The following is a 72,089-nucleotide window of genomic DNA, read 5'->3' as shown; positions in this document are numbered from 1 at the left end:
ATAAAATAAAAAGAAAGGAAAGGAATAAACTCGAATCTTGAACTTGAAGAGCTCCAATTCTTCTCCTTGGAAATTGTGTTTATTCTAGTGGTTTAAGAGTCTATTTATTACCCTTAGGTGTACTCAAGAAACCCTAAAAAATCGTAGGGTTTGGGCCCTAGTCGGCACAAAGTAACAAAACCCTAGAAATCACACTTTCCATATCAAGGCTGGCAGCTGACTTGTTCACCACGCACGGGTGCGCTTGATCGCAGCCCGTGTGCGATCGATCGTAGGACTGTGATCGATCCTGTTGTGCTGGGCGCTCGATCACATGTGCCTTGCACTTATGGTCTTCGCCTGTAGTGCGCTCGATTGCACTACTCGAGCCTCCAATTTTTCCAAAATAGCTCTTTTGAGTCCAAAACTTCTAAGATTGTTTCTTTTTCTTCCAAGGACCTACAAAAACAAGGAAAACACATAAAAGAACTAAAATGGCATAAATTAACCAAAACTAAAGGATTAACACATGTAAGTTAATGGCTAAAATATGAATATTTCAGCACTTAACAAAAACAATCCTTATTTCACCATGAAGTGAAACTTCTCCCAATTGAGCACCAAATTCTTCTCCTTGCATCGAACCAACACTAAGGTGAGATGGTGCAAACATTCCATAAAAGAAGCTCCAAAGACTGAGAAATCGTCCATAAATATCTCAAGGTGACGTTCTACCATGCCAGAGAAAATGCTGATCATGCACCACTGAAAAGTAGCGGGTGTGTTACACAACCCAAAAGGTATGCGACGGTAGGCAAACCTTGCAAAACGACAAGTGAAGGTGGTCTTTTCTTGGTCTTCAGGTTCAAAAAAAATTTGGTTATAGCCGGAATAACCATCAAGGAAATAGTAATAAGCATGGCTGGCCAAACTTTCCACCATCTGATCGATGAATGGCAGAGGAAAATGGTATTTCCTTATAACAAAATTCAACTTCCGATAGTCAATACACACTTGCCATCCCTACTGAACTCAAGTTGGGACCAACTCATTATCCTTATTCTTGACTATTGTTACACCCGCCTTCTTGGGCTCCACATGAATGGGACTCACCCATTGTAGTGACCCAAATAATTAACTAAGCTTGGATAGCTTAGTTAGAGGGTTAATTCTTTGGGTCACTAGGTGCAACTGAAGGGCCATTTTGGGAATTTTAGAATTTTTGACCGTACGTACGTACGTACGCTCTTTTCTTTAGTGAGGACATACGCAGGGGGACCACCATACATATGCCGGCCAATAGTACACAGACGTATGCAAAGGGACCACTGTATGTACTCTGCCTTTTAGATAACCCCTGGTTAATACCCGAACGTACGACGCAACCTTTTAACCGCTAGGGAAACAATACCGTTCATATGACCCAATAGTACCGTACGTATGCTACTTTTCAGACCAGCCCTATAGCGCCCTCAACTTTTCTCACCTATAAATACCACCCCTCACCCTTGACTCTCATGGTCATTTTCACCCCCAGGCTCTCTGAAATCCCCTATGTGAGTGTTCTTGTGAGTTTGTGTGATTTATGGAGAAGGGAGGTGATTCTCGAAATTTTGGCTTCAAGGAGGTAACTTTCTAAGCCCTACTTGTTTCTTAAGTCATATGCTCTTTTAATGCTTTTTAGACTAGCTTAGTTGTTGGTTTGAGTTTCTAGCTAGGCTAAGCTTTAATCTTGATGGGTAAACGTTTCATCTTTGTTGAACGTGTTTCTTGCGCTTGAAGGCTTTATTTTGAGATAGAGAATCTTAGAAATCCTTTTGGGTAGTTTTAGAACCTATTGTGAGGATCGGAGGACGTTGGGAACAAATGAGGTTCTACCTAAACCTTCTGAGTGGACGTATGGCCACGAGGCCAAACGTACGAGCCTTCTCGGCAAACGTATGGTCAGAAGCATTCCAGTGAATGCTACTTTTACCAATCGTCTAATAGCCTCTGTCTTTACATTCTAGGTTCGTTTTAGCTGGACTTAGGACTAACGGTAGGTTTTCCAAAGATTTGGGGAACCCAGAATGTGTGGAGGGATACTGGGAGAATCTTTACGTCCCAGGCGAGTTTTAACTCACATAATACTCGCCATTTACTTTCCCACATTTGCACGGCTAGTTTGTATACCAAAACATGCATATTTGGAACTCTCACGAAAACCTATTTTCTGTTGCACTTGAACTTTAGCATTTGTGAAAAACATTGTACTTGACATGATAACGAAAGTGAACCTTGCAAAAGCATGCACGTAAAATATGGACAAGATAAATTGCATTGTATGACATGGTACACCAGTACGTGCGGGATAACGATGGGCTTACTGTATATGTTAACTTTATGGTCAAATGTGTGTGATATATGGGCACTGGATCTAATGGTTGTTTCGTGACTGGCGTAGCCTTAACGGGCGGTCACTACAAGACGTACATCATTAGTGATGTGGGCCACCCGAAGTCGGACTCAATCGTGCCACTAGTATTATGGACGGTAGCGTACAATATCTGAGGCATTGGTGTTGTATTATAGGTTCCTTGGGACAGTGCCAACCCTGCTGAGAAGGGGTAATATCTTAGATCGACCATACTGCTGAACTATCAACATTCACTAAGTCCTTGGACTTGCCCCTTTGCTTTTATGTTTTCCCCCTTCATTACGAATTATTGCACGGTTTAGCAAGCCTAGATGAAGATGCCTTTGGACCTGACATGGGTGATTACGCAAGACCTGATCTGAGTCATTTTTGAGGATATGGACTCAGATTGGTTGAAGTCCATGTGAGATGATGAAGGAACCACCCAAGTAGAGATGGTGAAAATTATTATCTCTTTAGCCTTACTTAAGCTTAAGATTTGATCTCTTGATCTTTTGTAAGACAATTATGATTTGGGTTTGTAATCGGGGTAATTACCTTTTCCCCCATGAACTACAACTCATTGTCACTTTGCCCCCATAAACTGACAACCCTACTGCCCGACCCCATCAAACTACCATTTTGTGCCCAAAACCCCCCTTCCGTCAGTCAAAGGTGTTAACTCAGATGGTCAACCCGTCACTTTGCCCCTATGAACTACAATGCATTGTCACTTTGCCCCCATGAACTATAACACATTGTCACTTTGCCCCTATGAATTATAACGAATTGTCACCTTTGACTGACAGAAAGGGAGTTTTGCGCACAAAATGGTAGTTTGATGGGGTCGGGTAATAGGGTTGTCAATTCATGGGGGCAAAGTGACAATCCGTTGTAGTTGATGGGGGGAAAAGGTAATTACCCCTTTGTAATCTTTTATTTCAGATGACGGTCTGATGACCGATACATTTGATGACCTATCTTTATGATATGAGGTATTATGTTTACTTCTGGTGTATGAAGTTTTGGTTATTTTAATTATTATTCTCCTTTCCTATAGTTTAGAAGTCTTCCGCTGAGTTCTCTCGTTTATGAGAGGTTATGACCCCTGAGTTTTCGTGAGGGATAGGCTGGAAGACGAACCATAGGGTCAATTATCAATTAATTGATTTTCTCATTGGGGTTGTTACACCCATTTGCTGTTAGAAATCAGGTATATAATACCCACATCCAAAAGTTTTATTACCTTAGCTCAAACTACCACTTGCATGGCAAGATTCAACCGTCTCTGTGGTTCACGAGAGGGTTTAGCATTCTCTTCCAAATGAATCTTGTGCATTACCACAGAAGGACTAATTCCCTTGATATCTCCAATAGACCATCGTATGGATTCTTAATGCTCTTTAAAGACATCCAGCAACCTTTTATCTTGAGCATCATCTAGGTTGGAAGCAATGATCACAAGCAAAGACTCAGCAAGACCGAGAAATCTGTACTTCAGGGTGTCAAGTAGGGCTTTAAATCCAACTTGAGAGGCTTAGCTGCTGATGAAGATGGGTTGGGGAGTGATATCTCAGGAGTGGAATCCAATAGAGCATCAGCTTGCTCAACTAACTTATCAAGGTCCAGATCACATCCAAATTGAGCAAGGCACTCTTCCAAAGGGTCCTCAACACTTGGCTCACTGAAAGTTTCCTCAACTATTTCCTCAATCAAGCACACATTCTTGACTTCCTCTCTGTCAAATGGCTGCCTACTAATATCAAAGATGTTAAGCTAAACTATTCCCAAAGGATATTTTCATTACTCCTATCCTATAGTTGATTAGGGCATTAGCTGTGACTAAAGAGGGTCACCCTAATATCACAGGAATTTGGATCCCCACATTTAAAATAGGTTCTGTGTCTAGGACTATAAAGTCCACACGGAAATAGAATTTGTCCACCTTTATCAAAACATCCTCAATGATTCCTCTTGGGATCTTCACACACATATCAGCGAACTAGAGTGTCACTGAAGTGGGTTTCAACTCCCCTAATCCCAACTATATGTAGACTGAATACGGCAGAAGATTCACACTTGCTCCCAAATCCAACGACGCCCTTTCAACTTGATTATCACCTATCATGCAGGAGATTGTAGGACAATCAGGGTCCTTATATTTGATGGGGATCTTGCATTGAAGGATGAAGCTAACCTGCTCAGTTAGAAAAGCTTTCTTAGGAACATTTGTCCTTCTCTTGATAGTGATCAAATCCTTTAGAAACTTAGCATAAGAAGGCACTTGCTAGATGGCATCTAAGAATGGGATGTTGATCTGAACTTGTTTAAACACCTCCAAAATGTCTTCAAACTTTGAGCCTTTCTTGGGAGCCATAAGTCTCTCTGGAAAAGGAGCTTTGGGGACAAAATTCCTGGGGATATCCTCAATAATGGGAATGTCTGTGCTTGCTTCAGAATCTTTAGATGGCTTGTTTTGGCTTTCCTCCTCTTCTGACACCTCATGGGTCTCTTCAGGCATAGCTACTTGATTGACCACTTGTTTCCCTGACCTCAAAGTTACAATGGCTTGCACCTGCTCCTGTCCATGAGTAGGGGCAATGGAACTTCCAACAACAAATTGCCCTTTCAGGTTGGGTACAGGTTGACTCAGGAACTTTCCTCTTTCTCTCTCCCCCAATTGATTTGTTAAATGATCAATTTGCCCTTCCATCTTGGCAATAGCTTGAGTGTTGATCTGGGTGAGATTCTTAAGCTCATGTATAGACTGGCTATATGACTGTATGGACTGGTCGGTTGAGTGCACGAAACGATCAGTCGATTGTATGAATGCCTTAAGTGTGTCTTCCAATGATAATTGTGGTTGTGGTACTTGAGTGGTGGATTGGAAAGTAGGAGGTTGTGCTTGGTGAGATGAACAGAATTGATTCTGAGCTTGTGGAGGAAATCCAGAAGGGTATTGATTCTGAACTTGATTAGAGGTTCCCCTTTGATTTTGATTTAGTCGTTGATTTTGCTTCCAAGAGAAATTAGGGTGATTCTACCACCCTGGATTATAAGTCTCAGCAAAAGGTCCACTTGTTGGTTTCCTGTAATGAGTTTTAAAATGATACTTGCAAGCGCACGAGTCATTTACAATAAAGTGTGTGCAAGTGCGAGGTCGATCCACGAGGAATTGCGTTGTGTAAATCAATTTCTATTTAAACTAATCATATTTTAACCTAATTCCGAAATTGTGTATTTTGTCGTGCAAAATAACATAAACTAAATGAAATGATTAAATCAAATGAATTAAAAGACTAAGGTTTCTAAATTCACTTTGCCAAATCTAAACAACATATTCTCGTATTTGCTCATACAACCGACAAACTATAAAGCTCTATGTGCTATTTAATGTTTCACAAAAATGTAGATTAAATCATTCAATGAATCCATCATTTAACAAATCACAAAGAATAGCCCATTGAATTCTAATCATCCAATGTATTCATTAAATAAATGAATCACAAGGGATATCTGATTTCAATCGAATGATTCAATGTATCCGTCGATGAAACACATCGAATATCTAATATTTGTACAAATAATAACCAATCATTCAATTAAAATATATTGATCGACTAATTGAATTGAAATGAAACATCACATTTATTTAATCATCAAAATTGTACGAACAAATAACGAGAATACAATTGTTTGTCATTGACGAAGCTTCATCTTCAACCTTAATTTGAAGGTTTTTAGCCTCTCATGATTACAAAAGTCATAATAATATGTATTGAAATCATCAGAAGTGTAAAACTTACAAAGAGAAACGTTCAACGAGCCTAAGAATGACTAAAGGTCAAAAATATGCTCTAAACGACGCCTCCCAACCTTTTTTTACAAAAGAAAAAGTGATATAAATACTAAAACCTAGGGTTTCAGCACTGCCATGTCAACATGAGTGCGCTCGATCTCACACTAGGTGCGCTCGAGCGCACTCGGGTCTTCAGGTCTTCTGCGGTACAGCACTCTATCGCTGCATGTTTGGGTGATTGCACGAGTGCGCTCGATCGCGGTCCCCATGAGCTCGAGCACACTTCCAGAGATTCTTCACAATGACTTGAAAATCCCACTGTTGTGAACTATCGGCCAATTTATCCAAAGATATATACACTTCGTCCCTTGTAAGACTTAAGAAACATCCACCATTCATGGACTCAATCATGTTGCGGTTAGGTTGAGTCAACCGTTGTAGAAAAATTGAATGAGCCGCCAAGTCTCAAATCCGTGGGATGGGCATCTCAAAGTTAATTCCTTAAATCTCTCCCAGCTTTCATAGAATTTATCCTCCTCATCTTGAGTAAAACTGCTAATCTCCCGAAAAAATTCATTGACCTTGGACATCGAGAAGAATTTATTCAAGAATTTGCTAACCAATGTTTCCCGAGAAGTGATGGGTCCGGGCATGTTGGAGTTCAACCAAGCTTTCACCCTATCATGTAGGGAAAAAGGAAATAGCCTTAGATGTACCGACTCCTCGGAGAATTTTTGAACCTAAAAGTCGAACAAATATCCTAGAAGGTCTTCACATGACTGTACAGATTCTCATTCTCTAAACCATGGAAAGAGCGAAGGAGTTGAATAACATGACGCTTCAAGTCAAAGTAAGTAGCATTGGTTGTAGGCAACACTATGCATGGTGGAGGATTGGTAGCAATGGGTGCGAACAACTCCTTAAGGGTCCTAGCTTTATCCAGATTCTCAAATCTATCTCTCCCATCTCAGCAGAATTTTCTAAATCAGCAGGTGTTCTTAGATTCTCTCTAGCTGTTCTTTCAATTTCAGGATCTAAGGGTATTAGCTCCAAGTTTAAAGAACTACAACCAAGCATGCACAAGAAACTAAAAACTAAATTAAATTAAACTATCAAACTCAAGTATCACAAAATAAACAAAATCACAAGAAAAATAATTGCAAACAGAAACTAAAAACTCATAAAAAAGGACAAAAACAAATTGGCAAAATTTTCAGCTATTGATCTGCAACAAGAGCTGTCTGCTGGGCAAGGGCGTTCGAACGGATGTTGGAAGCATCTGGACGCCAATGTTAATCCATTCAGATGGTGCTGCGGCAAAAGCTGCAAAACAGGAAGCCTTTTTTTTTTTTTGGAAGTGCACAGAAATAAAATATAATCAAATTTCAGAATTTAAAAATCCCAGCTGTTGTGAAATTTTATTGTACTCGCAAGTGCACGAATTGTTTGTAAAAAAATAGCTTGCAAGTGCGAGGTCAATCCCACAAGGAATTGTGTTCTTGAAAGCAAATTTAAATCTAAATCAATTGAACCCTAACCTAGATCCAAATTTTGAGAGATTGTTGAGTGAATGAAAAATCAAAATCATAAGCAAATTAAAGTGAAAGTAATCTAGTGACGAAGCACTAGGGTTTCGGAATCCGCACTCACAAATTCATAGCAACATAGTTCCATGATCTATAATATTTTCCAAAGTTCTCACATATAAATCTTAGGTTCGTTTTACTATTGCTTCAAAGAATTAATCAAAACATCCTATGTATCCATTCATTACCCAAATCATAAAAGAAATCCAATATTAATTAAATCATCAACTGTATCCGTAATTCACAAGAAGATATCCAATATTAGTCAAAACATTAATTGTATCCAGAGAATAAATCATAAGGAAAATCCAATTTTTAACAAAGAAAACTAGGCAATCAATTGTATTGAATTATCTCAAATCATCAAGTGTATCCTTAAATCAAAAAAGATATCAAAGAATTGTTCAACACAATTGATTTGAAGTAAAACAATAGGGCAATTAAATCATTAAATTGGAAAACACTATGTACATGAAACGAAGTTGCTAATCATAAGTGAGGCTTCATTCTCAACCTTAGTTGAAGGTTTAGCCTCTCATGGTATTGAAAGACAAAACAAAATTAATGGAATTCATAATGAAAATTGAGTACTTACAAATATGGAATCACAAATTTGAGATCCAAAAGTTATGAAACCCTAAAACTCTCTTCTTTCTCATCTAGAATTTCGTAATTCGTCACCTCCTTTAACGAATCTGATGACTTCTATATTTATAGGCCTAAAACTAGGGTTTACAAATTGAATTAGAATAAAACTCGTTGCCAGATTAGACACGTAAGCTCAAACACTTGGTGCGCTTGAGCGCACTCAAGCACATAAGTTCCCCTTGCCGCGTAGGCATGAGCGTGGGCTGTGCTTTGAATTGGGCGTGTCTGCGCTCGATTGTGTCTGCGATGTGCTCGAGCGTAGGTGTGCTTGAGCGTATAGAAGTACACTCGAGCGTACAGAAGAGCGCTCGATCTCTAAAGTTAGCAATTTCCATATAAAACTTGCAGTTTTCCCTTCGCAACCTACAAAATACTAAAAACACATAACTAACCCAGAACATCATATTATAACACTGCTAAAGGATTAAAAAGTGTAAATTAAGGAGTCCAAATATGTAATATCTGGCACACATCACTAGCTATAACTAGTAAAAAAATAAAACCAATTTAGACATAAATTTTTTTCAAAAATCAATCAATTCCTCGACAACGGTGCCAAAAACTTGTTGTGAAATTTTAATGTACTCGTAAGTGCACGAATCATTTCACAATATAGGGATGCAAGTGCGAGGTCGAACCCATAAGGAATTATGTTTTTAAAAACTAAATATCTCTAAACCAATTAAATCCTAACTAGTTCCAAAAGATGAGTGAATTTTGTTGTGAATATGAAATCAAAAGCATAAACTAAATAAAGTGAAAGTGATCAAGTAATGAAGCACTAAGGTTTTGGAATCCGCACTTACAAAATCATAGCAACATATTCTCATTATCAATAATATTTCCAAAATCATATGTATGTATGTTCAACTTTGCTTCAAAGAATTAATTAAAATCATCAAATGTATCCATTCATGCACAAATCACAAACGATATCCAATTTAAATTAAATCATCAAATGTATCCGTAAATCACAAAAGATATCATATTTAAACCAAATCATCAAACATATCCATAGAATGAATCATAAGGGATATCCAATTTTTTTGACAAAGAAAACCCGAGCAATCAATTAAAAGAACGACTTCAACTAATTGAATTAAAAGAGAACAATTAAAAAATCAAACTTATTTAATTGGAAAATATTGTTCCTAATCATAAGTGAGGTTTTATCCTCAACCTTAGTTAAGGGTTTAGCCTCTCATAAAAGTAAAAAATAATACAAGCGTAATTGAATCCATGGAGGTTTTGGGAAGCTTACAAATTGAAAACCCAAAAATTGAGAACACCAAAGACTAGGAAAACCTTAAACGTATTTCTCTCTCCTCTGAAATTTCGTACTAAACGGCCTCTCCCTTTTTCTCTAAAGTATCTTCTATTTATAGGGCTTTTAACCCTAAAAACGATGCTGGATGCCGCCAGATAAGTGGTCCGTCCGGATGGGTGTGCATTATCAGTGCACTCGAGCGTATGCCTGTCCGGACGGGAGTTTCCTCTATCCGGACGAGACTTTCATTATGAAGGATGGCTTTTTCCCTGTGTGCGCTCGAGTGCACATCGGTCCAAACAGGCATTTTCCCCAGCCTTTTCCAGCACTTGCATTTCTTTCATGTAGTTAGCAATTTTCCCTTAGCAACCTACAAAACACTAAAATCACACTACTAACACAAAATGTTAGATGATAATATAACTAAGAGATTAACAAATGCAAATTAAGGGGTTCAAATATGCAATATTTGGCACTCATCAGTTTTACTAGTAGCGTGGGCCACCAAAAGTCGGACTCGGTTGGATTGCTAGTACATTCCAATATGCAGCACTATTTGAGAGATACCGGTATTGAACTACAGGTTTCTTAAGACAGCGCCAACCCTACCAGAACTGGGCTAAGGGCTTGGATAAATCATACGGATGAAAGCTATGATTATATAATATTTATATCAATAAAATGCAAGATTTCTATGCATTAAAATACGAGTGATTGTTACTGGAATCATGTCTATGTCACTTCAAATAAACCACACTTTTTAGATTGCTTAATAATAGAGACACCACGTATCATTTTATGAAAAATCCATGCATGATAAAAAAGATTACAAACTGCTATGTAAGGCTCGTTTGACAATCAGCCCTATGATGATTTACATACTAAGTTGTCGAATTATGCAGGTTTTTTTTGACTGGTAGAATACCTGAGTGTTTTGCATAATAGCAGGTTGCTAGGTTGTAGAGTGAGAAATTTGCTAAGATGAAGATACCAAGCGAATAGCTCTCATTGTCAGGTTTGCTTAAATAGAAGTGAGTTGTTAACGTTATACTAATGTTTGATTGCAAGCTCCGAGTCTAATGTTCTTTATGTTCAATAATTGTAATTTGTGATAATTATTGCTTATGGTGAATTGAGTTATTATTGTTGTTGTAGAAATTTTAATTTGATAATTGTGGTTGATTTGGGGTTGAACTCAATCCTTAAATGCTTTTAAAAGGCATTACTTGTCAGTTAACGGTTAAAGGGACTTCATGGTATAACAAAATTGCCAAAAGAATGAATAAAACACTGCTATAAAATGCAAGATGAATGAGGTTGAATGCAGGATTACCGAGGAGTTTTTGGGCTGAGACAGTTAATTATGCATATTTCATCACCAACCGATCTCTATCAGTAGCAATTAATTTCAAAGTTCCACAAGAATTTGTCATGCATACATAGGTGCAAAGTAGAGAGCGGTAAAAATTAGATCTAGAGTCAAGTAAGTGTAAATGTCTTAGTTTGAAGTCTGGTGTTAAGGGCTATAAACTATGAGATCCAGTTTCAAAGAAGAAAATTGTTAGTAGAGATATAGTGCTTGATGAGACATACGTTTGAAAAACAAAAAAAAACAAACAAAGTGAGAACAAAGCATCAACTGAAAACTAGAAAGGGAAACAAATTATGGACGTGGAGCTTGATGACAAACGTTCAGCCATGGATTTATGTGATGATGAACAGACTTCAAGAGACCCACAATACCAAAAATAGCCTTATTCTTTAGCAAGAGGCAGAAAGAAACATTATCCAAAAGCACTGAAGATGTATAGATTTAAGGATATAGTTTCTTTTACTTTGACAACTAGTAGTGAGGATCCATCATCTGTTCAAAATGGTATACCAAAAGAGGTAGGAGTGTAAAAAAAAATAAAAGAAAAATAAAAGAAAAAGGGTAAAAGTAGGGAGTTGGTGGAATTGCTAGAGGCCAAAAAAAAAAAAAAAAACACCTAAAGGGTGCACCACTTGTTACTCTAGGGTGAAGTTGAAGAAGAGTGAAGTTGAAGCAGGCACGGTCGGGCGAAGTCATGGTGTTGCTCATGCTCCTGCGGGGTGACGTAAAATAAACCTACCAAACATTCATTTGAGGCTTCCACCTCCCACCTAAGCAATGCAGACAATCAGAATTCCCTTTGACCAAAACAGTTCACATATACACATCCTTTCTGAAAAAAAAAAAAGAAAAAAAGAAAAAAGAAGTCAATGTGGGTACTGAGTTGATCGGCATAAAGAAAAACTAACTTGCCTATAAACTCCCTCATCCTCTCTATAAGCCCCTCATAAACAAAAACATAAACATAAACACAAACAACAGAGTCCAAAAATCCCCCCTCTTAACAGAACTTCCCGGAGTAATCTGTTGCTTCAAAAGATTATGAGTTTCATTACTCTCATGGCTATCATTGGACGGGAACCTAAATTTTACATCGCAGATTGTAGTTTGTGAATCCTTTCAGAACTGCACCTGGGGGAAATTTTGATGGGTGGTGGCTAGATCACCGAATTGACGCCAAACAAATTTACAAGGTACAATGGAAACTAAAAAAGTTGAAGTCATGGTGTTGGATGCCAAGCTGCTTCAACCAGGATTCTGCAGCACTGTAAAGATGGATCATCCTTTCACGATCAGATGTATGTGGCTTTATCCAAAGATCTCCCTGCAACTTGTAAGTAGCCAGCCCAAAGGGAGGAAGAGAAATCCCACCACCGCTTTCTTCCTTAGATTTATCTCCTACGGTTCTCATTGCTTCAGGATGTAACGTCTCTTTTCTGTTAATGGTGTCTGCATCCTCCGCTGCATTGTCTGCAAGAACAAGCAGGAAACAAAGAACTTCTAAGCAGTAGATTGTTGCGAAAACGAAAACTTCACTTCTAAGTAGTAGATTGTTGCGAAAACAAACACTTCACTTCACTTCACTTCTAAGTAGTAGAGTGTTGCGAAAACGAACACTTCAGCGATGGTTCCACACGTTTATTACTACTATATAGGCAAGTCATATATGTCAAATCATGATTGAATTGCAATGTAAATAGCAATTTTAAGTTTGAGAGAGTACTTGCTGAGGATCAGCAGCTAGGATATGATATTATATATATGGAGAATGAAAACAGTAAGATCCAACTTGGTCCCATATCTTCGACTAAATCTAAGTGCTTTTCACGTTGCTCGTCTGATGTATCAGGATATCTGTTGGAAAACCCCAAACGATAACAAAATAATATAATTCCAACCTAAACGATGCACTCATTATATGTCTGCATGTCTCAGGGCCAGCCAGATATTTCTGAAATATGTAGGAACAAAATAACCAAAAAATAGTGTAAAGTTGCCAATGCAAAGTTAATCAATAAATTGAAAGATTAGCATAGGAGGAAATGGTGTACAGCACTGCAAAGGATAGCTAGCCACATCTACCCTATCACCCCAAAATAATTAGTCAAGTTATATTTGAAACTCTCCAAAATCGCTTATAAAGCCCAACCTCACTTAATAAATAACCAATGTGGGTCTTAACACTTAGTGCATTTATAATCAATCCACTCTATGGGCTGTTCATCTTCCCAGTGTAAGACGGGGGTGTTACAATCCCCCCTCCTCTTCCCTTAAAATCCCTAACGTGTTTGTCAAAGCCATTTCATCTAGTGCTCCAGTACCACATGGCATTATTAGATGGATCTAATACTATTTGTAACGACATAGAAAAAGTGCTAGCTAAATCTGTACTATTACCTCAAAATGATTAGTCAAATTGTAATTGAAACACCCTAGAATTGCTTATAAAGTCTAGTTTCACCTAGTAAGGAACCAATATAAAACTTAGCACTTATGAACACCTTTATAATCCATTCACTTTTATATTGGCTATTCATCTTCTCAATGTAGGACTGTAGTGTTACAACATGGGAGGTTGTTAAATGCACACAACTTATACAAGGGTTGTAGAGTGTAGTTAGCTAAGGATGGATTGCCAATAAACTACCAAAAAAATGCCATATCAGTCTTTTTGGCCAGTTGTATAGTTGATTTAGCAATACTTTATTTAAACAATGAGATTGAAAGAAAAAAAAAAAAAAAACTTAATGATTCTTCATGTGTATCTCTTCCTAGTAAAATAACTCAAATTTATTCTTAAATTGATTAGTGGAAAGTCAAATACCTTGGAAAGTTGAAGACAATGTATGATAACTAAGGAAACATGCTGACAAGTCCTTTTCGTTTTTCTGGCTTGGAATGTGATAAATGGGATACCTAATCAACAACAAAAATTAAAACAATATAAATTTACTCTATCAAAGTTAGAAAATAAAGCAAGGTTATTTCAATTGATATAAATAAAAGGCTACGAAAACAAGCTATCCCTGTGCCCTTTTTTTTTGGTGGGGGGGGACCAAATATTCAACTACTAGAAGTAGATAGATAGATTCCATCATATGTCTCAATTTAACATTCACTATTGTAACTAAAGTTGCTAATACGTACTGAGGGGCACCCTTTAGCTCAATTTAGAGCATCTATGAATTTAGAGTGCAAATAACAATAATAACAGCTTCATCCCTATTGAATGAAGCCCTTTGCAAATGTATGTCATTGCTAGCTGACATCTGATGGTGAGCAATCACAACAGATAGTTTTTATGCTGAGCACACCAAATATAGCAAGAAAACTGTATTAGAGCAATCCACTGAATGCTATTTACCAACATGATTAAAAAGATAAGGCTAGCTATCAAACTGTATCTTTACAATGCTTGGGCTTGGATATGGCTCCACATTTCTTTGACTACTTGGGCGCACATAAGCAGGAAGGAGGAACTTTTATTGCCCGAGCAATCAAGGAAATGGAAGTAAATTGTATAATTCATTTATCACCAGCCAAAAATTGTTATCATAATCCTGAAAGACACGTTAAAAGGACAACTAATCAAGCTTACCAAGCAACAGCCATCCAACTCGCTGGGGAAAGATCCACATTCTTGAGTGTCATTAATGAGGGATAATTCTGAGCTAATTCAGTTATCTGAAAGAAAAGTTCAATCACAAAAGCAGAGATTAACTAAATCAGATTTCACTGTTAGATGAAAGCAAGATTGCGATAGAGATTAACAGTATGCTGACTATGTGAGTAAAACAGGTAAAGAGCAATGCCTTGTCCATGAGTGGAACCCTCCAGTAGGGAGAAGCCATCTCAATGTACTGCAAGTAAAGGGAGCCAAGCCTATCCCTCATTGGCCAGGAACCCTCCTGGTCTAAGCATGATTCCTCAGAAACAGCATCCCAAGCCTTGCTAGAGTTGTTGCTCAGACACGTTGATAGGTTATCACTCCCACTGTCATCACTCCAAGAATCGTTTTCAAATTCCACCACATCACTATCCTCTTTACGATTCCTACAGGAGGAAAAAATGGCTTGATCGATCTCATTGCCAAGAATCATAACAACCAAAAAACTAATAAAATGAATTTGGTCAACAAAGCATAGAATGAAATAGTTCCCATACCTTGAAGCGGCAGCTGATTTGTTAGTGCATATCTGAAGGGCGGAAAGATATGGAACATAGTATTGCATAACAGTTTCACCACCATTCAACAGTACTGGGGTGCCAGCACCATAGGCACTCCATTCATCATAGCATTCCCAGAGATCTCTCAACGTGAAATACTCAATTGTGTCTTTGCCAGGTGATTGCCAGAGGCTATTTAGATTATCAAAGCAGCTCTGAAAATATTTGATAAGACAAGAAATTGAGGAATGCATTCAATATCCTTTAGTCTTAAAATGGGATTGCAATAGTTGATGAAAGGAACAATAGATAGTGATATTAATTCTTTTTTAGTACTAATTGTAGGAAGTAGGTATTATTATGATGTTTGTGTCACAAAAGATATAATCTTCCTAAGTTTGACCTCAAAATGGGAAAGAACATGTTTAAAAGTTCACAAAAAGGAGCTTCTTACACCACATCCAGAAGTTGCAGAGATGCAGAACTAACTCCTGAAACCCGCTAAGCAGTAACAATCTGACTCTAAAAATTTTCCTTCTTTAAGGCCAAAATAGTATAACAATCAATCTAATTTGCATGTCATCATGTTGAGGACCACTAAGCCTCAAAAACATAAACCGTGTATATCTTCCAAACAGAATTCAATAGGCAGAAAGCAAAACTTTGATCAGTACATGTACAATGAAGTTGGTCATTGACTTCATCAAATTGGAACCATTTACAGCATGTGTGGGTTTGTGTTTGAGAAATAGAACTTTTAAGTCAAAAAACACTTTTTAGCAAAAGCTTCATTTTTAAGCTCTTCCCAAACGTGCGTTTTAGCCATTTTTAAGATTTTCAAACCCTTAACAGCGTTTTCAATTTTTTTTACCAAATTGGTTTTTTTTTTTTTTTTTCAAACGGACTTTTTTTTTTAGTGTTAAACATATAGTTAAGCCTCTCAAACGCATACCCAAACAAGCCATTAGTCTCTCATACAAGAACTGACGAGACGATAATTCTTACATTTTCCTCGAGAAAACCAATAGGTGTCAATAAATAACCAAAACTAATAATAAAAAATAATAATAATAATAAATTGAGAAATTGCTCCGGAGTTTTGGCTTTGGGTCTTGTTTCCCGTCCAATTTTTAACAACAAAAATACCAGTTGTCCTATTTCCACGTAAGCCCAATAAAAACTTTCCATGCATATTGATCCCATATTTTAGAGACCAACATTACAAGAATCCAAATTACTGCGTTTGAACAAAAGTATAATTGACACCCCCACAAAAAAAAATAAATAATAAAAAAATAAAAAAATTCAGAAAACACCTATAGAATATTCCAAGCCTCGAAGGGATAATACCAAAAGTGGGGGCTAAAGAACAAATATCGTCTCTGGGCCCAACACTATAGACAACAAGTTCTCTCCTCTTCTTCTTTTACAGACACAACAGACACTCGATTGTGGAATATGTATGCCAAATTCAATGGATAACTAAACAAACAAAACAAAAATTAAGCATATATTTAAACCATGTCCAGATAATTACAAAAAAAAAAAAAAAAAGTCTCTAGATTAAACTAATACTGAAATATAATATTTAATCTTTTTTTTTTTTTTATCAATGCAAAACGTGCTGTCTATTCATTCAAAATAAAATATTATCAATATCACATTAAAAAAATCATCTCCCCTAAATTGGGATTTCTTTCTGCTTCCCCTCTGCAATAAAATATAAATCACGCATACCACATGCTGCTTCAGTGATTATCCATTAATGGGAAAAATGGATTAAGAGTCCAAACAAAACCCAACAATTCATAACCAAACCGTAAGGAAAAAAAAAAAAAAAAAAAAGGAAAAACGCAACCATAATCAATATATGAAAGAGAAGGAAGAGGGAAAATTTACCTGAGGAAGGGATCGGGAAGGGACAGTGGGAGTCACATATTGAAGAAACCTCTCCAGATTTGAAGACATTGATGGGTTTGTTTTGTAAATATCCTCTGAAAGACCAAGAAGGCTCATATAATAAACCTATACAAAAGGTGTAATATATAAGAGTATATAATTACTGTTCATGGATTTTGTTCGTGTATAACAATCAATGGAGTTAAGGAAGCGAGCCCAAAATGGGAAAGCACAGTCCAAGCATGGAAGATATGCTGGAAAAGAAAATCACTTTCCTTTTTTACGAAAACCCACAATGTAATCGCCCAAAACCCATTATTTCAAAGCAATAAAATAAAGAAAAAAGGAAGAAGAAGAAGAAGAAGAAGATAAAGACCCTCTCTTTAATATCAATCTCTGTGTGTATAAATGCGGTTATTAACTAAAAGGAAGGTGGAGGAGGAGAAGAAGAGGAAGATGGGAAGTGAAACGCTTGCTCTAAATCTTCAAACTTTGTTAATATAAACTCGTCAGACAGAGAAAAGTGAGAGAATTTAATGAATTCAGCTCAGTGGGAGAGAGAGAGAGTGTGTGAGTGAGAAACAATTAGTCGGTGACTTTTCAAACACACGAAGAAGGTGTCGAGGATGTGTGCGTTCGCTTCGCCGCGTGGTGTGGGACGCTGTGTCAGTGTTGCTTTGCTTGTCTTCTTTTCTGCTCCCTTTCGTTTTTTTTTATTTTTTTTTTTTTTAGATGGATAACAATAAAGACAAACAAAACCGACGAAGTATTTTTCAAAAAAAAAAATTCAACATAATTTATAATAATTACATGTATTTTTTTTTTAGTATGTAAAAGTCACGTGTTCTTTTAATAGTAGAAATAAACTTAAAAAAAAATTTATTAAAAAAAATATGTGAGTCTTACATGTTATTAAAAAAATATTTGACTTTCATATACTAAGAGATACGTGTTATTATTATATATTAAGTTTAAAAAAAAAAATTTCAACCCAATTTAACAAAAAACTATGTCCAAACAAAACAATAATGTCATCAAATTTAAATAAATAAATAAAAGATTTAAAATATAGTGATAAAAAGTATGAAAAATTCAATTACCCCTTAAATTAATACTTTATTGTTAATGTCTTTAAATTATCAATTTTGTCAATGTTTCTTCTAAACAATCGAAACAATATCAATCCTCTCAAAGCTAACAAAAAGACAAAAATTACCTTAAAATTTTCAATAAGACAAAAATATTTTTATAAATTCGAAAAAAAAAAGGTTAAAAAATTGACCAATTGTATTTTTCTTTTTTTTTTCTTTTTTTTTTTAGGTTTTAGTCTTTTTGATATAATTTTAATATATATTTTTTAAAAAAAAAAATTATGAAGAATATTTTAGTCATTGGGAGGACATTGACATTGTTTTAATAGTTTATGAGTAACATTGACAAAATTGGTAAATTGAGGGGACATTCACACAATAGAGGTTATAGTTCGATAAAAGTATGTGTATTGATCGAGCTGGAATTTAAGAGGGGATGGTCGAAGGCGAAAAAGGTAATCAAGAATGCTGCCAATGAAGTTCGTTATAACGATCTGTGATGAAAGTTATGGATCTCAGTATCGGAAACTTATTTTAACTTATTTCTTGACCAGTTTACGAGAAGCGAGCTAAAAACACTAAGAGATGATTGGGCATTGACGAAGAAGACACTGTATAAAGCGGTGAAACAGAAAACTAACAAGATCGGATATTAAACTTTAAAAAAAAAAAAAAAAAAAAAAATGCTAGAATCTAATAAAAACTCAATATTTTGTCTATAAAAGTTCAAGTGGCAAAATGTCACATCATATTTTTAGTGGAGGGAAAAAGACAACAAAAAAAAAAAAAAAAATGGCATCTTACTACATGGACTTTTATGGGCAAAATATGAAATTTTTATTAAATTCTAGCATATATCTTAATAGACTCTCATACGGCTGTCAAATAATTATGATGATGTGACAGTAAAAATTAACCTTTGGATCCACAGAAGCTTGTAAAAATAAAAATAAATGGTTGATATTTACTTCCATATCATATGACAATTACTAAATATAATTTATCATTTAAAAATTTATATTCGGATTAAAAAAAAAAAAATTGTTTTTGTTTGTTTGTCGGTCTGGTGTAGGCATTACTGGCCTTAGGCCTCCACGCACGCACGTGTCCGGTTCATGTCTCTCGTTTTTTCTTTGGGGCCTTGGCGGGTCACAGGTCACGTGTACCTTTTTGGATTTTCTCGTCCAAAATCTTTAATACGTAATCTCTTTGGCTGTTCCTCGTTTGAGTTTCTGACTTGCGAGTTGCGAGTCAAATGTTGTGGTCGCTCTTGGGTCCAGCTGGCTGAGCTCAGCTGAGTTGGACAAAGTATTCTTATCCACTTATCCGGTTAGATAAAATAATTTAAATTTTAGGGTTAAATACCAAATATTCTTCTGGAATTTGGTAACTTTATTTTTATCCCCTAAGATTTTATTTTTATCATAGGACCCCCTCTGGGGTTTTAATAAAGGACCAAGTTAGTCCATCCGTTAGTTGACCGTTATGACTGACACGTGGACCAATCAGATGTTGACACGTGGCACTTATTTAATTTTTTTAATTTTTTTTAAATTAAAAAAAATGTATTTTTTTTTTAAAATAAAAAATAAAAAAAGAAAAAAGAAAAGGAAAAAAATAGGGGGTGGCTCTTTTTTTTTTAAAAAAAAAAAATTTTCATTTTTTAAAAAATACATTTTTTTAATTTTAAAAAAAATAAAATAGGTGCCACGTGTCAACATCTGATTGGTCCACGTGTCAGTCCTAACGATCAACTAATAGATGGACTAACTTGGTCATTTATTAAAACCCCAGGGGGGGTCCTGTGATAAAAATAAAATCTTAGGGGATAAAAATAAAGTTACCAAACCCCAGAAGAGTATTTGGTATTTAACCCTAAATTTTATTTTGACTTTGCAAAAATACTGAAATATAAGGACGAAATAAGATTCTTTTTTTTCTTTTTCTATAGAGTTTAAACTTACGTAAATAAAAAATACAAAAATTATTTGTCTATACAACAATTTGCACTGTACTTATGTTTTTTAAAAGCTATAAGCATACGGAGAAATGTTAGAGGTCAATATTTTTTTTTATATTTGGCCTATCTCATTTTACAGATTAATCATTAGATTTGTAGACTTATGTGGACTTTACATTAGTTAATGATAGACTCCACAAATTTAATGATTGATCTATTGAATTTATAAGAGAATATAAGCCAAATATAAAAAAAATTATTAACTCCTAACATTTTTCAGACTCCCCAATGATTGACTTAAGTCTGTCCCTGTTGAAATATTTGATGAGATGCTAATTTAGTAAGCACGATTTACTTACCAAATATATATATACTCCCCAATGATTCACTTACGTCTGTCCCTGTTGAAATATTTGATGAGATGCTAATTTACTTACCAAATATATATATACTCCCCAATGATTCACTTACGTCTGTCCCTGTTGAAATATTTGATGAGATGCTAATTTAGTAAGCACGATTTACTTACCAAATATATATATATATATATATAACTTTGGTTCATTAGAGGTCTATTTGATGTAGAAAAATGCTAGGTTTATTAACAAATTTTATAAAAAATATTTATAACACGATGTGGTACAATATAATTGAATTTTTCAAAAATTAAATTTATTTATTTTTCAGTCATGTTATACTAAGTCATATTGTAAAAGTTTTTTATTTTTTTGTAAACTTTTGTTTATAAACCTAGCATCCTGCGTGTATGCACATATCTTCCATTGAAATCTGTCTCCCATGATATAGACAAAGTTTGATATGACAAGAGACTTTACCAATTCATTCACATCATGTTTAACGACAATTATAACAACGTAAGATATTATTTCATTTTTCTAATTACAAAGTAAATTTAGACTAAAGTCAACTTTTCACGATTCCAAAAGATCAATTGCAATAGTACATAATAATATCACACTAAAATTGAGGCCATTATCTCTCAGACGGCAATCAGATTCTAAGCCAATTGGTTTGTGCATAATTCTCTAGATGGATCTCCCTTCCAGTAAGAGCATCTCTCACCCCCATTTGGCCGACCTAGGGGTGGTGAATCACCCTTGTGGCTCATAGGTTGGTTCGGTGATGTAAATCGGAGTGCTTGGGACTTTATGAAGAAGACTCGGGTATATATAAATATGAAGGGATCCTAGGGAGTCAAGACGACATCCCAATGTCCGAACATGACATCCTCAGTGTTCCGACATTGTACCTAGATTGAAGTTCCTAGAAATCCTGTCGGACATGGCTTCGGGCTATCCGAACATGCTGGCAAAGTGAAGTCCCAGGAAATCCTGTCCAGGCACCGCTTCTGGCCATCCGAATGCCTCTATGTTTAAGTTTATGTTTTTATTTATTTGGTGCCCGTTCGGAAGGAGGTATGTCATGTCCAAACGGCCTGTGTAGAATTTTAAAGCCAACTTATTTCGTATTATTATTAGGAGAGTTTGGGGGCCTATAAATACATGTTTTTAGCCCATAAAATGTAGCTTTTGATTATATATTTTCAGTTTTTATGAATAAGAAGCCTTAGAGTTGAGTTTCTTCTATATTTTCATTCAAACCCTAGATAAACTCTAGTGTTTTGAGAAGATTTCTTAGATCTTTGATAGACTCAAGGTCTAATTAATATTTATCCCTTCTTCTTGCTATTTATCATTCCATCATCATAAGTTGGTATCAGAGCTCAAGTTACTTTTCATGGCTCCATTGACAAGGGGAAGGGACAACCGCTATGCAAACTTGAACGATGTGTATAAGCGCAAGGAGGTAGTTCATGCAAAGCAATTGGCGGCTCGTTGGCAACGCATGGAGGAGCAATTAGAGCTCATGAGGGGCTAGATGGAGACCCTACTACCCAATTTACCAACATGGGTGGTCCAAACAGTTGTCGTCATCAACCCCCATCGCACTTTGCAGAGGAGGAAGATGATTACAGTGATGGGAATGAATCCAGCAATCCTTTTGCGGAGCGCAAAGTGTAGAGACGTCAACCCCCGGCACAAGTTTATGCTAATCGGTGGGAGAATGGGTTCAAACATGACATTCTGGAGTTCTAAGGGTGTTTACAACCCGAAGAATTTCTTGATTGGGTGGCGGCTGTTAGAAAGGTTTTCTAATTCAAGGGGGTGCCTGAGGATCAACGGGTCTCTTTAGTCGCAACAAAGTTCCGGGGAAGAGCTGCTGCATGGTGGCAACAATTGAAGCAATCTAAAGTGTGGCAGGGCAAAAGCAAGATCAATAGTTTGGAGAAGGTGTTGAAACACATGAAGGCCGCTTTCTTGCCCCACAACTACACCCAAACCATGTATCAACGGCTGCAGAATTTGGGCTAAGGTTCGAAGTCCGTGGATGAGCACACAGAGAAGTTCTACAAGTTATTGACACAGGTAGATCTGGCCAAATTTGATGATCAGTTGGTGTCTCGGTACATTGGGGGTTTGCGCCAATAGATCCAAGATCCATTGAATCTCTTTGATCCTGTCAGCGTGTCAGAGGCTTTCGATGTGGCAAACCGGGCCACAGGATGGCGGATTCCCACAAAGGAAAGAAGTATGGTAAGGGTCTACTTATTGACTCGAGAGAAGCCTTCAATGAGAAAGGTGATAGGGTAGATCAAGAAGCAACTTTTGACGACTGCGAGGAGGTTGATGAAGAGTTTGTCAACAGGGATGATGGTCCTCTTTTGGCGGTAAGAAGGGTGTGTTTTACACCCCGAAAGGCGGAGGGCAACGATGGGTAGCACCATAACCTCTTCTAGTCTACGGGCACTATAGGGGGTAAGGTCTACAAGCTCGTAATTGATTCTGGCAGTTACGAGAATGTAGTGGCGGAAGATGTAACACCCCATCCTAATGACACACAATATTGTCTATTTTGGGCTCCTCCAAACCAGACTTCCCAAGAGGTCACCCATCCTAGTACTACTCTCGCAGAATCACGCTTAATTGTGGAGTTCTTATAGGTTCATGACCATCACGGCTTTAAAACGCGTTATTGTCATTAAGGGTGTAAGTATATATATAAGCACGTTTCCATTTCCATAGCCAGGCGATATGGGATGCCACAATCACCCCCTCTTAGGACTCAGTGTCCTCGATGGTGACCCTTATGGGATTAGCCCATTCTTGGCATCCCAACGAGTGCCTGCTAGTGACCTTTCCTGGTTATATGGTGTCCAATGATGGGTTGGCAGTGGATGAGTCGAAGGTTGAGGTTGTTAGGCAATGGCCTATTCCCACTACGCTACACGATGTACATAGCTTCCATGGGTTGGTGTCATTCTATAGGCCTTTTATTCATGATTTCAGCACCATTATGGCGCCGATTACGGAATTTATGAAGGCGGGAGAGTTCTCATAGAGCGATACAGCTACTACCTCCTTCGAGTTGATTAAGCTCAAGTTGACCACGACCCCATTACTTGTCCTTCCAGACTTCGACTTTCCTTTTGAGTTGCACTGTGACGCATCCAAGGTAGGCATAAGCGGTACTAAGTCAATGAGGAAAGTCGATGGCATACTTCAACAAAAAGTTGAGTGATTCAAGGCTCAACTATAACACCTATGAGGTGAAGTTCTATGCATTGGTGCAGTCATTGAAGCATTGGAGCTCTTACCTCGCTTACAACGACTTTATCTTGTACTCGGACCATGAAGCCTTGAAGCACCTGGATAGTCAAGATAAGTTGTCATCTCGGCATGCAAATGGGCCGCATATGTGCAGCAATTTTCCTTCACCAACAAACATAAGTTAGGAGTTTTGAAAAAGGTGGTCGAGGCCCTCAACTGGAAGACCACACTCTTGACCACAATGAACATGGAGGTACTTGGTTTTGAACTTTTAAAAGATTCATTATCTATTGACCCGTTCTTTAGTCCTATTGTTAGTGATGTGACGTCGGGAGTGAGTGGAGACTTTGGTTTACATAATGGGTTTCTCTTCAAGGGGATTCAACTATGCATTCCCGAAGGCAACTTGTGGTTGAAGCTTATTCAAGAGCGTCACATGAAGGTCACATGGGACGGGATAAGACGCTCCAACTAGTGGTAGAACAATTCTATTGGTTGAGTATGAGGAAGGAGGTGGAGAAGTTTGTGAGGAGCTGCCGGATATGTCAAGTGTCCAAAAGGATGGCTACTAATGCTGGATGGTATATGCCACTTCCTATTCCGGAAGGGCCAAGGACCAACGTGAGCATGGACTTCGTGTCGAGGTTACCAAGTACCCAAAAATGTAATAATTCCATCTTTGTGGTAGTTGATAGATTCTATAAGCTGGTTCATTTCCTTGCTTGCAAGAAGACATTCGATGCCGTGAATGTCGCACAATTGTACTCTCAAGAGGTCTACCGACTCCACAGGTTGCCATTGTCCATAGTCTCCGACAGTGACACGTGGTTCCTTAGTCACTTTTGGCGGTGTTTGTGGCAGTTGTCTCACATGAGACTTGATTTCAGTAGTGCCTACCACCGGCAAATGGATGGACAAACAGAGGTCTTGAATCATTTCTTGGAGGCCTTACTTCGGAACTTGGTGGGGGAGCATCACAAGTCATGGGATCAGAAGTTGTACCAAGTCGAGTTCGCCTTTAACCAGTGAACCAGTCGGAGTACCAGCCTTAGCCAATTCTCCATCATTTATGGGAGTAATCCTCGTGCGCCGTTGGATTTGGCACCCATTCCTAACTTAAAGAGAGCACATGCTAAAGCTGAGGACTTAATTGCTTAGATACAAGAAGGCTACAAGATGACCATCAAGAATTTACAAGAGTCAACGGCGAAGTATAAGGTGGATGTGGACAAGAAGCGATGTGCTCTAGAGTTTGAGGGGGGGGGGAGGGGGGGGGGGGATTTTGTGTGGGCTGTCTTGACTAAGGATAGGTTCCCTGTTGGTGAGTACAACAAGCTGGTTGTCTACAAGATTGGTCCTGTAGAGATTGTTGAAAAGATTAATCTGAATGCGTATCGGTTGAAGCTTCCCAGCCATATGAAGGCGTCTGATGTCTTTAATACAAGCACTTCATTCCATTCACAGGGTACTCTTTGGATGAGAATACGAATTCGAGGGCGAATTCTCTCCAACCCAGGGAAGATGATGTAGATTGAAGTGCTTGGGAATTCATGAGGAAGACTCGGACAGATGTAAGTGTGAAAGGTTCGAGGGAGTCAAGAGGAGATTGCAGTGTCCGGACATGACATCCTTAATGTCTAGACATGGTACCTAATGTGGTATTTTTGTGTCCAAAAATATCAATAATAAAAATAACCACTCGCAATAGGACGAATCCTTGTAGGATAGGCTAAAGAGAGGGTGTCGAACCTCAAGGACTGCAGGGGTTTTGTTATCAAATTTATGAGATAAAAACTAAGGGTAATTGCCTGTAACCCTACCAGACTGATCAATGCCAGATTTGGGGGCATTACAAACCCATTCTGAACTAAAAATCCCTTATAGTCCTCATTTCAACATGACATAAGGTTCTTATATGATCTCTAATATCATAGTCCTAAACCACAATAAGACTCTCATACAAAACATGGTATGGCTAATATCATTAAGCTACTAATCTATCGTTAATCTTGTATTAAAACCAAAACCTAGCTAAGGATTCAAAACTACAAATTAAGCTACGAAAATGAACTAAACAATATATAAGCAATAAGATAACAACTTAATAACACAAATAAAAACAAGGTAGGCTAGGGTACTTACCTCATTTGAACAACAAGAAACCAAGAGAGCTCATTCTCTCTCAAAATCATTCTCTCACTCTAGGAACAAATTGATAGAAGGGTGCAAAAATAGGGTGAGAGGGCGAGGATGGGGGTATTTATAGGAGTACAAGGGTTGAGGTGTTATTTTTTAGTATTGTACTATATCGAATGTTTAGACTATATTGTATCGAACATTTGAATTTAAGATTTCAAATGAATGTTTGGTTGTACGATATCAAACGCTCAACTACCCAACTTTGAACGTTCCAGTAAGATCGCGAATGTTTGGCTTTCTACCTCGAGCATTCAGCTGAGACAAAAAAGTCAATATTCAACCTCTATCAAATCCTAACATTCTCATTAGTTCAATTAAGACTCACTTAGCCCTAACTAATACTTTAGGATATTACAGTATGTACTTGTGGGTGACATAATTAGGATCATCTTTGATGAGCTCGATTCTGTGTATTCGAAGTACAAGTGGGATAGTTATGAAGATGCTCATAACGAGATCATTGAGATTCTTTTTACTTAGTTTTATCTTATTAAGAGTAGACCTTGATATTTGATATCTTGTGGGATATTATCATTTTGGAGATTGCTTAGCTATTCGTTGGTTTTGAAGATATTTTGGGAGAATTTTTATACTTTGATACTTAATTTAACTATTTTCGACACTTAGTATTTGTTCTAGATAATTAATGTGTTAATTTTATAGATTGGTTCATTCAGTGTCCAAAACTTTATTTTATGTTTTGGGAATATATGGCAGCTCATACTTAGGTTCTTAGTTGAAGAAGATGAAGAAAATGTTGAAAGAAAAGTACAAAGTTTGGTTTCCAAACAAGACGAAGAAGAGTCCAAACAACATAATGTAAAGGCCAATCCAAAAAGTACCTATTACTAGTAGAGTCCAGACGGCTGAGCAAACAAGCCCTCTCGGGTTCATTGGTGTCCGGACAGATAGAGTACATGTCTAAATGATTCCAAAAACATCTTGTTGGCAAGGATGTTCAGACGACACTGCCGATAGAGCAAATCTAGAAAAAGGCATGTCATGACGAGACATATCTGATTCCGGACAGGCAGAGCGATTAGCGTTGCGAACCTTAGTTCCGTCTAGAGGCGTACTCTCTAGAGTTTTTCATCATGTCCGAATGCCACTGTCGTAGGTTTGCAATTTTCTATTTAAGGACTACATTCTCACTAGAGTTTTTCATCTCCCAGTGGCACCAAATTTAGAGAAACTCAAAGGAGAGTTTGTGAGAGATCGGGTCCAAGGACTTGGTGTTATACAACAAATGTCACTTGAAGAAGGTACTCCATAAGATCATCATGTGGATCAATTGGAGGGTTGAAGAAGACAATAGAGTGTTGTGATTGCACCACGTCAACAATGGAGGAATGTGATGGGACTACACAAACAAAGTATCGGTGGTGATCAATAAGGATTCTACTAGGTGAAAATTGACAAACATGAAACTTTCTAGAGTAGAGAATGCGTGAACAAGAGGTCATCCTATTATCAAGGGCCTTTCTGAAATCCAAGATCTCTTCCACAACAAAACCAAACCTAGGAATTCTTCAAGTTGCAAAAAACCTTGGAATTTTGGTATGTTGAGCTTAAAAGCCACCTTCCAACTACTAACATTGTTAGGAACCAAGGGATGCTCCTTCCTTGTGACACACTATGCAGAAGACTTGATAGGACTCCATTGACACTATTTGCACTATGAGCCTCTTTATTGATAAAACTGAATAAAAATAAAAATTTGGCACTCAAGTTGTCTTTATTATGCATAAATAGAAGTAAGGGGTGCAGCCTTAAAAGCAAAATTATAAAATAGAGATTTTTCACTTTATCCTCCCTGAACTTCCATCACTTTTTTAATTATCTCCCAAAGTTCAAAAACTCTCATTTTAGTATATCAAACTTTCAATTTGTTGCAATGTCACCTGTTCGTTAGGTTTTTTCGTTAAATCCTAAGGAATGGGTGTCACAATTATCAAAATGACCCAATTTTTTTTTTAAAAAATAAAAAATAAGACAATTGCAATGATTCAGGAGTTGATCATGATTTGATAGAATTTGCAAAAATGCCCATACCTGAATCTTTGCAAATTTTATATATATATAAAAGAAAAAAAGACAGGGGTATTTTGCAAATTCTGACAAGATTTAACGGCAAAACCTAACGGAGAGGTGACATTGCAAAAAATCAGGAGTGTCAAAATTACCAAAATACCCCAATTTGTTTGAAAATAAAAAATTTGCAAAGATTTAGGCATTGATTAGGATTTGACAGAGTTTGCGAAAATATCCATGCTTGAATCTTTGCAGTTTTTTTTTTTTTTTTTTTTTTGAAAAAAGACAATGGTATTTTGGGAATTTTGACAGGATTTAATGGAAAAACCTAATGGAAATGAGACTTTGTAAAAAGTTAGAAGTTTGATACACTAAATTTAGAGTTTTTAAACTTTTTTTTTGGGGGAAAGGGGGAGGAGAGGTTAATTGCAAAAGTGATGGAAGTTCAGGAGGATTAAATGAAGTTTCTGCTTATAAAACTAACCTTTATTAAGATTAATTATAGAAGTCACTGTTGTGTCCCTCTTGTGTCACTCCAAGAATGAGGTGGCTTTTAAAATTACCATTTTATCAAAATTCAATATATCAAAAGTCAAACGGTAATTTTAGATGCCACATCATTCTTGGAATGATACAAGGACACAAGAGAGACTTCTAGCATTACTCATTTATTAAAATAAATGTAAACTCATTTGAGCGAATGTCACACGAGTGTCGCACGAAGTGTCTGTCATGCAATTAGTCACAATCTCACTTGAGCCTTGTTGAGCGAACCTCGGGCTAAGTTTCCATTCTTTTCTCATAACATCTCCCTTGAGTAGTTGTCAAGCGAATGCCGGGCGAAATTTCTACCACAGTCTTGGTCGAATGAGAGTCGAGGGACATTTCTGAAACCCTACATAATTGCATGTCAGCCCTCCTCAAGCTTTAGAAGCTTTCTTCCTCCACTCAAACGTCTCCATGAAGCCATGTGTAAAGGAAACGGATCCTCTGTATTTCTTTTGAAATGGACAGAAATGGTCATTTTATTTTGTTGGACTATTTTATCCTTCCTAAATGCACTAATCAGATCTTCTCAATTTCATTTGGAATAGAGAGAATCCTTCCCCATGAATTCATATCATCTCCAGTTCAATTGAACTAGAGAGGAATCAGTTCCTTATATTTGAAGGACACTTTTCTCTACAAAAAAAGTTAAAGAACAAAATTACCCCTCAGATATAAAGAACTAGCTCCCACTTCATTTAAAATGAAGAGGATCCAGTTTGCTTCTCCATGTGTAACTGTGTAAGCTAGTCTACATTTAAATGGGATTGTAATTGACATTGATGACCAAGTTAAAAGAAGCTTTTATCTCAGCCATTACATCTTTATTGGATGACGTACGTGTTGTGATTAAGAAGAAAAAACATGGGATCAAAGATGAGGCGCTTAATGGGATCTGTTATCCATTTCCAGGCGAGCATGAAGGAGTGTACAATAAGGATGTGTAACCTCTAACTAACAACCACTTGTGTTAAGGAACAACCACTTTTATTCATTGATAGTTACTCTTCAGAACACGTAAGCTGTCTTGTCTCATTCTGATCTTGGATCAACTACTCTTCTTCATCAGCATTCCGTTATAAAGATGTCATGACGGAATCTATTAGAGAGCAATGAAACCCTAGCAATTTATCATGACATTCTCATAACCGTCATGACAAAATCTTAGATCTTCATTTGACATCATCTTGTCATTATGTCAACCTGATGGAATCCCATAACTACATTTTCATCATCAAATTGTCTTGACGAAATTACCCGTAAATGAACATTTCTGAAGCATTTATTGCACTGTTCATGGAAAGGTATAAATAGAGCCTTGAGCTCTTTTTCCAAGGTTAAGCAAGAGAGTGATATTTTGCCTAGATTGGATTCTAGAGCTCTTCTTGCTTCGTTGTCTCTTGCTTCAGTGGTTTCTTGGTTTCGTATTGTTGATTTATCTTTGTGATATTATCTAAGAGCTTATAGATGGAGTCGATGAGGAAATGCACTAAGTGAAGATCGTCGAGCTTGGAGGCATGCCAGATGGCTTGCTGTCTTACATTGGGTTGTAAGTTTTCCTTTTGTTTGTAATCTGGATTTTCAACATAGTGATTTCTCGGGTTTGGTTGCCCCGGAGTGGTTTTTCCCATTGATGTGTTCTTTGGATTTCTCACTTCGTAAACAAATCTTTGTCTTATGATTGTCATGTGTATGTTTTATGTTTTGACCATTTAGTTGATAACATTGCCTGTTTATTTTGTTTGAGAATATTACATGATCCGTGTATTCTTTTAGCATATATTTGGGATTAGCTGAGTTAGGATGTTCTATGGTTTCGTGCTTAGATATGCTTATATACTGGGGTCACGCCTCTCATGAGGACATGACACATGTATATATGTATAAATGAGTTATGTCTTATATATACATATTAAAATTTAGATGGGTTTGTATGTGTATTTCTGAGTGTGAGTTTTGATCGTGCACATAGGTGTTCAACTAAGATATTATACTTTAAGTTTTCTTAACTACATGGTTTATTTCATTAGCTACAAAGTGTTTATAAATGTGATGATGAGTAGCTGTTATTCTAAACTCATATAGAAAGCGAAAGGTTAGCTCATTGCCAAAACTTAGTAATTTATATACTAACTGATACCGTGGACTCATATATCCATTGTGCGAATGTGATGACCCCACAATCGTGCAGATGTTGTAGGTTGATGGATTAGTGTTAATTTGAGGGCGAGCTTAGAAGTCATTAGAGGGTAAGTTTGGATATGGTAGCAAATGCCATGTGTGGCATTTGCTGTAAGATTGTATAATCATTTATATATACGTTGAGAAGAGATTGTGTATGACTTAGAAGCTGTGGTTGGTTTTATTGTTGAAATTATAAGCACAATTTGCAATAATTTATTACAGGATTTCCATTGCGTTGATTTATTTATTTAGGCATTAGTGGTAGTTGTTGTGCCAAATACCCACCTAAATGAGGCAAATACTTGGTACATTTTACTCGCAAGTGCACAAGATCAAACGATAGTATAACAGACAAATACGAGATCATTCCTATGAGGATTGGTAAATTATGTTTAGAAGTAATTTCCTATTTAATTAATCGATAAAATTCAATTGTCATGATTGAATTAAAATAAAGAAATAAAATAAAAGATAAACTAAAACTAAAAAGGATTAGGGTTTTGATATCCACCACTAATCAGACTAATTAAGATAACAATATGCCAATGCACCAATCATACCGGTATATTTAATATTTGCCAACCTAAGAGCATGGGTATATACTCCTTAAGCTATAGATTTTCCTAAGCAACGAACTAGGTATGGGTGTATACTCTAATTCTTTTCTTTCTTAAAGGATTTAGCATGCGTGTATACTAAGTTGTTTTTTAAGAAAGCATAAATCTTTGAAAATCGACAAACACATGAGGCCTAGGGCATGTGTGTATACTCCCGGTTCCCCATGTTGATTAAACCAAGAACTCGGTGTGAGATTGTTTTGTTACCCTTATTAAACCCAGGACTTGGTCATCCAAATTGATTTACTTAACTAATCCATACCACATGCATATGTTGATTAGGCAAACACATATGAGGAATTCAATAAAACAGGAATTAATCAAGTTAAATACACCAAAATATAATTGTAGCAAAGGCGCCAATATTGAAATCCTAAAAAGACATGATTAGGGCTTCAATCTAGCCCAAATTAAAATATAAACTACATAACAAAATAAAAGGTGGAAGAGAAGAAAAACCGAAACTCCTCTTGATCTAGCCTTCAGTTCCTTTCCAGAGCTTGTGCCTCTTTCTCCACACTTTTTCCTAGAAGCTAAGATGTCTATTTATAGGCCTAAAGAAATCTTAGAACCCCTAGTAAAACTAGAAAATTCGTAGGTTCAGTCCTATTACAAGTAGGACTTGGAAAACCCTAATATGGAAGGAAAGGGAATTCTGGCCGCAACGGACTGTTCTCTAGCACCCGGGTGCGATCGATCGCAGCCCGTATGTGCTTGATCGCACGTCTGCGATCGAGTCTCCTTGTGTGCACGTGAGCGCAAGGTTGCACTTGCTTGTCTGGACCTTTCTGGAAGCGCGCTCGATCGTAGGTCCCCTGCGATCGATCGCACTACCAGAATGCTTTTGCTTGCTTCAAATCTTCTAGCTTTTTCCAAATATTGTCCTTTAAGCCCAATACTTCTAGGAATGCTTTCTTTTCTTCCAAACACCTGTAAAACAAAGAAAATATAGAAGGGGAATAAAATAGCACAAATTAACAAAACTAAGGATTTAACAAATATAAGTTAAGGGCTAAAATATGAATATTTTGGCACTTAACACACTTCCAAACTTACATATTGCTAGTCCCTTAGCAATACAAAACTAAAAACAAACTGAAAACCAAAAAATAAAAAGATAAACCCCTAGGAATTCCCTAGAGGACGAGTGAAGTCTTGTGAGGGTTTTCCAAGAATGTTATCCACAAACATTATGCACAAGTTCATGTTATCCAAAAATTGAAGTATCACTCAAAATCATGATTTTCATTCATTAGCAAGTTTAAAAAGATAAACTCCACCTTCACAATGAATTAAAATTTTAAAGTTTAATTACTTACTAAAGACCTGCTAAGGCATCACAAGTTCGAAACAGTAAAGTGAACTAGCACACAAATATGAAGCTTCCAATTATTTCCAATGTGCAATGTCTCATTATCTCAAAGTTCACTGAATTCCCCATTAAAATGAATAACTATGTTATATTTTTCTTTTCTTGGTCAGGCTGTGCAATGTTCGGTTCCCCTAAGCTTTCTAATTGACCCATGTAACGAGTGTTAAGTCAATGACTCCCAAACCAGGTGGTTTTAGGGCATTAGGTGTAGAGGCACCCCTACGACTTACTAACTTGAGTAAAAAAATCAACGAAACCAAACTAACCATGACTTTAACCAAATCAAAATTCTTCACCTTTTGACGTGAACACTCAATGCTTTAAGGTAAAAGGTCCAGTTACTTAGTGAAAGGCTTATCAATGATTTTTTTTTTTTTTTTTTTTTTTTTTTTCTTTTTATCACACACACACACACACACACACACATATATATATATATATATATATATATATGCCAAAGTATCCATCTAATAAATCATCTAATTTTACCTAAGACATAGAAACACGCATATCAGACTTTCATGTCATACCTCACAAATTATATGCTAATGTGCTTGTGTAAGATCAGATCAAACATGTGAATTCTCAACTGTCCTAAGCAAGTAACCAAACTGAAAAATTTGATTATCAGTTCATGTGTTCAAAATTTTAAGCTCACCAATGAAATTAAATCACAATTTTTAAGATCAACCAAAATTTTAAGACAAGATTCAAGAGTTGATCATGATTTGATGGAATTTGCAAAAATACCCATAGCTAAATCTTTGCAAGCTTTTTATATAAAATAATAATAATAATAATAATAATAATAATAATAATTAAATTAAATTAAAAAATTAAAAAATTAAATAAAAATAAATAAATAAAAAGATGGGTATTTTACAAATTCTGACAAGATTTAATGACAAAACCTAACGGAGGGATGACATTCCAAAAAATTAGGAGGGGTGTCAAAATTACCAAAATACCCCAATTTGTTTGAAAAAAAAAAAAATTGCAAAGATTCAAGCATTGATTAGGATTTGACGAAGTTTGCGAAAATATCCACGCCTGAATCTTGATAGGATTTAACGGAAAAACCTAATGGAATGTTGACATTATAAAAAGTTAGAAGTTTGATACACTAAATTTAGAGTTTTTAAACTTTTTTGGAGGGGAAGGGGGTAGGGAAGGTTAATTGCAAAAGTGATGGAAGTTCAGGAGGATTAAATGAAGTTTCTACTTATAAAACTAACATTTATTAAGGCCTGTTTGGGATTGCGTTTGAGCGGCCTAAATGTGCTTTTAACACTCAAAAAGTCTGTTTAAAGAAAAAAGTATTTGTTTAGTAAAAAAAATTAAAAGCACTTTTAAGGGTCCAAAAAGCCTAAAAATGACCAAAACGCACTTTTGACAAAAGCTTAAAAATAAAGCTTTTGCCCAAAAGCTATTTTTGACTTAAAAGCTCTATTTCTCAAACTCAATCACAAACAGGCTCTAAGAGTAATTATAGAAGTCACTGTTGTGTCCCTTTTATGTCACTCCAAAAATGAGGTAGCTTTTAAAATTACCATTTGATCAAAATTCAATATTGATCAATTACAAGTTAAACGGTAATTTTAAAAGCCACATCATTCTTGGAATGTCTACACAAGGACATAAGAGAGACTTCTAGCATTACTCATTTATTAAAATAAATGTAGACTCGTTTGGGCGAACGTCACACGAGTGTCGCATGAAGTGTCAGTCATGCAATTAGTCACAATCTCACTCGATCCTTGTTGAGCGAACCTCGAGCTAAGTTTGCATTATTTTCTCATAACACTCCCTCGAGTAGCTGTCGAGCGAAAGTTCTACCACAGTCTTGGTCGAACGAGAGTGGCGTGACATTTCTGTCACCCTACATAAATTGCATGTCAGCCCTCCTCAAGCTTTAGAAGCTTTCTTCCTCCACTCAAACTTCTCCATGAAGTCCTGTGTAAAGGAAACGAATCCTCTCTATTTCATTTGAAACGGATAGAAATAGTCATAATATTTTGTTGGACTATTTTATCCTTCCTAAATACTCTAATCAGATCTTCTTAATTTCATTTGGAATTGAGAGAATCCTTCCCCATGAATTCAGATCATCTCTAACTCATTTGAACTAGAGAGAAATCCGTTCTTTATATTTGAGGGACAATTTTGTCTCCATAAAAGTGGAAGAACAAAATTACCCCTTAGATATAAAGAACTAGCTCCCACTTCATTTAAAATGGAGAGGATCCAGTTTGCTTCTCCATGTGTAAGCTAGTCTACATTGAAATAGGACTGTAATTGACAGTGATTACCAAGTTAAAATAAGCTTTTATCTCAGCCATTAGGGCTTTGTTTGGTAATGGGGATGGGGTTGGCCCAAATACTATTCATCACTATTTCCCAAAAAAATCAACATCAAAACATTCTAACTTTTTCACTTTTAATATCAAATCATTAACTTTTTATTATTATTCAAATAAAAAAATCACTACAAAACAAAACTTTTTTCACTTTTTCATTTTTTTATACCAAATATTCTTACTTTTTTTTCACATCAATTACAGTGTTTAGGCCATCCCCTTTGCCAAACACCCCCTGGATCTTTATTGGATGACGTACATGTCGTGATTAAGAAGAAAAAACATGGGATCAAAGATAAGGCGCTTAATGAGATCTGTTAGCCGTTTCCAGGCGAGCATGAAGGAGTGTACAATAAGGATGTGTAACCTCTAACTAACAACCACTTGTGTTAAGGAACAACCACTTTTATTCATTGATAGTAACTCTTCAGTACACGTAAGTTGCCTTGTCTCATTTTTATCTTGGATCAATTACTCTTCTTCATTTTCTCTGCACTTATGATAAAGAGTTTATTCTTTCAAGTATAAATTTTCTTAAAATTCAAAGATAATTTTTATTGTTATGGTAAGAAATATGTACTTAAAAGTATAAACATAAAAAATATATATAGCATTTCTTAAGAAATTTTTTTTTTTTTTTTTTGTTAGTCTAGGAGGTTTGTTTTATATGTATTATCTCCAGACATACAAGCAATGGGATAACGATCCTCTTCATTTCTTTTGAAATACAACAATTTCATTATGACAAGGAAATAAAGTTTTAGGTGTAAAATTTTTACATTATTTTAATTTTTTTTTTTCAAAAGTATTAATATTGACTTTATATATACAAATTTTAAATTTCGACTGTAAAATAAATATTATCCGTTTGTTTCCCTAGAAGAGGGGGAAAGAGAGAAACTAATGTGTGGAATGTTAATAGAGGTCGGTTCTGGTATTAAATGCCTCTACCAACATCTAACAAAACACATTAATTGCACCAATGAAAATGCTCCAAGTCATGTTCTTAGCCATCTTTCTTTGTTCCAGACATCTGAAGATCTAAGGCAATGACGATATAAGTGATTGAGAAGAAAAAAAAACTGAAATTTTCTTGGCAGTTTGTCACACAAAAAAAGCCAGTCTTCTAAAGGCTGCTGCTTTTGCATGGTTTATCATCTCTCTCCCAAATTCCCGGTCAAATTCACAACCCCCTCATTCAACTCTCATTTCCTCACATCTTTCTTTCCTCCCCGCAGCATGATCTCTCTGTTTTAGAGCTTTCTAGATATAGATATTCTGGGTTTTTTGCAGAACTTGTGAAAACCCATTGCCTGAAACTCTGCAGAAAAAAAAAATGAGGAACAACCCTGCAGAAAACGAGGAGGCGGTGGGGGCGGAGATAGAGGCAAGCAAGGCTGCAGGGAACGGGATTGTTGTCTGTGGATTGAGTCCTCTGAGCGAGACGCTTTGGAGGGACAAGGCGACCACAGAATTTGTGGGTGACGTGTCTGCCAGGCTGACATGGAAGGATCTGACGGTGATGGTGACTCTCAGCAATGGGGAGACCCAGAAGGTTTTGGAGGGGCTTACTGGCTATGCCGAGCCTGGATCCATCACCGCCCTCATGGGTCCCTCTGGCTCCGGAAAATCAACCCTGCTCGACGCTCTTTCTAGCCGGCTTGCAGCCAACGCTTTCCTTTCTGGAACCATCCTCCTCAATGGCCGCAAAACCAAGCTCTCTTTCGGGACTGCAGTGAGTTTTTCTTCCTTCTTCAGAGGGAGGCATGCACAGATTTCCTTTTTTTTTTTTTTTTTTTTTTGGGTTTAGTTGATTTTTGGTGCTTATATATATAATATCTTTGCTTCGGTATTTGATCCTTTGTTTTGGTCGGCAAGATTAAAAAACAGGGCCTATATAGACCATTTTATTCCTTTCTTTTTTCTTTTTTCTTTTCTAATCATTTTATTACTTTTTTATTAAAAAAAAAAAAAAAATCAGAAGAACTATTTTATGAATTTTTTGTAAAGATAGGCTTGGTAGCAAGGCAATTTACTTTTGACAATTAAGAATACTTTTTATACTCTTACTTAAAGTAGACTTGGACATGTTTTTCTTGTACTTTTGTATAAGACTCACGTCAGCATCAAATAGGCTATGTAAGCTTTCTTTTACTTTTGTATATAATAAAGTAATTTAATTACTCACGTTAGAACTTCCACTCCTTGCTGACCTCTATATGGTATATATGTATATTAGAAAAAGATAAATCATATAAATATTCTCTATTCCATTTGTGACATGATTCGTTAAAAAAATTGGACGGATGAGAGGTTATTTGCCCGCTCTCAACCCCTGTTTTGGAAACTAATGGTGATGTTATTTGATGGAAACACAGGCGTATGTGACCCAAGATGAGAATTTGATCGGCACTCTAACAGTACGGGAGACAATTTCATATTCAGCTCGGCTACGTCTCCCCGACAAGATGCCATGGTCGGAGAAACGTGCACTGGTTGAGAGCACCATAATAGAGATGGGTCTCCAAGATTGCTCTGATACAGTAATTGGAAACTGGCATTTGCGTGGAATCAGTGGAGGAGAGAAGAGAAGGGTCAGCATTGCTCTTGAGATCTTGATGAGACCCAGATTGCTCTTCCTGGATGAGCCAACTAGCGGGCTTGATAGGTTAAGCTCCTACACTTTTACTATCTAGCTTGTATATATTGACACGTACAAATTACAAAAATAAAAAATAAAATAAGTTGTATTGAGATTACAATTACTTAACTCAAAAGCTCATCAAGCCTATAAATTTGGTCCAACTATGATTTATATATTATTCACTCACAATTTTGACATTTTTTTTTTTTTTTTTTTTTTTTTAATGTGGGACTCAATCTTCTTATACTCACACATGCATACTATGTACTAATCTCTCTTTTACTTGTAAGTTCATCACTATATATATTGCTACACTCCAACTAAAATATACATAAGCTTTTTTTTCTTTTAATCAATCTTATGTGCCGTCTATCATTTGTAGGCTATATGTATTTACCCGCGCATGCACTTTTTGCCCTTATTCTATAACTCTTATTTGTGCTCGTGTCATGAACCTTTACTCCCTACTCCCGGGATTCTGTCCATGCTCGCACCTTGTACCTTTGTCCATATTCTAAAGACTCTTGTTTGTACTTGTGCCATGAACTTTTGCCTCATACGCCACAGACCATTGCCCATGCTCATACTTGCACTATTATTCCTATTTCAGGACCCTTGTCTGTGACTGCACACTCTACCATACCCCAAACATACCATTAACTTTAATACCATTTGTTAGGAAGATTGACATTTGAAAAGTCGTTTAGTGAGACCACAATATAAAATGTTGAGACATCACTCAACCTAAAAACTTACATTTATAGCATAGTTCCTATGAAAGTCTCTATTTTTTTACACTCATACTTTTGTATACTCGATAATTAAGCCTCGGGTGCTTGGTCTTAGCCTAAATTAATTATAATATCTATAAATTTAACTTCTTGGTATCTTCTATTTTCTTTCTCAATATGATGTTCCAAAAATACTATTTTAATCATGCGTAAATTGTGACTTCACTTTTGTAGTAATTAGTATATATCTTATATGATTGCCAAAAACTTTGGGGTTAAATTCAAAAGTGGTCCTTGTGCTTTTAGTTTGTATTAGATCAGTATTTTTCCACAAGTGAACAATTAGTCCTTGTACTTTTTGACATTCCATTAGTGGGTCGTTTGCCACATGTTTAAAAAAAAATCCAATCACGTGGTGCCACATGTACTTTCTTCACATAATCATTGCCTGACAATCATCAAATATTGCCAAATTAATTCTCCATCTATTCCCCTTGCTCGATGCCAGTCCCGCCACATCACTAGACACAAAATTGTCCATCATCAAATCAAAGATTTTCATCCATGTCTAACCCATCCTCGTTGCCCCTGCATTGCCATTCTTCACATAATTTGTCCTTCTCTAAAGTGCTTGGATTTTTGTTGCAGTGCCTCGGCCTTCTTTGTTACACAAACTTTACGTGGTCTGTCAAGAGATGGGAGGACAGTGATAGCCTCCATTCACCAGCCAAGCAGTGAAGTGTTTGAACTGTTTGATCAATTGTACTTGCTTTCTGGGGGCAAAACTGTATTTTTTGGCCAGGCTTCCGAAGCATACGAGGTGAGAAGCAATATTTCTTTTTATTTTGCATTTGATTTCGTAGAAAATGGAGGTCTTATATATATAGGGTTGTTTTTGCAGTTCTTTGCACAAGCTGGGTTCCCCTGCCCTGCTTTGAGGAACCCATCTGATCATTTTCTCAGATGCATCAATTCTGACTTCGATAAAGTTAAGGCCACTCTAAAAGGATCCATGAAGTTGCAGGTACGACCTTTAAATTTTCCTTCTTCGATCTGCTTTGAATTATACTTCCAAGTGTTCACTCCTAATGAAAATTACTATTAGACAAAATAATAAATGAAAGTACATATAGTGTAGGTTGCCTTTGGGATTGCGATTTTTATAAGCAGGCAAGGGGGATTTATTTGAAAAAGCGCAAATTTAAACTAAGATCACAATTTTGCATAACAAATATTTGATAAAAGAATATTTTTTAACATGTTTTACCAAATGCCTTTGCGATTTTAAAAAGTAGCGATTTCAAAAACGTAATTTTTAAAATCGCACTTATTGAAACTGTAAAATCCCAAACAAGCTCATAGCATTTAATAGTAATTTTCACTGTCAGATGGAATAAATACTTGGAAGTGGGCACTTGAGAGTATGTGTAACATTTCTCATGTTATAAATTACACATTTGTCCTCTTAGCTTGTGGGGCACCCAATGTGCAAGTGGCGGAGGCTAGAAAAAGTGTAGCCATAGTGGTAAAATTGATGAGATTGTAGGTGCGGAGTTGGGTGGAAGGTTGCTATTTTTATACGTTTTCAACTCGCAATTGGCAATTTTTTTATAAATGTACTTCCAAACCATACACTTTTTGCAATTTTGTTTAAAAATCACATTTTTGGCCTGCAAAATCGCAAGGCCAGACGGACTTTAAATTGATCAATATTGGATTAATGGGTTATGAATTCAAGGCTGCATTTTATATTTCGTAGTTTTCTTCCTTAGCTAATTTGTGGCTTTGATATATATATTGGCCGTCTCTTCTCAGTTTGAGGCAAGTGATGATCCACTAGAGAAGATTACCACAGCTGAAGCTATTCGAACCCTTATTGACTTCTACCGTACGTCTCACTTCTGCTATGCAGCGAGAGAAAAAGTTGATGAGATATCCAAAGTCGTAAGTTTTTCATCTGATTGATTGATTGATTATTCTCATTACTTTGGTGGGCATGCATTTGTTGTAATAATCATTGCGGTAACAATGGAGATTTCTTTGGCGTATGTTGCATGCAGAAAGGAACTGTGCTTGATGCAGGAGGTAGTCAGGCTAGTTTCTTCATGCAAGCCTTCACCTTGACCAAGCGTTCATTCATCAACATGTCAAGGGACTTCGGGTATTACTGGCTTAGGCTTGTAATTTACATTGTTGTCACTATCTGCATTGGGACCATCTATTTGGATATTGGGACTGGTTACAATTCAATTCTGGTAATGTTATTACTTCTTTCTCTTTCCCTTTTCGCTATTTTTTATTTTGGATAACCAGGGCTTCTTCCCAACTAGACCCCCGAGACACCGTGCAAAATGCTCTCTCTATATGGGTCGGGTAAAGATCGAGTTTTCGCATGCAGGCTTGGCCCCAAATGGGAGTCAAACTTTAGAACTGATGTTTCATGAGGCACCAGGGCCAAATGACTTATCACATTATCAAGAAATTGAGAGTACTTGAGCTTGCCATAGGCTATTGTTAAATAAGAAGAAGTCCGTTGGTGTTGAAGTTGGAACCATCGTTTACTAAGATTTATTTTCTTGTTTTACTTGATATGAGGCAGGCAAGGGGATCATGTGCATCTTTTGTGTTTGGTTTTGTAACATTCATGTCAATTGGGGGATTTCCTTCGTTTGTAGAAGATATGAAGGTAAGTTTAATGATCATCCCATTCACCTAGTCAAACAATCAAACACTTAGATGGCAGAATCTAATGATTTGATTTTCAACTCTGCTGATATGTGCAGGTCTTTCAGAGAGAGAGGCTAAATGGCCATTATGGTGTGACTGCATTTGTCGTCGGCAACACACTCTCTGCAATGCCATTCCTTATTCTCATAACTTTCCTCTCTGGAACCGTTTGTTACTTCATGGTCCGCCTCCACCCAGGATTTGAACATTATATATTCTTTGTTCTTTGCCTTTACGCCAGTGTCGCTGTTGTTGAGAGCTTGATGATGGCCATAGCCAGTATTGTCCCTAATTTCCTCATGGGTATCATCATAGGGGCTGGGATTCAGGTTTGCATCTTCTTCCTACATATTGGATTGCAAAGCATATATAAATATCTATATGAAAAAGAGAAATGTAATGTAATAGACTGTTATACGACTGGAATGACGTTATAAAAAGAAATAAACCGTTTTTTTACAATAAAAACTGATTTTTACTGTCACATCACCTTACTGGGAAGGAAATGCACCAATGCAAACAGCTTAAAAAAACATGTCAGAACATGATTCATACTCTAAATTAACATTGTGGTATTCTTCACATGTCAGGGCATATTCATGCTTGTGTCTGGATACTTCAGACTTCCAAACGACATCCCCAAGCCTGTGTGGCGCTACCCCATGTCATACATCAGCTTCCATTTCTGGGCTCTGCAGGTAAAATGATTACCATAATCATCTGGTTGATGACGTTAAAACAACACTTATCTAAGAAGTTTAAGTCAATAGGAAAAGACATGGGCTTAAACTCCCATTTAATCAGCAAGGCCCAACACGTGAAATGAGAGGTGAATAACAAAGACAATGTTCAAACTTATGACTTTTTGCTCTGGCACAAGGTCCTGAGTTCAAACCATATCTTCGTCATTCACCTTTAATGAAATATTTCACTTGGCCTAATACATGAAGAGTCGTCTCTTCCTATTTGCTTAAACTTTTAAGATAAACGGTGATTTAATTTTACCGCTAAAACGGTAAGTAACTAATTTAAACAATGTATGACAAGGACAATGTTCAAACTCATGACTTTTTGCTCTGGCACAAGGTCCTGAGTTCAAACCATGCCTTTGTCATTCACCTTCAATGAAATATTTCACTTGGCCTAATACATGAAGGGTTGTCTTTTCCTATTTGCTTAAACTCTTAAGATAAACGGTGATTTAATTGTACCGCTAAAATCGTCAGTGACTAATTTAAACAATGAAAACTTTACAGGGACAATACCAGAATGATCTCAAGGGCTTGATGTTCGACAACCAACCACCGAGTACTTTGAAGATCCCGGGAGAGTACATCTTGGAAAATGTTTTCCAGATTGATGTGCACAGATCAAAATGGGTGGATCTGAGTGTGATCTTTAGCATGATAGTGGTCTACCGCGTCATATTTTTCATCATGATCAAAATTAATGAGGATGTGACCCCATGGATCAGGGGTTACATAGCAAGAAGAAGAATGCAGCAGAAGAATGGCAACCAAAATACAATAGTTTCTCCCAATGGTCTTACTCAATCTCCATCTTTGAGAACCTATGCCAACAATGGTAAAAAGTAGACAGACAGGAGACAGCTGCCATAGCACACAATAAAGAAGGGTTAAAAAGTCATTTCAGTACTATGAACTTGAACAGGGATTGTAGCAAATGTTCTGATAATTTTTTACCTCCACTAGTTTGGACGGCACATGTGCTTGACAACATAATTTGTAACGTAATATTTAATGCTGCAAGTTTCTCCACACAAATGTTTTGGAAATGACAACATTAGCAAGTCAAATTTCTTGGTGTAATATATAAATTTAAAGTAAAGCTAAAAAATTATAACAAAGTTATTACTACTTCCTCGGTTTCTTCCCATAAACAATGTCATACTGTCAAAACTAAAAAAAAAAAAAAAAAATTAAAAAAAAAAAAACTAAAATCATAGATTTATAAGACAAATAAAGCATATACATTTTACAATTAAAAACAAGATCGTTTGTAGGATGTATCATGTGACATTGTGACTAATACTTGGCAAATAGATCTTCAACTAAGACATTTTACATTCGGTGATATGGCTTTGCCTCCATCTCTCAAAGTATTTAAAGAATTGATATTTATTTCCACACTTTTTACTAAATTTGGTTCTCTTTTTGGTAATCCTATAATATTATTCTTAATTATGGGGGAATTTTTCTTCATTTATTGTCCAAAATTTTCTTGTTTATAGAATTTTATTTTGATAATCATAATTAAGAAAAATAAATACTTGTTCTCTTTTGAGTACAATTGAATGGCATGAGAGGATATAGTTGTAGGAATTATAATATCAAGTTACAATGGAAGAACACAATGTAGCGCCCTCAAACTAGCCTTGACCATTTTGGTAGGGTTATTGACAATTTTTCAAGTTAAGTTAACTAGAAACTAACTGAAGGGATCCGTCTATCTAAAATACTCATAATAAATGTAAGCAAACGGTGAAAATGACAGATTTAAGATATCTAAAAGAAATATAAGGCATGCACGTATTACCATTCATTATAGACTTGGAGCTTCTAATCGAAAACAATCATATCAGTCAAACCTGGTATATGTAAGACAGGCTCCTGACTTCCCTCCATATAAAGTTCTCTTAAAACAGATAATCTGACAAACCACAAATCGTAAGTCTAAGACTTAGTAAGTAAACACAAAGTCGAGTATGGAATGAGCTCTTATTTATATGTAGAAATCAACATGTATTTTCTGGTAAGCAAATGAGGTATTGCCTCTGTTATTACACCATAAAAGCATAGTTTTGATTTCAGAAATGTGTATGTGTAATCCTAATGACAATCGCATATAAGCTTTAATAGGTCATAACTATTATACATAGTGTACACGAGATATTAACCATTATCAGCAATGTTGGCGCTGTTTCGAGGAACTTGTAATACAATGTAAGTGCCCCCACTATTGTACGCTACAGTGCATAAAACAAGCAGCTCGACCGAGTCTAACCTCAGGTGGCCCACTCTATTAATAATGTACGTCTTGTAGTGACCCGCCAATCAAACATGGCTGCGCCGATTACAAAACAACCATTCGATCCAAAATCCATATAACACTCACATTTGACCATATAATCAATTTTATATAGTAAGCTCATAGCCATTATACCGTACGTACTAGTGTACCATATCATACAATTCATCTTAATAATAGTTATTATGGCATTTACCCAGTCGTGAAAAGTAATTATGCTCATAACATACACATGCTCATTCAACTAACATATCTCACGTTTTTATTTATCTCGTACACTTGCTCAAATCCTCCGACATTCTAAGTACCTGCTATAACGAAACATGGTTCATTGTTATGCGTAGTACTAGAGAAACGATTACAAACACGTAGGGCCCTAATTGAGAAGCAACTAGCGAAAAGGTCATAAAACCCTAATTTTACTCATTCTAGACATTTGTCGAATGTTTTGGCCTATGGTCGAACGTTCAGACTCAAGGTCGAACGTTCGATCAGAGTATATAGAACGTTTGGTCAAAATGCAAAGGTTCATGCAAGGCTCTTATGTTCAAACCATTACGTAACAAATCTCATCCTAGGCCCTTAATGGATTCATACAAACATATTAAGGCATAACAACATGTCGTTTTATGAAATCAATGAGCGTTTTAAAGCATTTTAAAAACCTATTGCTTTTTAAGGAGAGTCATATCACAAGCTTAATCGTATGGGAAAACCTTGCAAGAAGTATAAAAATTATATGAACAAAATGAAAATTAACTTGATAAAGAGGGCTTACCTTAATGAGGTCAAAAAGCCTCAAGACCTCCTTCTCTCTCTCTAGAATCCCTCTCTCTCTCTTCTAGGTTTATGGTTAGTGGGGTGTGGAAGTAAAGGAGGGGGGCTAAAGGGTAGAAGTTGGGGTATTTATAGGGGTGGGGTAGCCTAGATGCTGGACAAGGTAGAGAATCGGTTAAAATTACTTTTCAGATTATCACTGAATGTTTAGTACTATGCTCGAACGTTTGGTGTATTATTACTCAATGATTTTAGGGTTGCAAATTGAACGTTCAGTATGATCCCTCCCCGAACATTCACACTAGGGTTAACATTGAACGTTCAGTGGTCCTCCATCGAACATTTGGCCATAAGCTAAAAATATTTTTGATTGTCTTCTTCAAATAAAAAGGGTTTTTAAGATAGTTGTAAGAAATAGTTGCATTATAAAAATGTTTGTTTTCCTTATTGGTCGTGAAAAACGCTTAACGACTCCAAAAAAAAACTTGTTTATCACAATTTAAGCAGAATTAATAATATGAAGCAATAAACAATTCAATCACCAAAATATATAAAATAATAAATCATACAGACATATATATTTTGCTGACGAAGAGAAAACCTTTTAGAAAATGCTTTAAAAGTAAAACCTCTCTAGAGCAGCTAAACCCAGGAAATCATTATCAAAAGATTATCCAGAGATTATAGATACTATGACCACTTACAACCCTTTTCAAGACCTTGACTCTGTAAGATCGACAAACCTTTAACTCGTCTCCTCGCTCATAATCTTCTTCAATGTGATTCTCCTTTACCAGACCTTTCCAATTGACTTCAATTAAGTACAATGAAACTAACACAAAATCCTCTACGAGGAATAATAACGCTCACAGAAATTGATCACTCAAGCACAGCCTCTCACGAACTCTAAGGTTCTAAAATTTGTGCCTCTCTCTTCCATAAAGATGTATTTATAACATCTACAAAACCCTAGACCTGGGCCCACATAAAACATACTTTTTGTACGTAAAACTTACAAGCTGTCCAAATAGAGGAGCTCGCTGTCCGGACAAGGGCCTTGCAAGTAAGCCAAAAAGGCTTGCTGGAATTGGTGTCCGGACATCCATTGCAGAGGGGAAAATAGCATTTTGGAAATGTTGTCCGGCCTTGATCAAAAGCTCCGATCAATTAGCGTTTGTGGTCCGATTGAGCTGCAACTTTGTAAGGATATTCATGACATGTGAATCTTCATTGTCAACGATAGAGATTGGATTCTAAGCATTCTATATCAGTGTTTGAGCCCGTGGACAGTAGCCTCTGTATTTTGGAACCGAATTAAGCCAACAAAAATACTAACAAACTTTCCCTTTGGCAATTCGGTGACAAAACCATTATGCCGAGACATCCCATCATCTCTTCATCTTTACTCACCCTTTTTGTCATAGAATGATAAAAGATCTTCACGTTTCCTTAAATACTTCACAAGATACATCAAGGCATATGTGGAACATGAATAACACAAGAAAAACTCATGATCACATATAAACGAAAAAGGCATGAAGTTTAATGCGGATCATGGAGGCACATCAACACAAACTCCCCCTCAATGTATGACTCATTTATCAACAAGAAATTGGAGAAAAAAAAAAAAAAGAAGAAAGGATTCTCCCCTTCAAAAGTCAAATGAGCACACAAGATACGCACATCAATGACTCATGTATTTTACAATGAATATCCCAAACATGCTCCAAATATGCAAAATATACATGGGACTAAAAATGGTAAGAAACTCATATTGCTTAACCCAAGCAAAGAAAAATGTTACATTCAACCCATGCTTGTGTGATGTGTGTACAACTTCAGTGTAAGCCATTCAAAGAGAAAAATTATCAACTTACAAAATGAAGAGAAAGATTCACCACCATGAGGTTTTGATGTGTATATCAAATCAAAAGTCAAACCTTATCATACTAGGGCCTAGCCACTCTCATCCTATACATTTCTCTTTGTAAAACAAATTACACAAGTTTGACACAGTGAAATAAATTCCTTTTGGAATATGATTTTTTGATTTTATTTGTTTCATTATTTTGTTTCTTTTTCTCTATGAGAAAGTGTCCTTAAACTGTTAATGCTGATCACAAAAGAGAAAGCATGAATTTATAAGCCTTAGGTTCAACTAGCATATGGTCAATTTGAAAAAATATGACTACTCAAAAACCCCATATGGTTACGTAACAAACCTCACAAATAAAGTTAAGCAAAACCTCAATTTAAGCTTAAATGTGCACAATAAATAAAGCATAGGCAAAATGTACCACATAAGCTCAGTCTTTAGGTAACCACAAGAACAAGTCCAATGAACAAATTTTATCTCATGCATATTAAGAACATTCCAAGACTCAAGGAAGTAAATCTATGAAAGCAACATGAGAAATTAATGGACTATCTAGGTGCATAAGACAAAAAAAAAAAAAAAAAAAAAAAAAGAACCAAAGAAAAATATTTTTGTCTTTTTAAAAATTTTCACAAAAGAAATGCACACAAACAAGAGACAATTGCAAAACAAATAAAACAAAAATGCAATGTAAAAAGAAAAACAGCATGCGCTAGGATATGCAAAGATATGCAAGAAAATCAATCATAGGCATGTAGGTGACTTACCTAACATAAGGTGAGATCACCACCACTCCCACTCAAGGGATGAATGGTATCATCCTTCCTAACCCACACTTAAGAAATCTTAAGTCTAGACTTATGACTTTGCTCAAACTTATCTAGCCTAGATATCACTTCTCTCATCATTATGACCAAACCCTCACTTTCTTTCCTATAATAGGAATTTTCACTTTTATGCTTATGGGATTTCAAATCAAAATACTTTGGTCGAATAAAACCAACCTTTCCACAATGATGATAAGTGGGCACAAACCTTTTAGAAGGTAATTTTCTAAGAGGATGCATGACTTTAGGCTTAAGGTAAGATGCATGATGCTCAATATAAATTTTTTTACCTTTCTTACCATGGATAGTCAGAGTAGCTTTGAATTTCCAACAGTTTTGTCTAATGTGGCCAACAATCCCACAATGGTGGCATGTAGAAACAAACTTACCTTGAGTTTGTTTAACTGAAGGAGTCTTGAAAAAATTAGCCTTGGCTTCTTTAACATTCGTAGGCTCAACATTCGAAAACTCATTAGAAGCATGTAAAGTAGATGCACCAGCATTATCAACAATCATACTAGGCTTGTTAGAAATAGATTCTTCAATACAAAGAAAGCTTTTCATATTATCACTAGAGGAATTTCGTGAGAGTTCCTTAGAAACATTCAATTCATTCTCAAGTGATAAAAACTTTTCAACAAGCACAGAAATCTCAGATTTCAAAGAATCAATCAAGATATGTGATTTAGACAAATCATTCGCCAAAGATTCTTTCTCAAATTTCAAAGAGTCAATTAAGACATGTGATTCAGACAATTCATTAGCCAAAGACTCTTTATCATGCATAGCATCTTCAAGTTTACTGGAAACCTTGTTCTAGGCTTTGAACACTACTTTAAAATCATTATACAACTGTTGAACATCAATCTCATCATCAGAATTAATGAAACTAAACTGAGAGGTATTCATGGCAAAAAGAAGTTAAGGATTTACACTCAGGAGTTTAATCCTTCATGGAGTGAACCAGCTTTGAAACCAATTGAAAAACACTTAACGACTCCAAAAAAACTTGTTTATCACAATTTAAGCGGAATTAATAATATGAAGCAATAAATAATTCAATCACTAAAATATATAAAACAGTAAATCACACAGACACAGATATTTTGGTGATGAAGGGGAAACTTTTTAGAAAATACTATAAAAGTAAACCTTTTCAAAGCAGAGAAACTCAGGAAATCACTATCAAAAAATTATTCAGAGATTACAAACACTAGGAACACTTACAACCCTTTGCAAGACCTTGACTCTGTAAGATCGACAAGCCTCTAATTCGTCTCCTCACTAACAATTTTCTTCAACGTGATTCTCCTATATTGAACATTTCCGATAGTCTTCAATTAAGCACAATGAAACTAACACAAAATCCTCTACAAGGAATAATAAGGCTCACAACAATTGATCATTCAAGCACAACCTCTTACGAACTCTAGGGTTCTAAAATTCGTGCCTCTCTCTTCTATAAAGATGTATTTATAACATCTACAAAACCCTAGACAGCCCACATAAAACAAATGTTTTGTACATAAAACTTACAGGCTGTCAGGACGAGGGAGCTTGCTATCCAGATAGGGGCCTTGCGAGCAAGCAAAATCAGGCTTGCTTGAATTGGTTTCCGGACATCCTAGTAGCCTGTCCATACACCCACTACAGAGGGGGAAATAGCAATTTGGAAATGCTGTCCAGCCTTGATCAACAACTCTAATCGATTAGCGTTTGTGATCCGATTAAGTTGAAACTTTGTAGGGATATTCATGACACGTGAATCCTCATTGTCAATAGTGGAGATTGGATTCTGAGGATTCTACATTAGTGTTAGAGCCCATGGACAGTAGCCTCTGCATTTTGGAACCAAATTAAGCCAACAAAAATACTAACAGGTCGTGATTGGGTTTTAATCTTTTGGGGTATCACATTCTCCCACTCTTATAAAAATTTCGTCCTTGAAATTTCAATTTTAGTAGAATAATCATTTAAAATTAGTAAAACTTGTTTTTGAATGAAAAGATTTAAAAGACTTTCCAAGCATGCGGAAATTGAAATAACATGAAAAGAAACACTCGATGACATCAAAATTACCACCACGAGGGTGGACTTAACAGTATAGGGAAATATAAAATAACATGAAAAGAAACATTCAATCACATCAAAATTGCCACCTCGAGGGAGGACTTAATAGTATAGCAAAATACATTAAAATAACAAAAAAATAAAAGAAATTTCAAGTAAGAGCAAAACATGGTAACTATGTGCTCCTGTCTAGATTTGTTGGGTCAGGGGTTTTGCTGAAGGCGGATTCCACATCCCCTCCGTCGATTTTCAGCTTCTTCTTGATCTTATCCACTTCCTCGTTTAGGTGGGCCAAGGTACGCCGATCACTCACCCATCGACCCTGCTCCTCCTTGAAGGTGGTGATGTGGGTTTTTAGAGTCGCTTTAAGTCATCCAAACTTCTAGATCAGCTAGGCCATTAGGGTGGTCAGGTCTGGAGCTACGGGAGCTAGATGGGAGGTTGTAGCCCTGTCGTATGACTACCCTACCTAAAAACCATCAAAACAACACTTTAAAGTCACCATAACCACTCAAAAAAAATTCAAACACCATACAAACACTAGTTTTTCAAAAACTCCATTTTCCACACTCTTACTTCCAAGCACAATGAAAGTTATACACAAAATTAAGCTTACACCTAGGTTTTAATATTATCAACCTTACAAAACCCTAATCTCTTTATAAAACTTTCAAGAACATAAACAACACTCCAATATCAACAAATTTCTTAACATTTCAACATCATCAAAACGTAACTACACAAAATTACAACATAACGAAAATGGAGGTCAAAATGGTTGTACAAATTTACCTCTTGTAGGCTTCTTCTCCAAGCCTTCCCCTTTGATTATTCCTTCCATCTCTCACTAGGATGTCTCTTCTGTCACTAAAATCAAGTGTTTCTTACTTTAAAATCGGGCCTCTCAACTTTTGGACGAAAGAAGAACGGAAGTTGTGACTTTCTTTAGTGTTTAGGGCTTTAAATAGGTTGGTAGTTAAGCCGGTTTGCCCGAAGTTCAGTTAATCGGGATCAAGGCTCGGTTGACCGAAAGATTCCAAAATAGCCACAAAATAATTGATATGAGGAACAGTTGATTGAGACTGAATCTTAATCAACCGATGCATCATTACCTGCATTTATTGCTAGTCAAATCAAGTCAAATATGCTTAGATTTGGTAAAATCACCCACTTAAGATAGAGCATGGTCGATCGAGTTCACCTAACATTCATATGGAGTGTGGAACCCTATCTCGGTCAATAGAGCATCCACTAAGTCATCCACCAACTACCTAAAACCACTTTTTGTGTTCCTATTGACGATTAATTTGAACCTAGAAAACATTGAAATTTGGAAATCTTCATGAAACATGAATATTTAGCTCTTTGACCACGTTTTTCAATGCCACCAATATTGCTATCATTTCATATCATAATCTCAAGATATGGTCGTTTTAGTAAGAGCAATTCCCTCGTAAACTAGTCAACATTGCTAATTAAAGCCTATGAGCTTCTCGTGCCTCGTTCATCCACACCATAGCATATATTTGCATTCAGTATCCTCTCTAATTTAATATTAATTCTAACTTCTATTTTCTTTCAGTAGAGTAATGTGGGGTGCCACATCCATCCCTTTCATGCTCCATAATTTCATGGTCAAATATTAGTTAGGTCCTCCATGTCATAGCATATGAAGGGTGATCATCAGGGCCCAAATAGGCTAGATTGTCGACCCTCTAAGTAAAGTATATGATAGGTGATTGACTAGTGCTCGAATAGACTAGGTCGTTGACCCTCCAAGTAAAGTGTGGGATGGGTGATCGACCAGGACTCGAATAAGCTGAGACACCAACCCTCCGAGTAGTATGGGATGGGTGATTGACTAATTTTTGAATAGACTGAGTTGTTGACCCTTTGAGTATAGTATGAGATAGGTGATCAACTAGGGCCCAAATAGGATGAGTCATCGACCCTCGGAGTATAGTATAAGATGGGTGATCAACCAAAGCCTAAATAGTTTGGGTCATATTGTTCCTCCACAAATTCTTCCAAAGATTCCACACCCTCGTAATCTAAGAAAAAAGCCTACTATTAGTTCTAGATTTGAGCTAAAATGAGTTATAGACCTAAAAATGTTTAAAACAGACTTCCTGCCTAACCATCGAACGTTTGAATAGAGAAGTTCGAACGTTCGGCATCAACCTCGAACATTTGGCCAAAGAAGTTCGAACGTTTGATGCTAGACAAAAAACCAATTTCGAACCAAATAACCTCCTAATCACTTCTAAGCAAGTTTTAATGTCATTACAAAATCCTTAACATACCCCTAGACAAAATAACATCCCCATGTAGAAGAAACTACGTTTAACATTGTTAAAATGCTTACCCATGCTTTTAAACCAAGATTGAAGCCAACTACGCAACTTCAAACTCAAAACTTACATGCTGGACCATGAAAAGAATAACATCCAAGTAATGTACAAGTTAAGCTTAGAAGATTACCTCTTGAAAGCGAAAAACCTTTAAGAAACTCTCTCATTCTTCCAAAACTCACAAATTTACTTAAGCAAGGTTTTTCTCAAGGCAATAGAGGCAGAATGAGGTCTCAAGGCCAAGGGGGGAGGGGTATTTATAGGGTTCAAAAAGATGAGGCCACTGTTGTGGTAGTCCTGAATATTCGATGTACTATTACATAATGGTTCTAGGGTTGCAAGTCGAACATTTTATCATTACCCAATGGTTCCAAGTTGGCCAACGAACGTTCGGTGGTCCTTTTCAAACGTTCGTTTACTATTATCTAATAGTTTTAGGGTCGCAAATCGAACGTTCGGTAGTCTTCTATCAAACATTTGGTTAAAACCAAAAAGTCCAAAAATCTACTTCTAATGAACCCTAACAAATCGAGTAAGCCCTTAACCCTGCTATTAATACCAAACATAATCTAGTAATCACTCAGGCTACTACAAATAGCCTGCACTTTCCTCTGGTTAGAAAGCTCTGTTTTTTTTTCCCTCTCTCATATGGCTGCTAAAAAACTCATCCCTCTCTAGGTCTTCATTCTTTTCCCATACCCAGTAAAATATGATCTATACAGTGGTGGACTCTTGCTTAGCGGATTTGGCGTTAGGTTACCACTGCTGCAAGAAACAAAATTTGAGCTTAAACGGCGTTGCAGCATTTTAGAACACTGGCATGCAACAGTAACAAACGACTTGTTTCAAGTTGTCAGCTAAGCAGGGGCAGATCTACAACATGCTTTGGGTGTTCCATGGCAACCCTTGAGAATTTTTAAAAGCCTTGTATATATATATATATATATTGATTATGTCCTTATAAGGCCCCGGCAAGGTTTTCACTTCAAGAAAAGTTTTCACCCCTGCCATTCAGTACCTAAGAAAAAAAAAAAAAAAAAAAAAATTATTGGCTGTGTCTTATCCTTCCAACATGCTATCACTGTATCACATGCACAAGAGGAAATACATCTCCAAGAGGCTATAGCAGAGCACGCACAATAGCATAAGAATTCTCAAATATCTCTTAATCTCAGTAACTATCGAACCAAAAAAAAGGCCATCTTCTAATCAACCAGGCAACTAGAGAAAAAGCGAAAAGAACTATGTAGAAAGGTCGTCTTTATAATCGTAGATGACATAACTCTTAGAAACTAGTAACACTAGGACTTTAAGAAAAAACAAAAAAAAACAAAAACAAAAGGGAAAAAAGGTAGAAACCTATAAAAAACAAGGTCAAATAAAAGATAATAATGCTGAAACTAATTTGTGTGTTTAAGAGGCAGGCATACAATTTATTAGTGTAATAGTACTAAAATTTATTTGACTGTGTGAGAATTAAGCATGCATTTTTCAGCCAAAGTCCTAATTAAAATGCTATACTTTGAATTTTTTTTTTTTTTTTTAAGTAAAATATCTTATTTTTTATTATGTTATTTCATCTCATCTTCTAAGCATTTGACTAATACCTGACTGTGTTTAATTTATTTTCAAGATAACATCGATTCTTTAAAAAGATACTCATTTTCTTAGATCTTATTAATTGTGCATAGTTTATTTTGCAAATAGTTTATATTATTATGCATTTATGATGTTGATATATTAAAATTTTAAATATTTACTATATATATATAAGTTGGAACCATAGAAAAAATCCTAGTTCTGTCCTGATTATCTGCTAGTTATTAAAGAATTTTTAAATTAAAATGAAGGGGCAAGACTGAAAAGGTCTGTCAATTATAATCTTGAAAGTTTGAAAACTGAAAAGGCCTGTCGATTGTCATCTTGTAAAAGCTGAAAAAAGGGACGATGATATCTCTTCAAATAAATTTGCCGGGTCCCAGGCTAGATATTTTTCAGGCAATTCGGTGAGCTTATCTTAGGGATTTTACCTTTTAAATTAGATATTTCAAAATGTACTTTTTGGCCCTTGGGATATTCAAGAGTCCACCAAAAAACATGACAAGCACGTGAAATGGTACGTAAAGCTTTGCATGATGATGCGTACTACTTACCTTTGATCCGGAGATTCCTCAAATGGCATGTGGGTTGGTCGGCCGGCCGGCCGGCAACGGAACGCCGGAAACCCCATCAATGGCTCCAAAGAGTTCACCAAAATGGTTGCCATTTCGCCGTATTAGGCCTCGCATGAGAAGAAAAGAGCCCAGCGTAGCCAAGGACAACTTGCCGGCATACAAAGAAATTAGCTTTGATTTAGGCAATGCCGCCGGCCGGCAAGTCATCCTTGGCTGCTCCGAGCTCTCGACCTCTTTATGCAAGGCACTTCCGGCGATCGAACACCTTAATCCTCCTGCAGGCATTAATATTGCCTATAATGCCATCCAGTTAATGCTATGTGGCCGGGGTGTGATATATATATAGGGGGATGGGGGCCGAGTGAGTGGACTAGTGTTTATGAGGGCTCATATTTGCACCCAAAAATTAAAGTTTGTGAGGGAATCATCAACACCTTCCAAAAGTAGCAAGTGAACCGTGATGACAGCCAAAAAGCCACCGTCCAAATTAACGTGACACATTCCCGCGTTCCCCTCTCTCTCTGTCTGGGTTAAATTAAACTGAGCAAAATATGTTCCCGCATTCCTCCAAAGCCGTTGTAAGTTCCCAAAAGTAGCAAGTGACCGTGATGACAGCCAATAAGGCCATGCATGACCAAAAAAGCCACCGTCCAAGCGTCACATATTCCCCCCTCTCTGTTCATCTGAGCAAATATGTTCCCTCTTTCATCCAAATCCTTTGTAATTTCAAGTGTTTACTCCCGAGAATTCGGCACTTTCAATTTTTTTTCCTTTTTTTTTTTTTTTTTAAATGTAACAAATGAAAATAATTATCGATGTATTATATTTTATATGGTAATTTTCGGTGCCACTTCAAAAAATAAGCATTTAAAACTAAGTATAACATTTCTCTTCCGGGTAGTTGTACGTGTAAGTCAGCATTCCTAATGAGCTCTTAAAATTTGAAAAAAAAAAAAAAAAAAAACTCACAAATAGGCCATTTAACACGTTCTTTATTTTATTTTAAATTTAGCTTTTATTATACAAGCTCTTCAAAAATGAAGACCAAAAAAGTGAAAGTAATTAATTTTTAAGCTTATATATTAATTTCTCTTTTCCCTTTTTCATCTATCAAAAATATAGAAAGAATTAGAAAAGAATATCCAACTAAGTATAGAAAGAAAGATATGTAAAGAATTTTTGATATTTGATTTATTATTATTATTTTTTTAAAAAAATAAAAATTAAAAAAAAAAAGAAAAAGAAAAAAAGAAGAAGAGAGTTTTGTCATTTCAAATTTAACTTTTGTGTGAAGATATAGATAACCATGAGTGCTCTAGCTGTAGACCCAAGTGAACGTGGTCGTCGTTTGGGGAAGTGAGAAATATGTTGAATTTTGAAGATAGTCATGGGGTTTGGGGATCTTATGAGATCTCTAACTTGGGACTACTTGCTTTCATCCAAGTGGATTTGATATATATGTAATATATAAAGCCAGCTATTACCCAACTAATTCTTGTCTTTGCAAGCTAGCTAACGTTTGACAACTTTTTCTTTATTTTATTTTTCTGCGGCGTAGGGTGTGGCCGCTCTTTGAGGTTTGGTCGGGGAATTTGAGTATCTTTTTGGCTAATTAGGATCAGTACAGCAACCACAGCTTCATTGCATATATTATATATATATATATGAGAAGGGGAAACAGTACTATTCCATCTAAACTTTGTGCTGGTTTTCACTTGTTTGTTTTTTCTTTTGTAATTTATTGTACTAAAATGGTTTATGCTTCTCATTTGTATAAACTATTTTTTGCCTCTCTCATACCTTTTGTGAAAAGCTCCCTTACTAGACGTACCTATCAAAGTAAGTCTCAGGTTGTTCAGATAATTACGCCCTATAAGACTTTTCATTTGACATTTGTCTGCTCACTCTCAAAGACTTTCTATTTTCACACTCTTTTCGTTGACAGCTCCGCTCCACCGTCACTTTTTTTTTTTTTTTTTTTTTTTTTTTTTTCAGGTAAGAAATAGATGGACCGTATTGTTAGGTGAGCATGAGTCAATAGGTAAACAATGTTTAACTTGGGCGTGATTCTTGAATAGTTCATGGGGTATAATAGGAACCGGTTTTTTGACTTTGGCCTCACCGGTTTAGGTGGTGTACGTCTTGGTTGTAGTTAAACTATTTTATTTTATTTTTGCAGTAGTCGACCACTTTGCGTGAATCTTTTGGTGGATTTTAGTAATTTATATATATATATATAAACGGCGGATTTTAATAAGTTAGGCAAGTAACCCGGCCTGTTGTTTTCTGTTGTCAGTGTTCTGTTCGTACGTGAGTTTTATGATTGTAATTATTCTCTTTCCTTTTTACTAAAATATTTAAAAGGACTATAATACTATTATTCACATTGATTTATACCAGTTATTATTTTTAAATACCCATATTTTTCAACTGGTGTTAAAAGTAAAATTGCTCATTTTAAAATGCCCATATTTGATAATATTTTTGAAAAACACACTTTTTATTTTTAAAACAAAAAAATACATTTGTGAAAAATTCAAAATACAAAATACAAAATACATTTTAAAAAACCTTTCACACCTTATAGAAATATGTTGTGACTCTTTCCTGTCAGAGTCACACCTTTGTGACTCTGTCCTATCAGAGTGGCCGGGTCACATGACAACTTACGGCTTGGTCTTTGTTTGATAAACGTTTTTTTTTCATGATTTTGGCATTATATTATTCATCTCACCTTTTCATTTTTTTAATATTTTTTTATTTTTTACATCACATCAATTATTTTTTATTACTATTCAAATAAAAAAATTACTACAAAATAAGATTTTTTTTTTCATTTTTTCATGCCAAATATTCTTACTTTTTTTCACATCAATTATTTTTTGCTACAGTATCGGACCAAAACCAAAACAAAATCGTTTATCAAACGAACCCTTGATTAAAGGTGGATGGGGTGGCTACATAGCCATCCATCACCAAAAGTGGCACACGGCTACTTTTTTTTTTTTTTTTTAATTGTTTATATATATATATATATATATATATATATATAAAGTAATAAGTCAGTGAACAACAATTTCTTTCAAGTTAGTCTGGAGAAAATATCTTCCAACACATTTAAAATAATGACAAGTGTCTATAAACACTTAAAATGTTAGTCTAAATTAGTTGCTATTAATGAGCTTAAGAATTTAATGTGTGGTTTAAATGTTTATAGGCACTTGTCACTATTTTAAATGGGTTGAAAAATATTTTTTGCAGACTAGTTTGAAAGAAATTTCTGTCTCAGCTCTATGCTTATATTTTTTCAATATAAGCATATTTTGTATTGTTTTTACGAAAACCCGAACACTTTTCTTAAGCATATCGTACAAAGAATATTTTCTCAAATATAATAAATCAGACAAAAAAAAAAACTCTTTTCGCCTCAATAAAAAATAATTCTCACATTTAGAACGGATCATAACATTTTAAAAAATAATAATTATACTTTTCCACATACTTAAATTTCTTCGTGCAACTGTAAGTACTGCAGTAGAACGCTCAATGACGGATTTTAATAAGTTAGCTGTTAAAAAACCCGTTGTTGTTTTGAGTATGTGTTCTGTTCGTATGTGATTTTCATTGTAAGTGTCTTTTCCTTTGGAATAAAATATTTAAAATGACTATAATGTTGTTATTCATATTTATTTATTACATTCAATTTACATCGGTAGATATGTTTTAAGTACTTTTAGGGGGCTTAAATCACACATACTTTCCAATTAGTATTGAATGGGTGTGATGGAAGTGTGAAATTACTATTTTAAAATGCCTATATTTGGTAATGATTTTGAAAAACACAGTTTTTATTTTTGAAACCAAAAAACACATTTGTCTCAAAATTATTAACAAAAAAAAAATACAAAAAACAAGATACCTTTTAAAAAACTCTTCACAACTTATAGGAATATTTTGAAAAAATAAGTGTTTAATTTTTGCATGTATAGGAGCTAACTTAATTAATACTTGAAAATAATTCAAAAACTAAAAAACAGTGTGGTGGTGTGGCCACCTTGGTGAGAAAGGACTTGGATCCTCTCCATTTCATTTAAAATAGAAAGGAACAAGTTGATTGTTTTTAGTGGGCAACTTTGTCATTTCTAAGCTCCATGTTTTTTAGTTGAACAAAAATGCCTCTTAAAATAACTAAATGGATCACCTCCATTTTAATTAAAATGGAGCGGATCCTTCTCCGTGGAGAAAAAAAGGTGAGCATATGACCACTTTTATCCTAGTAAAAAGGGCACATGACCACTTGCATGTATCCTGGTTGGAGATGGATGGTGCCACACAGCTGCTCTTTCTTTGAAATTGAGAGAATCCTTCTCCGTGGAAAAAAAGGGTAACCACGCGACCACTTTTATCCTCGTAAAAGGGGCCACATGGCCACTTGTATCCTAGTTTGAGATGGATGGTGCCACACAGCTGCTCTCTCTCTCTTTTTTTTTTTTTTATTATTATGTTTTTAATAAAAAGTCAGCTCTGTACTTATATTTTCTCAACATACCATAAGCATGTTTTGTATTATTTCTTTGAAAATACAACTAAATAATTTTCTTAAGTAGACTTCACAAATATGAATCACACAAAAAAAAAAAAAAAAAAAAAAAATTCCCACCCACTAAAAAACAATCCTCACATTTTTAAAAGCTCAAAACACTTAAAAAAAAAAAAAATTCCAAATAATTATTATAAAACACACTCATCTCATTTTTTTAGAGGAATAACTATTCTTTTGTAGAAGGGATTAGCTATTCTCATGGAATAACCATTTATAGGAATAGGCACTTACCAAACAAAGGAATACCTATTCTACAACTACAAGAATAGCTATACCATTCTAATGATTTATTCCGCGAATCAAACATGTCCTTACATTTCTTTGTGCAATTGTAAGTGCAGGCATTTATGACTAAACCCATGTCAGGACCCCATGGCTAAACAAATCAATGCCAACAAAAAATCAACATAATCATCAAGGATTGCTCGATCCCCATTTGGGGAGTTTTTTTTTTTTTTTTTTCTTCATTTTTTTCCAAATAAAGTTTTTCACAATTAACCTAATTGTTTTTGAAGTTGATGATCAATAAAATTGCATGATGAGGGATTAGCTGTCATCGGTGTGTAGGAGGGACCCACAGATCTACAGGTAAATTGCAGGTGTCCATGATGAGACGGTGTGGGATCTGCTTCTTTGTCTCTCTTTCTCGTAGCATCCTCCATTGCTTCTCAGCTTTATCGTACCGTAAAAAACATGTCCACAAACACAACCCTCTTCCGTCCCGCCGCACAGATTTGACGCGTTCACATTACTATTGTATCGGGACTTATTATTTTATAAATTATTGTCAAGTAAATAATAAAACTTAGGATAGCTAATAATAGAGTTTCAATCATGAGAGATCGAGTGCAAATGTAAAGCGTAGATTGTTTTGATGTATTTAAGGCTTGTTTGTTAAGTAACAGTCCGTTCCCCCACATTCACGACACTGTTCCTTGATTAGGTAAGTCTGACCATGCTACACTTAGACACATGTAGATTGTGTGTATGGGAGAAGATAATTTATATGAAAATTTGGGTATATTTGTGTAGGTGTTTTGAAGGGGCAAAATATGAATTATTTACAATTTTAATTTTCAAACCAGCTTTATTGACTGAATCAATCTATTTGTTTTTCAGACTGTACCTGATCCTTTGGCGCCTTACCAGAGGTCTACAGTGCTGTGAAGTTTGCCAAACACCCTCTAAGAGTCAAGAGATAGATGCCTACGCATTTGAGTAAGGAGTACTAAAATAAATATACTATTTAGAATATAATTATAAGTGTCTTTCTCAAAAATTTGGACTCATCCACTAGGGTTAATTAAGGAAAATGTTGTGAATTGGTGGGCTTTGGTTTGGTTTTCTTTTTCAATTCCTAAACAAAATTTCCTTACTTGGTTAGTAATGAGGGATGCTTTGTCCATTGGTAGAAAGTTGTTGAGACGAGGGTTTTAAGGGAATGTAAAATGCATTTTTTGTAGGCATATAATTGAGGATAGAGATTTTTTATTTTTTTTCTTGTGTTTATAGTAGAAGAATTTGACAAGAAGTTATGAGTTTTGGCAGTATGCTAAACCCGCCTATTTGATGGGAAGATGTGGTTTTTTTTGGGTTGAATGAGTGAAAGCTTATTTGTGTCGATCGGCTAGGTTTTTGCTTCTACAATTTATAATATTTGGAGAAATTGTAATGTTTTGAGACATGATAATAATCCGTGCATCGAAGAGAAGTTTGTTCAATGTATTAGATGGGAGGTGAGAATCCGGTTTACCACAAAAGATAGATTTGAAAAGATTAAAGAAAATGACATTCTTTGTAGTGCTTGGGATATGGATGAGATACTGGTTTAATTCTTTGTGGAGGTTTTTCTTATATAGAAAATTTTCAGCTTTAGCTTCTTGCTTTAGTTTTTCTTTATAAAGTGTTTAGTTGTTTATTAATGAAAGTTACTAATTCATACCCACAAAAAAAAAAATGGTAATCATGAGATTAAATTGGGTACTCAAAGAATCAAGAGATAGAAGAAATAGAGTCGGATTAATTTTAATCTACTTTATTTTCTCAAAAAAAAAAAAAAAAAAAAATCTATTTTATTTTCTACGGGAAATTTTATGGAGTGGTCAACGTAATATTTAGTAGTGAGAGTGGTATTGTAATTTTTAAAAAATCCTAGAGTCTGTTATACTTTTAGAGTAGAATACAATATAATTAATGGTAACCGTGAGGTAGCTATGAGTTAACAGGAGTCCAAGGCCCATTGAATCTAGGTTTTATTTTTTCCTTAGTTAGTTAGTCTCTCCTCGAGTTGTATCACTACAAAAAAATTGTGAATGTCTAACGTGTCTACAGTAAGACACTTTTTACTATGTCACTAATTAGTGACATAGCAAATAATGCCACGTCAATAAAAACATTATTGACTTGTGAAATTTGCCATGTCACTAATTAGTGACGTGGTAAATTTCACATATCAATAATTAGCAACGTGTCAAAATTGCCACATTAATAAATTGAAATTCAATTTAAAATTAAAAAAAAAAATATTTAACTTAAAGAGAAATGCTAGAATCTAATAAAAACTTCATATTTTGCCCATAAAAGTCCACATGGTAAGATGCAACATCATTTTTTTGTCGAGATTTGATATGGACACAATACAAACCCAACTCATGGCCAACTTCTCTTCTACGTGTAAAAAAAATTTGAATTTTAAACCAAATAAATTGTCTTTTTTCCTAAATTTTTAGAGGAAAATGATAAAGGCACAACTTAAACCCAAATTTGGCCCAACTTTTCTCTTAAGTTTAAACCAAAAACTGCTTGTGGAAGAGAGAGAAAGCCTTAAACTAGAGAGAGAAAGAGAAATTTTGTTTAGAAGTTGGACCAAAGTTGGATTTGAGTTGTAGCTATATCACATCTCATTTTCAGAATCCTAAAATCCTCTCTATCAATTTTTTTTTTTTTTTTAAATGACACGTAGGAGAGAAATTGGCCATAAGTTGGATTTATATTGTGACCTTAACATTTTCCTTTTTTGTCTAGGAAAAAAGACAAAACAAAAAAAAGATGATGTGGCATGTTATCACATAGACTTTTATGGGTAAAATATAGAGTTTTTATTGGAAAATGTTAAGGTCACAACATAAATCCAACTTATGGCCAACTTCTCTCCTACGTGTCATTTAAAAAAAAAAAAAAAAAAAAAAATTGATAGAGAGAATTTTGGGATTCTAAAAATTTGGGAAAAAAGACAATTTATTTGGTTTAAAATTCAAATTTTTTTTACACGTAGGAGATAAGTTGGGTTTGTGTCGTGTCCATATCAAACCTCGTTTTTATTAGATTCTAGTATATCTCTAACTTAAATCTATTACTGATGTGCTGTATATTACTACGTCACTATTTATTGACGTGTCATTTTAACAAGTCAACAAGTTTTTGACATGCGGAAATTACACGTCAAAAATTTTTGACATAATTTTTTGACGTGTCATTTTGGCAAGTAAAAAATTATCAATGTGTTAAACTGACACATCATAAATGTGTTGACATGTCGCAATAACACGTCAAAAATTTATGACGTGTCATTTTGACACGTCAAAAATTATTGATGTGTTAAACTGACACGTCAAAAATTTATGACGTGTCAAATTGAAATGTCAAAAACGAAATTTTGATATAATTGTTAAATTAATTAATTATATTAATAAAATGTTATACAATATATATGTGTATAATTATACTTGATTCAAAATTTAATCATGATCTCCTGATAAATATATATTTAGTATCTTAAATATATCACTCTAGTAATATTAATATAGCCATAATAATTTTAAAAAATTAAATTAGAGAATCCGTTTTTTTAAAAAAAAAATTTAAAATTTTTTATTTTTATGCGACCCGCAAACCCCACATGAACCCAACACAAAATTAGCTAATTAGGGTTTATCGAGGGGTCTTACTCGTTACTTAAATGGGGCACGGATGAGTTGCAATAAAATATTTATTTTGAGTTCGGCCAGTCTCATGATTCAATCCTTCTAACTTATATCCCTCTTACAAGGGAACCCGGCCCTCTTCCGATCCTCACACTTAAGTAACAGTACTAATCAGTAAATTGTTTAAATGGTATCGTGTAATATGTTGATGGACTTGTTAAATCATTATTGGAAAGGTCTATTGCGGTCAAATTCTTGCTCATGCTTAATGATGGAATTGATCCGTCGAATTTATTGTTTGCCATGTACATCCAAATTAATAAAGCAACTGTGTGAGGCTTGCCATTGACTTCGGGATTGATCCATTCAAATTGCAACTGAAAGACCTATTAATAGAATGTGGCAATGTCCCTGAAAATTTTGTCTCTCTAAGCAACAATATTCGAAGAGATCCATTCCATGGAAATTTTGGCAATGAACCCTGAAGTAGCTCATTGCCTGATAATTAAGTGTTTGCAGTGTTGGAATCTAGAAGATCTTTTCTAGAAATTTTCCATTCAACCTAGAATAACTAAGATCCAAGGACATCAAATTTTTGAAATTTGCAAAAAGTTTCGGAATCAAATGAATAATGGAGAGAGACCGAATATTCAGTAATGAGGAATTAATCAAGTGACCTTTCCCATATGACTCTTGTGCCTAGGAACTTTGGCCTTACCAAGCAGAGTGTGTTTAAATTTTGTAAAGATTTTAATTAATGTATTATCAAAAAATTTAATTTTTTGTTTAGAAAAAAAAAAAATGTTATGTGTTCTTTTGCTCTAGATAGTATTTATAAAAATAGGTGATCATACTCCGTACAAATAAATACTATCTACTTAAGAGCAAAAGAACACAGCATTTTTTTTTTTTTTTTTTTTTTTGGATAACAACTAAATTTAAAATTGAAAATTAAAATAACACAACTAAAGAAAAATAAATCTAAACAAAATTCGCCGCAGTCCCCGGCAATGGCGCCAAAAACTTGTTCTACAATTACCCACATAAATTAATAGGCAAATAACTGGATGTTTTACCCACAAGTGCACGAGATCAACATAGTAGTATAGTGTGCAAATATGGGGTCATTCCCACGAGGACTGCTGAATCTTGTCTAAATTAAATTCCCAAAGTGAAATAAAACAAATATTAGATTTGCATTGATAATGATAAAAAGGTAAGGCTTTGATATCCACCACTAATTATATTAAGTTAATATATCAATATGCCAATGTTTTGATCAAGTTATGTCTATCTAATGTTTGTCAACCTAAGAGCATGGGTGTATACTCCTTAAGTTATAGATTTTCCTAAGCAACGAGTTAGGCATGGGTGTATACTCTAACTCTTTTCTTTCCAAAAAGATTTAGCATGGTATATACTAAGTTGTTCTTTAGAAAAGCATATGTTCAATGGAAATCGACAAACACATGAGGCCTAGGGCATGGGTGTATACTCCCGGTTCCCCATGCTGATTAACCCAAGAATCGCATTGTGGATTCTTTTGTTACTTGTGTTAAACCTAGGACTCGGCCATCCAAATTGATTTAACTAACTAGTACATACCACATGCACATGTTGATCAGGCACATACATATGAGGAATTCATGAAACTAGGTATTAACCAAGTTAGATATCATAACAAGATTGTTGTGCAAAAATCTACCTAAATTAATAGGTAAATAATTATACGTTTTACCTGTAAGTGCACAAGGTCAACATAGTAGTAGATGGTGCAAGTATAGGATCATTCCCACGAGGATTGCTGAATTTTCGTTTAAAAATAATTTCCTTAAGTAAAATAAAGATTGAGTTGATAATAATAAAAAGGGTAGGGCTTTGATATCCACCAGTAATTATATTCAATTAATATAACAATATGCCAATGCTTTGATCAAGTTATGTCTATCTAATGTTTGTCAACCTAAGGGCATGGGTGTATACTCCTTAAGCTATAAATTTTCCTAAGCAACGAGTTAGGCATGGGTGTATACTCTAACTCTTTTTTTTCCTCAAAGATTTAACATGGTATATACTAAGTTGTTCTTTAGAAAAGCATATGTTCAATGGAAATCGACAAACACATGAGGCCTAGGGCATGGGTGTATACTCCCGGTCCCCATGTTGATTAACCCAAGAATCGCGGTATAGATTTTTTTGTTACTTATGTTAAACCCAGGACTCGGTCATCCAAATTGATTTAACTAACTAGTCCAGACCACATGCACATGTTGATAAGGCACACATATATGAGGAATTCTTGAAACTAGGTATTAACCAAGTTAGATATTATAACAAGATTGTTGTGCAAAAATCTACCTAAATTAATAGGTAAATAATTGTAAGTTTTACCTGCAAGTGCACAAGGTCAACATAGTAGTATATGGTGCAAGTACATGATCATTCCCATGAGAATTGCTGAATTTCTGTTTAAAATTAATTTTCTTAAGTAAAATAAAGATTGAGTTGATAATAATAAAAAGGGTAGGGCTTTGATATCCACCACTAATTATATTCAATTAATATAACAATATTCCAATGCTTTGATTATGTTGATAATAATAAAAAGGGTTCACTTCACTCGCTTACAAGTCACTTCACTCAAGAAAAATTAGTGAAAGAAGAAAATTCCCCGACAAGCTTTATCGGGAAATAGTCCGATGAGTTGGGTGAGGGAGAGGACGACTATTGATGCCTTGAACTCGACTCCACTTTGTGGCGGGACCGAAGCACAGCGCCTTGGCCTCAAGTTGGAGAAGGATTCGAGCCGCATGAAAGCGGTTAACTCAGAAGCCCAACCCATACATGGCATTGCCAAGGCAGTGCCCGTCAAGCTAGGACAATGGGAGGGGCACATGAATCTCACTGCAGTACCACTGGATGACTTCCAAGTATCCCTTGGCATGGAGTTTCTAAGGGAGATAAGATTGTTTCTTCTCTTCTTAAATGAGTGCCAACCTAAGGGCATGGGTGTATACTCCTTAAGCTATAGATTTTCCTAAGCAACGAGTTAGGTATGGGTGTATACTCTAACTCTTTTCTTTCCTAAAGGATTTAGTATGGTATATACTAAGTTGTTCTTTAGTAAAGCATATGTTCTATGAAAAACGACAAACACACGTGGCCTAGGGTATGGGTGTATACTCCTGGTTCCCCATGTTGATTAACCTAAGAATCGCGGTGTGGATTCTTTTGTTACTTAAGTTAAACCTAGGACTCGGTCATTCAAATTGATCTAACTAACTAGTCCATACCACATGCACATGTTGATCAGGCACACACATATGAGGAATTCATGCAAGCAGGTATTAATCAAGTTAAATAGCACAACAAGATCATCACAAAGGCGCCAATATTGAAATATTAATTAAACATAACTAGGGCTTCAATCTAGCCCTACTAATAAATTAGCTACACATAGAGTTGATGTTAAACATCTTCATAAATTAAAGAAAAGAAAAGAATAAACCCGAGACTTGAACTTCAAGAGCTCCTCTTCTTCTCCCTCTCAAGTACATGAATTCTAGAGGCTTAAGGGTCTATTTATAGGTTTTAGAAGTCCTAGACAAAGTAGTAAACCTAGGGATTTCATAGGGTTTTGAGGCCTATTACAATTGGGAGTTGGAAAACCCTAATATGGAAAGAATGCCAATCTAGCCGCCACTTGACATGTCTCCTGCGCACGGGTGCGCTCGATCGTAGCCTATGTGCACTCGATTGCAAGTCTGTGATCGATCCTTCTTCTAGCATGCGCTCGATCGCTCCCGGCCTGCTTTATGCTATGTCCTCTCGGGTACTGCGCTCGATTGCAGGTACCCTGCGATTGATCGCAGTACCAGGGAGCTCCAATTTTCTCCATCTTCTCTTTTGAGCTCAAATCACCTAGTTGTATTTCATTTTCTTCCAAAAGCCTATAAAAGTATGAAAAAAAAAAAAAAAATTAAAATTAAAAAAAAATTAAAATGACCTAATTGATTAAAACCAAAGGATTAAAACATGCAAGTTAAGGGCTGAAAATATGAATATTTTAGCACTTATCAAAGATCATCACAAAGGCGTCAATATTGAATATTAACAAAACATAACTAGGGCTTCAATCTAGCCCTACTAAATAATTTAGCTACACATAAAATTGATGTTAAACATCTTCATAAAAGAAAAGAAAATAATAAACCCGACACTTGAACTTGAAGAGCTCCTATTATTCTCTTTTTCAAAGCCTCCTATTCTAGAGGCTTAAGAGTCTATTTATAGGCTTCAGAAGTCCTTGACAAACTAGTAAACCTAGGGATTTTGTAGGGTTTCAAAACCTATTACAATTGGGAGTTGAAAAACCCTAAATGGAAAGAAAGACACTTTGGCCGCCACTTGATATGTCTCCTGCGCATAGGTGCGATTGATCGCAGCCTATGTGCACTCGATCGCAGGTCTGCGATCGATCCTCTTTTGTTATGTGCTCGATCGCTCATGGCCTGCTTCGTGCTATGTCTTCTCCGGTACTACAATCGATTGCAGGGAACCTGTGATCGATCGCAGTGTCAAGGGGCTCCCATTTTTCCCTTCTTCTCTCTTTGAGCCCAAATCTTCCAGATTTACTTCATTTTTTTCCAAAAGCCTACAAAAGTGTGAAAAACACAAAAATGAATTAAAATGACATAATTAACTAAAACCAAAGGAATAAAACATGCAAGTTAAGGGCTGAAAATATAAATATTTTAGTACTTAACAACAACAACAATATCAAGAAGAACCACCTCCTCCAAAAAGGTCTGCTTTAGAAGAAGCAGTTGTTGCCTTAGAAAAACAGTATGCTGACTTTACAAAACATACTGCAGCTCATCTTAGCCAAATGGAGGAAAGAGAGCAATCATTTGAATGGACGGAGGCCCACCTCAAGCAAAAATTCGATACACTTAAAGAAGAAGATTGTCAAAGTCAGTTGGTGGCCAATCCTAATGAGCATTACATGGAGGAAGAATGCACCTACTATCATGAGCAAGCTGTCACATTGAGGAGTGAGGAGGTGGCTGAAAATCAAGTGGAAGAGGGGAAGGAGGAGCAAACCGAAGTTCCACAAGAGCCACATCAGGAAAGAGAAGAAAGCACTAAGATTTTCTCACAATTAGCTCTTATTCCTGAAACATCAAGAGGCCAAGAGAGAAGTTTGTTAGAGCTACCACATGAGCAAATTAAGGACATCAAGATAGAGAAGCTCCCTGAGTTTTCTTCCTACTTTATTCCAGTTCATGATTCCCCACCGGATGAGAAACTGTTTGAGAAAACTCAAAGTGGTCCTCCCCGATCTATAAACACTCAGAAGCACCTTGCAACAGAAAGATTCATTCCCTTTGGTGCAAGAGAAGGAAAGATTGGTGCTTCAAGTTTAAAGTACCACAGTCTGGCTGAAGACATTAAACTTAGCGCTCATGGGAGGCACCCCACAGCATATCCTTTTTATTTTGTTTGTTTGTTTTGTTTTGTTTTGTTTTTGTTTTCCTTTGTTACTTTAGTGTTTTGCAGGGACAAGTGTGCTTCAATTCAAGTTTGGGGGTGTGCTATGAGCCATACTATTCGAAACAGTTCATCCATCTCCTGAGTAAATTCTTTCCATGTTATAGACAAATTGGGGACAATGTGTAATTTAAGTTTGGGGGTATGGGAGACACTTTACACACATTTTGTCCCATTTTTATTTTATTTTTACTGTTTATGAAAAGAAAAAAAAAAAAAAAGTTATCCTAGTTTATTTTATGTTTATTTTTGTTTTTGTTGTTTGTGAAAATATATATATAATCATGTTTGTCTTAAAATTTTGGTTGATCTTAAGAATTGTGATTTGATTTCATTGGTGAGCTTAAAATTTTGAACACATGATTTGATAATTGAGTTCTTCAGTTTGGTTACTTGCTTAGGACAGTTGAGAAATCACATGTTTGATCTAATCACACAAGCACATGAGCACATAATTTGTGAGGCATAACATGAAGTCTGATGTGTGTGTTTCTGTATCTTGGGTGAACTGGATGATTTATTAGATAGATAATTTGGCATATATATATCTGTGATGAAAAAAAAATTATAAATAAATAATCATTGATAAGCTTTTCACTGAGTAACTGGACCTCTTGCCTCGAAGCAATGAGTGTTTACGTCAAAAGATGAAATTTTTTGATTTGATTGATGTCATGGTTAGTTTTGGTTTTGTAGCCTTTTTGACTCGAGCTAGTAAGTCCGAGGGGTGTCGCTACACCTAATGCCCTGAAACCATCTAGTTTGGGGGTCATTGACTTAACACTCGTTACATGGGTCAATTAGAAAGCTTAAGGAAACCAAACATTGCACAACCTGACAAATAAAAAAAAAAAAAAAAAATGCCATTGTTGTTCATTCTAATAAGGATTTCAATAAACTTTAAGATGTGGAGACATTGCACATTGGAAATACTTGGAAGCTTCATAATTTTGTGCTAGTTCACTCTGCACCATTTTCAAACCTGTGATGTTTTAGCATGTCCTTTGTAAGTAATTGAACTTTGAGATTCCAATTCATTATGAAGATGGAGTTCATCTTTTTAAGCTTACTAATGAATGAAAATCACGATCTTGAAGTGATACCTTAATTTTTGGAATAACATGAACTGTGCATGATGTTTGTGGATAACATTTCTGGAAAACCTTCATGAAACTTCACTTGTCATCTAGGGAACTCTTAGGGGTTCAAACGGCTTGTTGCATACGCTAAATGCAATTGTACATCCCACGAAAGATGGATTTATCTTTTTCTGTTTTTTTCATTTAGTTTTTAGTTTTGTATTGCTAAGGGACTAGCAATATGTAAGTTTGGGGGTGTGTTAACTGCTAAAATATTCATATTTTTAGCCCTTAACTTACATGTGCTAATCCTTTAGTTTTAGTTAATTTATACCATTTTAGCTCTTTTATGTGTTTTCTTTGTTTTTGTAGGTCATTGGAAGAAAAAGAAGAAATCTCAAAAGTTTTGGACTTAAAATAGCTATTTTGGAAATATTGGAGGCTTTGGTAATACGATCAATCGTAGGGGAGCTGCGATCAAGCGCCAACACAACAAGGATCGATCGCAGACCTTCGATTGATCGCACACGGGTTGCGATCGAGCACACCCGTGCGTGATAGACAAGTCAGCCGCTAGCCTTGATATGAAAAATGCAATTTCTAGGGTTTTGTAACTTAGTGCAAACAAGGGCTCAAACCCTACGATTTTTAGGGTTTCTAGAGTATTCCTAAGGCCTATAAATAGACCCTTAAGCCTCTAGAAGAGACACACACTTTCCAAGAAGAAGAATTGGTGCTCTTCAAGTTCAAGTTTCGGGTTTATTCTTTTCCTTTCTTTTCTTTTATTTTATGAAGATGTTTTACATCAAACTTATGTGTAACTAATTTATTTAGTAGAGCTAGATTGAAGCCCTAATTATGTTTAGTTAATATTCAATTTGGCGCCTTTGTGATGATCATGTTGTGATATTTAACTTGATTAATTTCTGTTTTCATGAATTCCTCATATGTGTGTGCCTAATCAACATATGCATGTGGCATGGACTAGTTAGTTAAATCAATTTGAACGCCGAGTCCTGGGTTTAACAAAAGTAACAAAAGAAATCCACACTGAGTTCTTAGGTTAATCAACATGGGGAACCAGGAGTAGACACCCATGCCCTAGGCCTCATGTGTTTGTCGATTTCCACAGAATTATGCTTTCTTAAAGAACAACTTAGTAGACACCCATGGTAAATTCTTTAAGAAAGAAAAGAATTAGAGTAGATACCTATGCCTAATTCATTGCTTAGGGAAATCAATAGCTTAATGAGTAGACACCCATGCCCTTGGATTGATAAACATTAGATATACATAACATGATCAAAGCATTGGCATATTGATATATTATCTAAATATAATTAGTGGTGGATATCAAAGCCCTACCTTTTTATTATTATTAACTCAAATCCAATCTTTGTTTTATTTTACTTTTGGAATTTATTTTAGACAAAATTTAGCAATCCTCGTGGAAATGACCCCGTACTTGTATCATATACTACTATGTTGACCTCGTGCACTTGCGGGTAAAACATACAATTATTTGGCTATTAATTTAGGTAGATATTTGTGACAACTGTGTTTTCTTCAATCTTCTACCCATCATATTTTGTTATATTGTGTCTTATTAATGAGCTTACTATTAGTCTCTATTTTAATCTTTGCATAATTGTTTGGCAAAATTAGATTGAAAAAGCAATAGTTGATACTAATACCAAGCAGAACTAAAAGGTTGTTTACTTGATTATCTTCACATATTCCCAAATGGGATTATAATTTTATAGATTGTTATCTCTTAGATGATGAATATATAAGGCTATAAATGACAGTTTTTTTTATCAAGGGTTTTCCTGAGCGAGTTTTGTATGAATGATGTAGTTTGCCCATGAATTATGAAAATTTTATTTGCGATATGTGGGTTATCATCAGTGTTAACTTTTTGTGTCAATGCTAATAAGCATCAATTGATCATTAGCGTCGACAAAATGTCGCCACTAATGACCAATTGTTTTTGTAATTATGTTATTGTTACTGAATATGACAATAATCCACATTGTCATTGTTGAATATGACAATTAACAATGATTACATGTTGATGTTGATTGTCACATTCAGCAACATGTCTCTAAATTTATTGAATTTATTATTTTTAATTTGTTCATGTTTTATTCATTTTATATATGTATTTATTTAATAAAAAAATTAATTGAATACAATTAGTAACATCATGTTCTCGCTGTTGAATGTGATAATCACTGTTCTAATTGAACATAACTTGGTGTTGCTAGTTAATCATAATCAGCAACAAGTTGTTTTCACTAATGAGTTTCGATTCTTTGAAGGACAATAATTGTTGTCGCTAAAACTAATACTTTTTAGCAATAACAAAATTAACTACATTTTTAGCAACGCTGCTCAAAGTGTTTTAGCAACTACTTCAATTTGTTGTTACTTATTAGAACATAATTATTAAAGGATAAGTAGACTACATAAAAGTCCAAAATCTATTATACTTCCATCCATTTCAACTGTTACCAACGTCCATTCCACTTCACATTTTAGCAGTTACATAAAATGAATAGTCTCAATTAATGTGGTTTTATTTAATTGTTATTTAATACACTTGTAACAG

At 35.5% G+C, this 72,089-nt stretch overlaps 2 protein-coding genes across 2 annotated transcripts; one reads left to right on the top strand and one right to left on the bottom strand.

Moving 5' to 3' along the window:
- Positions 1-12,025: 12,025 nt before the first annotated feature.
- LOC132184758 (uncharacterized) lies at positions 12,026-17,708 on the bottom strand. The gene is made up of 6 exons (XM_059598500.1): positions 17,113-17,708; positions 15,211-15,428; positions 14,859-15,099; positions 14,645-14,730; positions 13,871-13,962; positions 12,026-12,516 (listed from the first exon to the last, which is right to left on the bottom strand). Exons 1-6 carry the CDS (start codon positions 17,227-17,229, stop codon positions 12,233-12,235), a joined length of 1,038 nt encoding a protein of 345 aa, XP_059454483.1. The 5' UTR covers positions 17,230-17,708; the 3' UTR covers positions 12,026-12,232.
- An 18,445-nt stretch (positions 17,709-36,153) lies between these two features.
- Positions 36,154-43,004, top strand: LOC132184131 (ABC transporter G family member 11). Its single transcript, XM_059597644.1, has 10 exons — positions 36,154-36,833; positions 37,477-37,766; positions 39,122-39,293; positions 39,375-39,497; positions 40,289-40,417; positions 40,534-40,728; positions 41,073-41,159; positions 41,257-41,529; positions 41,791-41,898; positions 42,457-43,004. Exons 1-10 carry the CDS (start codon positions 36,435-36,437, stop codon positions 42,793-42,795), a joined length of 2,115 nt encoding a protein of 704 aa, XP_059453627.1. The 5' UTR covers positions 36,154-36,434; the 3' UTR covers positions 42,796-43,004.
- Positions 43,005-72,089: the final 29,085 nt, after the last annotated feature.

This window comes from Corylus avellana, chromosome ca6 (assembly GCF_901000735.1).
Source record: "Corylus avellana chromosome ca6, CavTom2PMs-1.0".
Taxonomy (NCBI): Eukaryota; Viridiplantae; Streptophyta; class Magnoliopsida; order Fagales; family Betulaceae; genus Corylus; species Corylus avellana.
Note: the sequence above shows the minus strand (reverse complement) of the source record. Positions and strands in the feature narration are given on the sequence as shown.

Bases quoted from the DNA above. Each gene is read 5' to 3' on its own strand.
- LOC132184758 (XM_059598500.1), bottom strand. From the start codon at position 17,229: ATGAGCCTTCTTGGTCTTTCAGAGGATATTTACAAAACAAACCCATCA. The intron at 13,963-14,644 runs GTAAGCTTGATT...GTTGTTGATTAG, and splicing joins AGTTGGATGGCTGTTGCTTG to GTATCCCATTTATCACATTC. The intron at 12,517-13,870 runs GTATTTGACTTT...TTGTTCTTGCAG, and splicing joins ATTGTCTTCAACTTTCCAAG to ACAATGCAGCGGAGGATGCA.
- LOC132184131 (XM_059597644.1), top strand. From the start codon at position 36,435: ATGAGGAACAACCCTGCAGAAAACGAGGAGGCGGTGGGGGCGGAGATA. The intron at 37,767-39,121 runs GTTAAGCTCCTA...TTTTTGTTGCAG, and splicing joins CCAACTAGCGGGCTTGATAG to TGCCTCGGCCTTCTTTGTTA. The intron at 39,498-40,288 runs GTACGACCTTTA...GTCTCTTCTCAG, and splicing joins AAGGATCCATGAAGTTGCAG to TTTGAGGCAAGTGATGATCC.